At 34.1% G+C, this 70,475-nt stretch overlaps 4 protein-coding genes, 1 long non-coding RNA gene and 3 pseudogenes across 5 annotated transcripts; 5 read left to right on the top strand and 3 right to left on the bottom strand.

The window, feature by feature from the left end:
• Positions 1–10,762: 10,762 nt before the first annotated feature.
• Positions 10,763–14,385, top strand: LOC125199911 (annotated as a pseudogene).
• A 335-nt stretch (positions 14,386–14,720) lies between these two features.
• On the bottom strand, positions 14,721–15,806 carry LOC125199910 (annotated as a pseudogene).
• A 60-nt stretch (positions 15,807–15,866) lies between these two features.
• On the bottom strand, positions 15,867–16,460 carry LOC125199909. Its single transcript, XM_048097763.1, has one exon. It carries the CDS (start codon positions 16,458–16,460, stop codon positions 15,867–15,869), a length of 594 nt encoding a protein of 197 aa, XP_047953720.1.
• A 7,147-nt stretch (positions 16,461–23,607) lies between these two features.
• Positions 23,608–25,356, top strand: LOC125199913 (annotated as a pseudogene).
• Positions 25,357–35,888: 10,532 nt separating this feature from the next.
• LOC125199907 (40S ribosomal protein S18) lies at positions 35,889–37,804 on the top strand. Its single transcript, XM_048097761.1, has 4 exons — positions 35,889–35,983; positions 36,061–36,221; positions 37,208–37,396; positions 37,479–37,804. The coding sequence occupies exons 1-4, from the start codon at positions 35,981–35,983 to the stop codon at positions 37,582–37,584; spliced, it is 459 nt and encodes a 152-aa protein (XP_047953718.1). The 5' UTR covers positions 35,889–35,980; the 3' UTR covers positions 37,585–37,804.
• A 1,425-nt stretch (positions 37,805–39,229) lies between these two features.
• LOC125199912 (late embryogenesis abundant protein D-34-like) lies at positions 39,230–39,899 on the top strand. The gene is made up of 2 exons (XM_048097764.1): positions 39,230–39,563; positions 39,760–39,899. The coding sequence occupies exons 1-2, from the start codon at positions 39,246–39,248 to the stop codon at positions 39,787–39,789; spliced, it is 348 nt and encodes a 115-aa protein (XP_047953721.1). The 5' UTR covers positions 39,230–39,245; the 3' UTR covers positions 39,790–39,899.
• Positions 39,900–49,286: 9,387 nt separating this feature from the next.
• Positions 49,287–49,610, top strand: LOC125199914. Its single transcript, XR_007172642.1, has 2 exons — positions 49,287–49,344; positions 49,428–49,610. It is a non-coding gene; the product is annotated as an uncharacterized LOC125199914 (long non-coding RNA).
• An 11,565-nt stretch (positions 49,611–61,175) lies between these two features.
• LOC125199908 (aquaporin PIP1-2-like) lies at positions 61,176–61,490 on the bottom strand. The gene has a single exon (XM_048097762.1). It carries the CDS (start codon positions 61,488–61,490, stop codon positions 61,176–61,178), a length of 315 nt encoding a protein of 104 aa, XP_047953719.1.
• Between the last annotated feature and the right edge of the window lie 8,985 nt (positions 61,491–70,475).

The raw sequence follows: 70,475 nt of genomic DNA, 5'->3' as shown, positions 1-70,475 counted from the left end.
CGAAAAGATAACAGAAAAATCTACGCTACTAGACGAAGCCAAACAGAAACAGAACATAACACTTGAAATTCATGCACAAATCTATCTCCCCTGCTCAGATCCAAAACTCGGATGCTAAATCCACTCCGGATCCAAGCATCCGACACAAAACTCCAACCAAAAACAGCTCCATAACAACAGATTTGGATTCTCCACAGATCAACAACAACAAATACAGATCAACAATCAAACTCCCAGATCAAACACCATGTCGACAGAGAAAATAGCTCAACATAAATCAACTCCAAAACAGAGGAAATGAAACCAACAGAAATGCATAGGAAATTGAGCAACATCAACAGCAGATTCGACTCCCGAAAGTGAAGTTCGAAACAAGAAACAACAAACTGGAATTAAAACGATTGTATCCTCGCCCTCACGCGGACGGTGTTACGTCGGAACTACTGAACTCAAAAAAAACGACCCCCTTAACCATCCCGAATTCCCATTCCAAGTGTGTGTGTGTGAGCTAAGTGTGAGCAAAATATTCTCTTCTTCTCTTTTTCGTGCTGCATACTCCTCCATTTATGGGCGTTGAGGTGGGGCCCAGCGAGGTATAGATAGACCTTGTTGCCCTCAGCTATTAACTCCCTTCCTCTAGCCTTCTTTTCGTTCAGTTTTGATCAATTTCTGCTTTGTTCCTCGCTAGACTGTTTCCTCCAGTATCTCCTGGATCTAGCGCTTTATCACACACCTGGCTTAATCAAACATGTTAGACCCAGCAGAAATGTGATGCTTTTCACTATATAACCAATACATGAAATTAGCCTTATCAGTATCCACGGATACTCGTATTCCCACCCTAACCGCTAGGGATCAATTTTCCACATATAAAAATTCCATTTCTCTTCCTAATTCTTCACTCCCTTTGCATACTGGTACGCTCGGATTTTGCACTGTTTTAAGGTCATTATTTGGTCTGTTTTTCATGTCAAAGTTGCATTACATGTTCATTATTCGCATATTTTATCAATTTTGGTATTTTGACGTGTTTTGTGAGAAATGTGCAAAATAGAGCTAAAAAGGGGCATAAAAACGACAAAGTTTGGAAGCTGGAAGTGAAGCGCAACCCGCCGGACCCAACGCGGCGGTTGCCGCAACCTGTCCAGAGTGTTTTGGAGCTGTCCGGCGGCTAGCCACAAAAACGTGGCGCACGACAGTTGTATTCAAACTCAATTTTTCAGCGATCCTGAAGTCTGATCAGAGCGTTCTACATTTCATTCTCTTCGTCTTTGAAAGAGCTTCGTGTTGGTACCAAGATCATCTCAATCGGAGTTCTATGGAGAAAGGTATGGCCGTTCTACCAAAGTCGCGCAAAGCTGTCAAATACAGAATTCTAGGCGGAAATTTAAAGAAGGAAAGAAACATTATCTTGTGAAACCAAATCTTTTCCTTCTACTATGGGACACGAAAATTCCATCTTTACTATTATTGGAGGAAACTTTTTACCAAATTTAAATCCTTTTCAAGCCTATATATACCCCATAACTTAATTCATAGAATTCATCCTTCTATAGCCCCCAAAAAGGGGAGCTTTCATAGCTCCTCCTCCAACCCTAATCTTTCATCTATATCTTCTTTTTGCCAATTAATTCCATAGCATAAATTTGAGAGTTCTTCATTGTGCAAGGGGTTGGAGAAAGAAGCAAGAGATCATCAAAGAACTACAATGATTCAACCTTTGGGTTTTATTTGCTTTAGCACTTATGTTTATTTTGTCTTCACTTCAATCTATGTTTTTAGCTTATTCAATTATGTTTAACTAAATTCATAGGATTCCTTGAATGTGTTAGTAACTTTTATTGGTTTATACAATTCCTTTTCTATTTATTATCCGTTTTGTTTTTACTTTGTTTCTTCCCTAAGTTAATCTTGACGCTTCATGATTGAGTGACACAATCGTGTATGATCTAATATAACTTGCTACATAATCGTGAGAGGAGGTTGGCGAGTTAGGTCCACTTAGTAAACACTACAATTAACTTCTCTTAAAACGGCACTGTTAATTGAGAGTGAGGACTTTTAATGTTAGTAACCAACGTTTGCATCGCATGAGCATAAGCTAGGTGACTCATCCTATCAAAGTATTAACTTTGTGATTTAATTGCATTTAGTTGTGATTTAATTGCATTTAGTTGTTTACTTGCTTTTAATTGTTTTTACTTTCAAAAATCCAAAAATTCTCTTGTTTCTCTAGATAGTATTCGACGCTTAGTACATAATAGCCAGTTGTAATTATATTCCTCATGTTCGATATCTCGGTACTGACCTTTAGCTATACTAGATCTACTCTGTATACTTGCAGGTATTTTTAGTGCTAATAAAAAGTGCATCACATACAACTCTCCTAAATTCATAATCCCGAATGATCAATAATTTGGTCAACGATTAATCTGACGAGATTTTATCTGCAGAGGAGGAACGGAGTAGGAACCCGTACGAGAGATAATGGGGGGAACTTGCAGAGATGATAAGATGGTGCATATGAAATAGGGCAGCAACCAACAGCACCGCTGATACCACGAGTTTCAAATGCGTATGTGCGCTAAGAACGTGAGAATACTGTCTCACACATCGCGAATGATTAGTATGCAACGGGTCACGTGCAATTGTATATCATCATCGGTTCGTATGCGCATATCATTGTTGTGCATAACTGAAACATTAATGACACTAGTGTTAACCCACGTGCGATGCACGGATGAATATTTTTTCATCGTACGATTTAAAATTGTTAATTGATTAATTAAAATAAGAAATAATATAACTATATAAGATTTTAAAATATAAAAATATACTATATTATAACAAATCAATAATTATAAACTCCTCAAGAGTATACGATTTTAAAATATAAATTCGTTTTTACACCTAAAGACATAAAATTAAACATATTCGAAATGGAATCAAGGCAAACACGATTATTTGGACAACGATGAAAAGAGTATATCAAGTGTTGACACTTTTGAAAAATATGTTTAAACCAATCCTTTATATCTCTACTAAAAAAATGTAAATCACACTTTTAACAAAATAATGAATCGATAACTCATAATAATGAATCGATAACTCAATGTTTTTTATAGACACAATAGTAGGACATGAGAGATCATGGAATTAAAATATTATAAATTATAAAATTAAGAATTATAAAATTAAGACATGGAGGTTACAAAAATTGTTTAATGCACAAAATCCTATTTAAATATCTAAATTCTTACGGGTTGCTTATAAATATTCATATTCATGATCATGTATTAGTTATTTCACTATTTGGATATTGCTTCCTAGAGAAATAAATTCTCATCATTAGAGAAATAAATTGCCCTCACCATAATCATCCAAATATATATATGATTATGATTATAATCAATTATCTAATTTAATAGTTTTTGTTTATTGCATTTATATCCTTTGCACAAAATAGTTATTCAAAACAATTCAAAACTCGCCTTTTATATATGTACATGAATTTATTAATTCATCATAAGTGATCAAATATTATTTTTTGTGACACCACTTAATATAATTATAGCGCCAGTGAAAATATAAATATACAAAAATAATAAAATGTAAAGATGAAGATAAATATTATGTATGTTTCGAGTTAAGGATATTACAATTCCTCCCTCTCCAAGAATTGTATAAGAAATATTGGAATAAAATTCTTAAACCATATATACATGCGGTACTCTAACTATTGCAATCAAAGAAAAAAAAACAACAATAAATGAAATGGAAATGAAAAATTATAAAATAAACTGAACTATTAAGTCTAGTCGAGAAAAATCATCTTCCCGCAAGACAAATTACAGCACGGTTAGTGTCAGCGGCGTATGCAGCTTGGGGGTACAACTGTACCCCCAAAATAAGGGTTATTATTGTAGTATTTATACTGCAACTACAAAGAAGCTGAGTGCTCTGGTGGTTGTCGAAGCACTTCTGCATTTGATTCCCTCGGGTTCGATTCCCCATCATGGCATTTGGCGTAGTTTTATATTTTTATGTTTTGTTTAAGTACTTTAGTTTTAGTTTTTTTTTGTTTTGTTTAATATTTTTATGTTTTGTTTAAGTACTTTAGTTTTAGTTTTTTTTTTGTTTTGTTTAAGTACTTTGTTTTATGTTTGCAGGTTTTAGGTTGGTTTTGCACGTATTAGGTAGTATTATAGTACTATTATTTTTTATTATCTCATTTACATTTTAAATAGTACGACTTTGTTTTTTTTTTTTTCTATTTTTAATTTTAGATACCGGTAGTTTCATTTTATTTTATTTATAATTAAATTATTTTTTCTTTAGTATGAATTCAGAAACTCAATTAGTTATACTTTTTATTCTTTTGTTCTATGATTATATTAACTGTTTTTTATGTGATAGGACTCTAAGTTTAATTATGTTGTAAAATGACTATAAATTGAATATTATTGTAAGATGTTATTTTAAATATTATTTTATTTTTAACATGTTATATTCTATCTTTTTCATATGTCATATTTTTCTTTTTAGTTTGTCCTATAAAAATGTTACATTTCTTAAGTTCTCTTTCATATTAATATAAATATACTATTTTCTCTCTCCACTTAACACATAAAATAACATCTCCTAAAATTTTGTATCATTATTCAAGTGTGCCATTTATTATCGGACGTCCGAAGGGAGTATTTTACATAAAATTCGCACCCCAGTCCAAAAAGTCTGGATACGCCACTGGTTAGTGTTCTCGGATTGACATATCATCCCTAAAGATGAAACGACTTTCTTCAACGTATATTGCATCTCAAATCCGCTAGGCACGATAAACTTGATGGGGCTCTAAAAATTGAGCAATACAATGTTCCTAAAATGTACAATAAAATATTGAGAGCTTGAAAGAGAATAGAGAATACTTTTGTTGGTGTGTAATTCATCCACAACTCAATGCTTTTTATAGGCATAATAATAGGATATGAGAGGTCATGGAATTAAAACATTATAGATTATAAAATTAAGACATGCATGTTACAAAATTTGTTTAATGCTCAAAATCCTATTTAAATATCTAAATTCATGAGAGTTGCTTATATATATTCAATTCATGGGCATGTATTAGTTATTTCACTATTTGGACGTTACTTATTAGAGAAATAAATTCTCATCATTAGAGAAATAAATTTCCCTCACCATAACGGTCCCAGTCAGGGGCGGAGGGAGGGTGGGGCCAGGAGGGGCCATGGTCCTCCCACTAATTTTTTAAAAAACCTAGGAGTATTTTAGTAATTTCACATTAATTATAATTTATAATATATATAAAAGATAGATTTCAGCAAAATTATACTCCCTCCGTCTATGCATAGGAGTCCCGTTTTTCTATTTTAGTCCGTCTGCGATGAATAGGAGTCCCGGTTCACTTTTACCTGTAATAGGGTCTCACCTTCCACTAACTCATTCCTCTCACATTTCATTCAAAACTAATATATACAAGTAAGACCCTTATTCCACTAACTTTTTTCCACCCACTTTTCTTAACATTTCTTAAAACTCGTATTGCCCATAAATGAGACTCCTAATGGCGGACGGGGGGAGTACTCCATAAATCGTTTCCTCTTAATTAGTTTTCTCCTTCTGCCGTCGTTCTACTCCTTCTGCAGTGTAATCTGAAATCTAGTTATATAAAACTAGGTATATTTTAAAACTCAATTATGATTCAATTGATTTTTCTACATATGTTGTTTTTTTGTTTGGCTGCAATAGTTATGTAAATTGAGACCTAAATAATCATATTCAAGCTCTAAACTGGTACACATAAAATTCAAATGGGAAGAAAAAAGATAGCTAATGTAATTCAATGACTACGGCGGTTCTGTGTTGGCATTCTTTAACCCTTATTCTTAATTTGATGTGTATGTAAAGTTTTACACTATCTGATTTGTGACAGCAACATTTTAGATCTGAGCATATTGTATATTTTGTCTACTCTTTATTCTTTTAGTTGTGAAGCATAAGATGAACTTTATCCTTTTTTGTGTATGATTTATATTTTGCAAACATAATCAATGTTGACTATTTTTGTAGGTATATGATCGTTATTTCAAAAAACTTTCTTCCGTTGATTCTTCATCAGTTGAATGATTGTTTAGTTCCTTATATGGAAAATGATGTGTTTGTTAAAGTTACCAATGAAACTATTATGCAGCAATTTCAGAAGATGAAGAATAGAAGACAAATGTTATGATGTGATTGCATTTAACTTTACATTTTGAACATTATAATTTAATTTAAGTAATTTTGTTTAAGTTTAATTTTGAACCCCCCATGATGAAATTTCTGACTCCGCCACTGGTCCCAATATATATGATTATGATTATAATCAATTATCTAATTTAATAATTTTAGTTAATTATATTTACATCCTTTGCACAAAATAGTTATTCAAAACAATCCAAAACTCGCCTTTTATATATGTACTAGTATCACACCTGTATGTTGCACGATCCATTCAATTTTCCTTGTATTTATTTTACACCGTGAAATAATTATCGAAATGATAAACATACCATCATACAAATCTAAAAGCATAATATATATACTAAAAAATCATTACATCAATATATAAAATCAAATTTTAAAATCAAACAAATTTGTAAAAATATAATTTCTTAGTAAATTTGGCAAAAATTTCTCAATAAATTAAAATGACCAACTGATTGGAATCAATAAAAAAGTTTATACTACTAATTAAGAATTAATCTACATCGATCTTCTCTTCTATTCCAATATGCATTCAACTTACCTCTAATCTCTCCCAACCTTTTTTATCTGCTTGTCTCTATCTCCAATAGCCTCCTTTTCCGTTCATCATCTCCATCATTTTCATCACCCTATGCCGATGTCATCTTCTCCATCGTGTCTGATTGCCTCCAGCTATATAAGAACTTCAAACAAAAAATAACAAAACTCGTCTTTTATAACCCTACCATTTTGTCATGGAACACCCACCAATGATAATTGATTTGTCATCGGGCTTGGTCATCTCAAAATCGCATACTTATCTCACTTTGATGACCGATGGAGTATTGCTAGGCTATAAAATTCATTAAGGAATGTGATATTCATATGGAAAACAATATCTTGTTAGAAAAAATCCAACAATGGAAAAGGAAAAGCCAATAAAAAAGTGAGTAAGAAGGTAGCAAATTAGACATATTTCTCTTCCTTGATAAGCCATTGAGTTGATTAGGGCTTGTTGTCGCTGCTAACTTTCTCTTCCTTGAAGTTGAAGTCTCGTCCATCGAACTCGTATTGTCATCATGAGTTGGAGAGCGGGAGAGATTACCATCAGCGTGAACATATTTTCCAAACAGCATGATTGGTGTCATTCTTGCTTCAATCTGCTATAGATATGATTGATTATTTCTTCACACCGTAGGAATATATTAAGATGAATTGTGTTGATGAAAGGTATTTGCAAATTGAGATTAATTGGATATATATAGGCGAGTTTCAAATTAGGCTAATGAACTTATTTGGATTTCACTAATAATTAGTTACGTTACAAAGTCTTGATCAGAATTAAATTAGATTAAATAAATTTTTATGAATGGAATTATTGTGTAACGGCTTATACATTGATACATACTATAATTTGTACAATAATTATAATAAATTCACTTAATTTAAATTAGTGCCTAAAACCATACAACCTCCCATTACTAACGGCAAAGTTGTCAAACTATGACTATAAAATCATAACTTTGCATTTGATTGATAAGAAATTAATTATTAAACCATACAAATTCAGTTTTATTATAATTAATTATTTCATAAATATTCAAATTGGTCCATAATTTATAAATATTTTAAAATAAGGACAAAATTACAAATATTTCAAAAGACGGTCAAAACTCATCTTTTATATATGTATAGATAGATGATATGTATTGATATGATTGAGTATTTCCAACGGCACGCGGACACAACAAATTGCTAACCATGAGTATGTGGGTTTACATACTTGATACCACGAATTTTGACAGAAATAAAATACATTCAATTCATGCAAAATTTTAGAATTTACAATTAAACTAAAAAATTAAACACAACTTTTAATTATAAAAAAAATATACGAGTAAATTTTTTAAATCTAGTGGACTAGAGGCCATAATTGGTCTATATTTTTTTCAATCGTTTGAAATTCTAAAATTTTAGTTTGAGTATAAATTAAGAACTTTTGAAAAGATGTAAAATTGCTTATTTAAGAAGAAGAAAGAAAAAAAAATGGATAAAGTGGGAAAAAGGAAGAAAAAAGCTAGTAGAACTAGTGTTAGTGATTGTGTAGTCCATATTTCAAAATGGAAAGTTTTTATTTTTAAGAACGGAGAATATATTTTTAGTCCATGTTTTTATAATTGTTATTAATGATTTAAAACCCTACGATATTCTTTCGATAAGTCATGAGGATAAATAAAAAAAATATTATTTTATAAATAAAGAACATAGTTTTAAATTAATTTACTTATATTATTAAATATATTCACACATTTGATATTATCAAATTCTATAAATATTTGTTCTCTTGATTATATAAATATTTATTTATTGAAATTTAAACATTTTCAAAATAATAACTCTAGAAAACGTATATATTTCATAAATAGATTTTTGAGAATAATAATAATTCCAACGATATACATGTATGATTAGGCCTGCTTATTACCGACTGATTCTGTTTTCGAACCGGAACCGATGTGTAGTTTTAATCTGAATTTATTTATAATTTTAAATAGTTTAGTACTAAAAAAATAATAATCCAGCATCTAGAAATATAACAAATAATACCTAAAAAGCCAAATAAATACACAAAAAATACTAACCAGTAATATCATAATATTCATATGATAAGAGTAAATTTTTTCTAAGTGTAGTAGGTCGGACTAATTTATATTAGCATTTTTTTTATAAAAATACGAGTTCTAAACTTTAGCAATTTTTTTAAAAATGAGTTTTAAAATGAATTCCATTTTCTCTTTTTTTTTTTGGGCTAAACAAGTATTTAATGGATTTCCAATACTAATTGATCTTGTTGTGACTTTTTGGTTTGTAACGAACAAATACTAAATTATTCACAAACAGTTAAAATCGTATATTAAATGAATTGTTACATAAATTGTTATAAAGTTAAATTTCTATCATATGAAATGATATTGTATTTATATAAGTTCTTTTGAAATTATAAACAAACTTATGACGCCCTACTCATAGTAGTTAGTTCATAAAAGTGGGATTGGGAAATAATTGCATTCAAAGTATCACTAAGAACATTTTTATCACTGTAAACAGCTCTAAATCTAATATCATGAATCTAAAAATATTCAATGTTTTAAATTATTTTACTTTAATTTCCAAAATTAATTTAATTAAATTAGATTTATCAGGTATATTAAATTATAAAAAATAAAATTGAATTATAATCCGTTCCCTATAGAACCTAGGTTTCAGATCCAAACCTGAACCGGTTTATTTAAAAGTTAGAACTGGAACCGAAACTGATTTTTTTGTTTGTTCCTTAATTAACTCGTTCGGTTTGATTCTAGTTAACTAGAACTGGAGATCCATTTAAGCACCCCTATATATGATGTTTCATAGATAGCGGATAGAGGTATTACTCTTGTTTCATTTCATACCATTCTAGTACTATTATTTGTAATTATGAAATATAAAAATAAAATTTACAAAAGAATTACAATTTTATTTTTTTTATTTTGTATACTTATCAAGCATAAGATAAGAATGAAAAGAAATTGTTATTTTATTTCCATCCTCATTGTATTCACATTTCTATTCCATTCTCATTGCCCAGTAAAAATGCGAAGCATGAAATCCACGTGTCACTCTCTAGAGTGTCTGGTCCTGGAGTCCATGTTGATTCGAAGCTCCCAAAACTGCACAATCACAAAAGCAGCGTAGGAGGAATCCCGCCGCCCTGCAAATCGCCATGGATAGCGCTCTCCTCCACCACGCCGTCGGCGTCTCTCTCAATCCCAAGCTCAAGCGCCCCTGCTACTCCTAACCGGATCTCCACCCGACCTCCGATCCCAAATCCAATCAATTCGACGCGCTGCTGGAACGTTCCTCGATTTCCACTATTCATCAGAGATCGCTCTCGACCTCGTCATCGATCGCATAATCGATTCCCGCCCCCACGATTCCGACAAGAATGACGTCATCGATCGCGCACTCCGTCTCGGCTCCGCACTCACTGAAGCGGCCAAGCGATCCGCTAGGAGGCGCGCTTCCATGCACAACGCGGTCGCTTGGCCTCTGCCGTCCGATCTCACTATTAAGGTCCTTTATTCGTTTACTATATTGTTAGTAAGTGTTAGTGTTTTTTCAACAATTTTACCGATGATTGTTCTAATGATTGCGATCAATTTTACTATCTTATATTAGCTATTGAGCAATTGAGGTGAAATACTGTTGATGGTAGGTGTTAGTTTTTTGTCAACAATTTTACCGATGATTGTTCTAATGGATTGCGATCAGTTACGTTAAGACCTGGGGGATCTTACATTTGTTTTTGATCAATTGAGGTGCAATACTGTTGAGTTAGTGACCTATTTTCTGCAATAAGCATTGTAGTCCGTGTTGATTGAATATTGCTTTGGTGGAATTTTAGGTCTTCCTGTGTGGATGTTGTTTTCTTACTGAATAAGTAGAGGATCTATTTGTTTGCATTTTCTGTGTGCAGGTATTCTCTTTTGCTTGATACACAGCGTGTATGTCCATGCAGCTGCTACGTGCTCCTTCTTCAATAAGTGTGCTGCTGATCCATTGTGCTATTCCGATATTAACTTAACCACTATTGTGCCAAGGGTGAATAACATAGTAGTTTCCACAATGATTCAACGAGCTGGAAAAGTACTGCGGTAAGGGATGTGACCTTTACTTTTTCTTGAGGTGATCTCTTGTTGCTATCTCTGCTCCTGGGAGGGCTTTTTTGTGGCGACTCTATCAGAGAATGTCTGGATATGTGCTGTATTTCTTTTTCCCTCAGTTAGTGTGTGGGCTGAATGTTATGCTTTATTATATCTATTCACTTAGGATTTTAGTTCTGTAATTGAAAACAAGAAATGGAATCCTCACTGCTTTCAATAATCTTCAGTGCTATGCCTTCTTTTAGCTTATATTCATGATGCTTTTTCTGGAAATGGCTGGCCATATAGAAATGCTGAATAGTTGCATATCCTCATGTGCCTACATTTATGCGATAGGTGTGTATCTGCTAATGTTTTTTTATGCATGTGCTCACATTGTTGCACCAGCCACCATGAACTTTGACCATCTTACCATTTGTAGGTCCCTTAAGCTTGGGATTATCCCTAGCCCACCTGTTGCATCACTGTGTTCGTCTCAAGCACTAATGTATTCTATGAGAAACCCTCAGATACATCAGGTTTTTCATGGAACGATAAAAAGTCAAGACAGGGAAAAGAGACATCTGTACTTACTAGGTCTTGCTTGGCTCCGTTGATTGGTGATGGTGGTACTGCAGGGTAACATTTGATGCTCTACAATTTCTGTATTTCATGGAAGTGTCTTTCGAGTTACTGCCTTACTTATCTTCCTTTTTTCTGATTTTAGGGCACTTTTGAAAAGGTTACACCTTTATAACATAGAGAGAATGGACAACACAGCATTTGGAGCTGCTATATCAGCTTGCCCTTCTTTGCTTGATCTAGAAATTGTTGGCCTGTGAGTATAAATTTTTATTGGTTTCTTACATTCTAATTCTATGAGTTGGTTTCTACGTGTAATTGCAAAGTTTTCTCTGAATGCACATATTCACAACATCATGTCTGAGTATGATTGGTGTGTGAAATATAATAGGTTTAGATAGATAGGTTGCAGTATGCTAAACCCATGATAAAATTGCCCATGTATGTAACAGTTTGTACTGACATGAGTATACATCTTTTGGCAGACATGTAGAGCTGAGGCAAACCCTGGAGTCAGTGAGTAGATCTTGTCCCCTAATAGAGCGTCTATTTTTGAATCATCGAAAACAGGTGCATACTAGTCCAGCCATGTTTTGTAGATCAAAAGATATTCAGCTCATGTGTTTTTACCTCTCAGGTAGAGATGACAGCTTAAAATACGACATGCAATGACCTAGTGAACAATTGCCCATATTTATCCTCAGTTGGCAATTCGAGGGTTTAAATTGCATGACCCTAAAGTCAGGGTTCTTGTCAAGGTATGCTTCCACTTCTGTGGTTCACCCATTTTAATTCTTATGCTCACCTTGGATGAAGTTGTTATGGTTGTACTTTTTCCACGCAGGGATTGCGTAATTTGAAGTTTGTTGACTTTTCAACATCCTATGCCATCACTGGTGAATTTCTTAGGTAGGTGTGGTTGCCATAGATAATGAAATACTTTTGTAGTATTTTTTTTCCTTTTTCCTCTACATACACCTGTCCTCATTCATGTTTTTGACATTCTGCTTGTAGAAATCTAGGTGGCAGTGTAGGTGGAAGCTTGCTGGAGGTTTTGATTTTACGGGATTGTATGCATTTGAGAGAAGTAAGGAATCAAGTACATTCAGTAAAATTGACAATAGTGTATTACTAAAATGGCTATAAAATTCTCAAGTAATGAGTTGTATCATTCAGGCAGAAGTTTCCAGGTTGCTTTCGCAATTCTTGCCGGACGGTTCAAGCTTCTTAAGCACCTTGTGAGTATTGAATCGTACCCAACTACCCATGTCATAAATTTTAATATTTTCCAATTCTTTCCTGCGTCTCTACTCTCTAGGTAAGTAGTTCTTGTTGATCTGTCTATAGGATGTATCCAATCGAGAGGGGCTGGCATCTGATGATGACTGGTACCAGAGATGTTACACCCCAAGGTACATGCTGATATATGTCACTGCTGCAACTTAGATTTGAATCTATTTGACCTACAATGATGCAACAATTATGCAGTTTCATGTCGTTACGCGAGTTATTGGAAGAAAGGCCCAATCTAAGGGTGCTTGCAGATTTTCCTGCTGAAGGAAGGTAGTAATTTATTTGTTTTTTTTTCTGTAATTCTTGATACAACGGATGTCCACTCATTTACTCAAATATTGATTCCCATTTCTCAAGCTCAGTTTTGTGGAAGAGCCAGTGACCAGCAGTGATGTCAACGTTGATACCAACTCACCCTCCGTGGCGAGCAGTCATACTTCTGGCGAATACGTATTCACTAGCTCATCGGAGAACAGTTATAATAGCTGACCAAAATAGTGGTAATGAGGATTACCAAAATGCCGGCTTTCCAGTTAATGAAGAGAGTTCAGATGAGGTGGATGACTTATAGAGAGAGAGAGAGAATGTCAACATCTCGGTTCAGTGGAACCTGCAATATAACTGGTACAATCTCTACAACAACTCATCAGGTTAATGATAAGAAATTTGTTGCACCGGCCTTGTTTCTTATTTCCATAAAAATATATTGAACTGTTGGATCCCCAACCATGCTCTTCAGTGGTAGACTTTTTGAAAAATGTTTTTTAATGAAAACATCCAATGTGCAAAAAGGTTTTGCATAAATTAATGCACATGATGTTGCTGCTTTTTCAATTTGATGAAACAATGTTTCTGGTCATTTAGGAATTCTAATTAGTAACTTTGCTGCAAGCTATCAGGTGTCCTGCTGGTGCCCCTGCACGGAAGCAAATTCTACTGTCTTCCAATATCAGCCTTCTCTGCATGGGCAGTTACAGATACGACTCAGTGAAAATCAGAGTGATTCTTATTGCATTAACATGATCATTTTCATTTTCTGAGCGTTGGATATACTGAACTGGAGATCAGGTGACCTTAGAAATCCATTGTTGACATTAGCATCGGAGCTGCATGGATTGTGATTGCTTTTGTGGTAACTGGTTGGCATATACAATCACATCCTTTCTCAAACCATTCTGGCAATTGCATTACTGTTTTGGAAGACTCAGATCGTCCAAAATCTTGACAGTTAGCTCTCAGTGATGCAGGTTTCAAGCGTTGTTTTTAATTTGAATATACAGAAACGAGCATTATGAGGTTATTACATCAAGTAGGAATTGATTTGGGAGAGGCCAAACCTCGGGGTTCCTGGCTGTATATCTGAGGGATCGGTCCAATTCATCCGGCATTAGAATGGGAGTACTTCCATTAATATAAATTTGTATTTTGTTAGAGATCAGTGGATCTGTTAACTGTTTGTTCTTATTGACATGTCGACCGGAGGTCATCTGTGTTTATCTTGGACGTTGTTTTGTTCCCATACTTTTGCTGGATATATGTTGTTTTTATCTTCTAAAGGTTATCTAATTTGTCGGTTGTATTTTGCTTTGTATGTTCGACATATGAGGATGAGTATTGCATAACATTTTAATATCATCAGTAGTAGTGGTAATTTAATGGGGACATAATATGATCCATTGACAGCTCACTTCTTTCTCCAGGATAAACCGTAAACTGGATTAATTTACTGGTTTAACAAATAGGAATAGTCACTAAAGCAATCAGATATACTCTCAATCAATTGAATTGGTATAAAACCAACAATGCATATCTACAAGTCTGACAAAAAACTGCAATTAGAAATTGCTCTTAAACTCAAAAGTCATCAAAAATCACTAGCAATGACTATATATGCATCTTGGCCGGGAAACTATTGCATCACCGGAACTCCGGCCGCGACCGAACCCAATTCTTGGCCGGAGAACCACTTCCGGTCAACGTCACGAACGGCATCGACAGTCCATGAACAGCCACCCTCTTGTTAACCACCAGATCAAATCTATCCACCTTCACAAAATTAATCCGCATGGGCGCCAGCGGCCCTCCTCGGCGCTCGTCACCACCAGATCCCGGCCGCGCTCCATCGTGGGCAGCACCGTGCCGTTTTTGAGGGTCATCAAATCCGCAGCCGTAAGCAGCCTGTTGGGAACAATGTGGAATCCCATCTCCGCCACGTAGAGCTGCCCGCCGCCCCCGCCCCCGCCGCGGACGAAGACGGAGACGTCGTCGACGGCGAAGAGGGTGAGCGAGTTGAGCTCGAGAAGCTGAGGGAACTTGAGGCGGATGGAGAGCGCGACGATGCTGTAGCCGCCGACGCGGAGGGCGCGCATGGCGTCTTTTAGCATGAAGCGCATGATAGAGAGGGTGGCGGCGCGGTGGGGGAAGGATAAAGTGGTCATGGCCTCGACGGCGCAGGATAGCGGGGAGAGGTGGGAGACGTAGCCCTGGATGGCGTGGACGACGACGAGGCCGTTGTTGAAGAAGTCGGGCTTGGCGATCTCGGCGCCGTTGATGAAGACCTTTTTCCTGGCGGTGGTGGGGTCCGCGGAGGCCGTGACCGTGAGGCAGCGGTTGGCCGCGAAGACTCGATCTTGGTGCCGAATGCGAAGCGGCGGAGGAAGTGGAGCGGGTAGAGCCCCGGCACCGAGTGTTCTTGGAGGAGGAGAGAGGTGGAGCAGGTCGGACACGTGTCGAGCGAGGCGTCGGTGGGGGCGAAGATCGTCGTGGGCCCGCCCGAGGAGAGGTTTGCCGCGCTCGCTGCGGCGGAGGCTCTTCGAAACCCAGCGTCGAGAGGATGCTGCCGATGTTGGGTGGGGCGGAGGCGGCGGCGCTCAAGACTAGGATTCCGGCGATGATCAAGAATAGCTGCGTCGCCATTGGAGAAATCTTGGAGTTTCTTGATTTCATCAGCGGAAAAGAGAGAGAGTTGTGAAAGCGGTTATTTGATGTCAATTTAAATTTGGGAATTTTGGAGTCTCATTTCTTTAATTATAATGTATACAAACAAGGCCTTAACTATTACTACTATTCACTCTTCCAAGCACACAACACAAGTGAAAAACCATGACTAAGTCCCCCCAACGGCCCGGCCTTGGCGACCGGCACGTGTGTTCGGAACAAGAAGATGGCGCTGTCGAAGAGCCAGCCGTGGACATCCCAATACACCTCAACACAAACTCCATCCACAAGGATGGTTTGGTTGCCCCTAAACTTCCACTGAAGGTGAGTCACCTGCAACACTACCTTCCTATCTACAAGCATAGTCAAACACTTGCCACATCTCTCATTTGGATCAAACTCAATCCTTATATCATGCAAACGCCCCTTCCCACAAAACTGCGCCTTTGAATTGTACAATCTCTTCCCAAAAATGTGCTCTTTTCGAGCGAGAAAACTGGCCTTTGGTGCAAATGGTGATGGATCAATCTTCTTGTAGGCTTCAGTCTGTGAATCTCCGAGAAGAAGGCATAGTTCTTGGTTTATTGCTATGGCCAGATAGAACCCTCTAAGGGCTCGGGGCTTGACCCGAATTTGGCAGAGGATAAGTCCCAATAGATGTCTACCTTTGTTGAGTCCACCACCATTTTCTTGAACCCTTTTCTCTTGGAGAAGAGCCATGGCCTAATGTCCACTTTCCCGAGGCTGTCATTGGCCGAGTTCTCGATAAGCGATGCTCAGTGCCTGGACCATGAGATTCTTCATCCATGTGACTGTGATGAAGCCAGAGAAGGATTGGGAGGTGTATTGGTAGATGCAGGCTACTTGATTTTGAGCTCTAGTTGTGGTTGGTGGTGATGAGTCTGCAACTTGAACTCCACTTTCACCAAAACATGATGGGAAATCCTTCATCATACCATATGCTTGATTCCCCCTTGATCCTGTTGTAGAGTTTGAGAAACTTGTTGAAGAACAAAGTGGATAAAATGACTATTAATGATTGTATATCTAATCTTGAAATAAGCTAAATTATATACATATCATGGCTATAGATAGATACTTAGATAATAGATGAAATCCATGTTTTGATTAGATTGATCTTTGAAATATTCTTATTCTATCAACACAAGTGAGTTGAGAGATTAAAGGGCAGGATAGAAGCATACCTACAAGATGAGATTATGCTGCAAGAAGCATCAAACCAGCACACATTAAGTGTGACTCTTGAATTGAAATTGGCATCATAGAATTTTTTTTAAAAAAAATTAAGAAATTGAAGATTTGGAGCAGCACAGAATTTGCTAGAGATGTTTTTGCCCCACAGTTTTGGCTCATATATGAAATTATTGGAATTATTCAGCTTCAACATTTATGTGATCTTAGCTGTATTTATATGTGTCACTTTTATAAAAGATATTTCATTTCAAAATTGGATAAAATCAAATAAAGCTGATGGATATAATCAGACAAAAATTATTATTAAATTAATGGCCCTACTCTAGAAATAATTAAGCAAATAAAAGCATAATGCCATAATCCATGGCACAGCATGCCAGGGAATGATAACTTGAATCTTTTACCACAATCCAAGATTCAGTTTTTCTCATTTAAAAATAATTGTGGTAGATTGCAATGTTAGGTGAGTGTTTATTAAACCCAACTATGGACTTCTGAGTGATGTGATGAAATGAGTAAAGTTCAATTGATTACTATATTTGTTTACATATTTATTGTATATAGTGATGTAAATCTTCGTCATGAGGTTCATAATTGTGCTTGCTCAAGACTTGTTGAGGTGTAGTCTAACCTTCACTTAAAAGAAGATTATAACCTTAGGTCACTTTTGTCAAATCAAACTCTATATTGGTTCCACAATTCTAGCTACTTTCGAGTTATATCGCTTAAATTTACTTAATTAATTGGAGCATTGGACAATTAATCAAGCAATCATTCAATAATGGAACTTGATAGATTTTCAGCCAAGTGCACTCGTCTCGTGCGAGCTTCTTGACAACTCCGAGGACTTTTCCTGACCGGGTGAAGTTATATTGGATGCCGAGTAGCCCAATCGCTCCGAGGGAGCTCCACCCAATCAGATGGTTAGCCTCTCTAAGAGATGATATGAAAGATAGAAATACCTTAAAAATGATATGGATCTACTTTTAGACTAAACTACGTTGGAAAATGACATTATTATAAATCATACATCCAATTATACTTGGACACATTTTATTTTATTTCTCTTATATTTTTTATTAATTAGAGTATATATGTCAATTCACATTAATAACAAATTTTATCAACTGTCCAGCTGTAAATTGGCAGGTATTATATGATATCCGCTACATGATATTTATAAACGCATTACACTAGTGATTCAAAAGTATTGTCACATTCTAAGTCCATTTATATAATCATTGTGACGACTTGAGTCGACTCCACATTGAAGAAGAAATTGACGTGTTCAGTTGTTCTCAACTAGTACCAAAAAATGAGTTGCCAATGAAGCAATCAAATTTTACATATTTTGCAATTTTAATCTTTATTATAGAAACACCTTAATTAATTGATCGTGTTAAGATGATAACTAGCTTAAGATGATAACTAGTTTAATAAAATAAACCTTGATATATCATCAACTTGTATATATTAAAAATATTAATACAATGACATGAGTATATTAATTATGTCTTTGGGTTGAATCTAAAAAAAATTGTTTTGCAAGCATACAAATGATTTTACAAGCACTGCGGCAAAGAAAGGTGCTTCTCATTTGATTCGTAGCAAAATGGCTTGCAAAATCTAGTGGTAGTATTAGTGCTTTGCAAAGCACTTTTTGATCATAATTTCCTCAATATATCGCAAAATTCAACCTTGCTAGCATTCTTTTGTGCTTGCAAATAATATTTTTGCAAGCACCGATGTGCTCGCTATAATTCAATATCTTTTCAAAAATATTTTTTTCTATTATATTTTTATTATTTTTAAAAATTTAATATTAAGATTTATTTTTTCAAATCATAGTATGAAATAATTCAATAGAATAACAAAATTAAAATTTGACATAGATACAAAATATTGTTTTACACTTCAATTCAATTAGATCACATGATTTAGTTCAAATACTACTAGCTCCCACAATTTAGTTCAAATACAAGCTCGTCGCGTGTATAGCTCCAAGAACATGTTTCCTTTTCTTCACCTTCCCAAAAAGCTCGAAAAGATCGCATTGTAATCTGGTTCTCTTCTCCTTTAGCCGCTAACTTTAGCCCTTGCCAAAACTTTTTCCTACAAACAATCAAACAAGCGTCCAATAGCGGTGTTTTAAAAATCGGATCGGACCGGCCGTTGCGAGTTTGACCCTGAACAGTAAGTAGTCCGGTCCGGTTTGCTCATATAAACCGCCTATACATTGAGCCGCCTTGAACCAGTGAAACTAGCCGGTTAGACCGGATGAACGCATGAACTGGAAACCGGTTTTCACAAAAAATGTTTAAAACTTTGTTGTCAAGGAGGCTTGAACCCAAGACCTCTTGTCAAATTAGTAACACTTTTACCACTCCACCACAATGCTTTGAGTGATAGTATGACCTAAACATTAACTAAATTTATATATTAAACATGATAAATTTTTATTTACACTAACTTATAATTCAAATTTAATAAATAATTATTATTTATATTATCTATAACTATATTTAGCACTCACTAAATTTTAATATTATTTATATATAATCAATTATACATAAGGTTTAATATTTTTATATATTATTAATTGCATTTTGTTATTTATTGAATCTTAATGTATATAGTATGCATTTACATTTTATATATATGTTATATTATTTCTTCAAATAAAACATATTTTGAAAAAATGAACTTTATTTGTTTTTATCATAAAATATCAATAAAAATTTAGTATATTTATAATATATTTTATTATAAAAAAATATTAGTATAAATTTAATATTTAATATATTTTACTACTATTCTTTGTGTAATAGTATATTTTTATATAAGTATACATAATGGTAAATGTGTTTTAGTGATAAATTATTAATTACATTTATCATTCATTATTTAATATATATTTTATATATTATATATTTAATTATATATGTTTATAATAATATTACAGTTTTGACCAGTGAACGGTTGAACAGTGAACTAGTAACGGCGGTTCGCCGCGGTCCGATTTTAAAACATTGTCCAATAGCAAACAATTAACGAGAGATAATAAGCTAACAGATTTTATAATGTCAGAACATGTCCACTCGTAAAAATGTTTCCAAAATGGATCTATTAAGACAGAAAACTACACGTTAGAACTCTTCCAGATCGTTCACATACTCTATTTGAAAATCAGAACAGATGGTAAATGAGACCTTCATAAGCAGGGTTATAGTTATAAAGAGCACTTACAGGGTTATCAGACAGCAAAGAAATCGAAATTCTCAAACATTTTTCATCACATCTTGAACTTCGAGTAAAAAAGAGCATCCCCATGGCTCTCGGGAAAACTGAAAGCCAGATTGTGATTATCATGTCTACCGATAATGGATATCCAAATGCAAAACCTTGCAATTTCATGATTCGGCATTATAATCATAACAGAATTTAGTAATATTGCCAACTTACAATTCATGGATACACCGGCTCCAGGCGAAGTGACCTGCTTCAGCTTCATTATCTTTAGCCGAACTTTTTAGTTGAATCACGCATGATAATGTTTCTGTGGACAAACAGCAAGAATAAATCTACTCAAATATACAAGTTCAATATCTACTAATCATAAGCCAGGTACTAAATATATATAATGTTTTATATCAGCAAACATATGTGTTCTGTTTTCATGAGGAGCAATCAGGGTCTGAGAGGGTGAGGGTCTGAAGTTCCATGTCATTTATCAACTGTTTCAACAGACATCAAATTCAGAATTTCAAAGACTAGGACTTTTCTTTCTACATGACAATCTCAAATTCTCAATCATATGCAAAGTAGGTAGTCGAATAAATGGAATATAGAAGCATGCTGATTTGAATTACCTCATAAACTCACTTAAGTAACTGAAGCTGAAAGGAAAGCATGCTGAGCCTGAGAGCGAGGCAGTCTGAGAGCTAGATGATTCTACACAAAACAATCAATCAGATATCAGTGATCCATTTTATCAGCTAATCAGAAGCTTGTTGCATATAGCATCTTAGATAGCAGCTTCACCACATGAGAAGAGAGGTCCAAAATCAGGAAATTAATAACATATCATCACTTTCACTTATAAACACATCACAAATCTTCCACCACAATACAAAAACATACATCAGTCATCAAAATATCAAATATTAATCATCTAATAAATCACACTAATCAAAATTTTAAGATCCACAGATTCCAATTAAAGTAGCACGAGCAGATTTGTAGAAGAGGTTGACCTGATGAGCAAATATAATTAAGGATTCTTGGTGTTGTTGAGTTGAAGCCGAGAAGAGACGGCGAGCTCACGCCAGCGACAGCTGCAGCGGTTATCTGATGAGCTCAAGTCAAAATAAAATTAGTGAGCTCATTCACAATTTGCACATGTTGTTTATGGATTCCTCAAATTTGTAGGATCAGTAACTCAACTCTAGTTTCCATAATAAACACATTCCTTGCTAGCCAAATCAGAACAAGCATTTTCCCACAAACATACACTGTAATGTTAGAAGTGCCATAAACACTATTCACATTTACTACAAAATACATCAAATTGGATTCCACATGCTCAATCAAAATGCAGTTTTCTTAAACAATGTGACCACAAATCAAACCTAACTAGCACCAGCATTTCATATGATTTCTAATTTCCAATTTCCCTAATTTCTTCAGCAAACTCATGGTGCATCCAATAACAGCGGAATTCCACTACAAGTCAATCTATTCCAATCTATTCTTTATATGAATGTACTCATGATTGGAATAGATTAATCAATACAATGACATGAATATATATGTTAATTATGTCATGAGTATATATGTTAATTATGTTTTTGTGTTGACATTTAAATATTTATATTTAAATATATTTTAAAATGTTAATTATGAGTATATATGTTAATTATGTCATGAGTATATATTTAAATATCTACTCAAATATATTTAAATGTCAACACAAAGAGCGTAATTAACATACGCATGTCATTGTATTGATATTTTTAATATTGAGTTAATGAATTGTAAAGTCATAACATTAAGATAGTTATCGAAAGATTACACCCCACACCTTAATAATGTCATCGTTTTTTTAAAATAGTTATAATTTACACACACATAGACACTCAAGTTGAACATCCGATCCATTGATTGGAGAGAGAACATCTTACTAACTACGTCGACGTCTTAAGTCCTTGTCATTTTTACGCAAGTGTCAACCTAACATTTTCAATTCTTTTATCGAACCTAATACTAACGAACATAAATTAGTAACATTGTGCAGCCACAATTTTGGCACAACAGATTGTATTTAAAATTATCAAGTTATCGAAAATCTGTGCCTTAATGCACAATTAGTTAAAAAAATTTGTAAATTCCTATAAATTCTACACGCGCAAAGTCTATGTAACATTATGATATCTAAGTAAAAATTTTGAGCATATTTCTATCGCAAAGAAGAATGAAAGATTATTGGAGGAAATAAATGTGCATTCTTGATGTTTTTGTGCCTCAACTTTCTTGTACCAAAATTCATGGTACCCGACACACAGTACAATAACACATTTTGTTTCCAATTATGAGATTTTAATAAATTTTCCAATGACAAATGTGACTTTCTTGCGTTAGAAACCCTTTATTCCAAAGCATTACTAATGATAGCAAAAACTTCGTAACCTAAATATTCAAAATCAGTCCACTTTTTCTTTCCGAGTTTTAAAAGCACTCTGTGTCCCATAACTTATACTCCTAATACGCACACTAAAATGGTTAAAATAAATAATCCTATTAATTGAGAAGGAGTAATATTTTTCGATTCATTTTTGAAGATGCACACTAAAATGTATAGAGAACTATGGAGAGTAAATGGCAAATGTATTGTTGTGTGTCTTCTTTTACTCCAAACTCTAAATAACAAATGAAAGGTCTTGCAATCAAGACACCTCATCAAGTATTTGGAGCTTACACTAGGTAAAAGGCCAAAACACTTGAACCACATAAGGCCAAAAGTCCTCTCCTACAAGTCTGATGAATATCTACCATTGTTGCGGGTGGAGATCCCGGATTTCTACCGCCGACGAAATTCTACCCATTACAAATTTCAAATTAGGAAATTACTGATTTACTGTTTTCAATTTTTGAGCACGATTCCATAATTTTCTTTTTCCTTCTTTTTTGTTGAAGGTTTAAGTTTCATCAGTATAATTGTGAAATGGAAGTATTCATCCATAGTAAAATTTGTTGTAAAATATACTACTACTTTATACTGTTATTTTTCCATATTTATTCGTTTCACATTAATCATCTTATTTCCACTTATTAATTTGTGATAAATGAACCTAAAATTTTAGTAACTCATTTCATTCATATTTTAATATAAAAATAGGATTTACAATTCTACTAAATTTTTTCTTACATTTTTTAAGAAAGTCATATAATTTTTTTAAAATATTACTGGGCCATTGTATTTCCGTTTCGTCAAAATATTTATGATTGAGAAGTACTACTAACATCTAAAGCCCATAAATATGCATAAAAGTCAAAATAAAAAAACTCAGATTTAGGCCCAATTAAGCCCAGAAAGAGCTTTGTGATGTACTAAACCCTAGATGGCCTAAACTCGCGTCTTCTTTCAAACCAGAAACTCTTCGCTATCGAGTAGGAGCTTCTTCAGAGCAGCGGCGCACGGCGGAGATCTGCTTAAACGACATCGTAATCACTCGAATTCTCTGTCGCTCAGCTTTCTTTGATAACTAAGTAGACAGTGTTTGCTATTTATTTCGAAATTGAATCGAGCTAAATTAGGTGAATCTGTCCTCGTTGTTACAGTAAAATGGCGGACAAGGCAGTTACTATCAGGACCAGGAAGTTCATGACAAACCGTCTCCTTTCAAGGAAGCAATTTGTATGTATCGCCACGGTTTTACTTTCTTTTTGGTATTTAATTGTCGCAGTTTAGCTCATGTTTTCGAAACTCTGTTTTCTGTCTGGGATTTTGTGTAGATCATCGATGTCTTGCATCCGGGAAGGGCCAATGTTTCTAAGGTATAAACACTTGTATTTTCTGTTTTTTACTTTCCTTTTTATGATTATATGATTTTTTTTATGTAAACGAACTACCTGTAACATAGTCATACCCCATTTATCATGTATAATTTCACTGGTCTTACCAATGTTTCAATTCTAGGGCACAGTTCCTCCTACTACTATAATTAGGGTTTATGTATTGGGGGTGTATTGAAATTTAAGTCAAATTGTGTATGCACTAATATAGTGATAGGCAGTTTCTGACCAAATTTATGAATTTTGGTTTTCGCTGAATGAGTAAGTATGACATCTGTATCTGATTGATTTTTTTTGGTGAGAAATACTAATTGGCAGTCTAGATATGGTTTCATTTACAGTTCCATTCGTTTCCCCAACTACTTGTGCATTCATGTAGTTCTGTGTTTTATTGTTTTAGGCTGAGTTGAAGGAGAAGTTGGCAAGGATGTATGAGGTTAAGGACACCAATGCCATCTTGGTTTCAAGTTCAGGACCCTTTTTGGTGGTGGCAAATCTCTGGATTTGGATTGATCTTGATTCTGTTGAGAATGCTAAGTTTGAGCCCAAGTACAGGCTAATCAGGGGAACTACTTCACTTTATATCACGCCTTTTTGATATTGATGAACATTTGCTACTTGCATGTCTAGTTTAGTTGACAACAGACTTTCAGTTAATAGGTTCAATTTTATAGTTGAATAAATAAATAAATAATGAGTGGATCTATGTTTTGTATCCTAATGTTGTTACTTGATGTTTGCTTTTTTGGTTAAAGATTATGTTTAGTAACACTTGTTAAGGGTTACGTATATTTCACTGCTGCTGTCATCAATCATTGGGAAAGGGGACAAGGGTTTTGGTTCTGATTTGCATTTTAAACTGTTTCAAACCTTTAGTACTCAGGGGGGACCATTTCTGGATCAGTTTGAAGTGCAGGCTGCTTGTTATTTTTGTTTTTGTGATCGTACAAAGTTTAAAGTCAACTTTTTTTTCACAGAATGGTCTTGACCAAAAAATTGAGAAATCAAGGAAACAGATGAAGGGAAAGAACAGGGCGAAGAAAATCCGTGGTGTTAAGAAGGTGAGATATTATATCCTAAAACTAAATTGTAACATATGTGTACCTTCTCTACTAATCATGTGGTAAATGTTCTTGCAGACTAAAGCTGGAGATGCTGCAAAGGCAGGCAAGAAGAAATGAGTTTGTGATATTTTACTTTTTTGTGAATCGTGACGATTTTCATGTGACAATATATTTTTGTTTGCCTTGGGGTTAATTTAGCTCTCTGTTTAATGCTAATGCGGCACAATCTTTTTTAATTGTTACCAAGTCTCAAACTCTTTGCTATATCTTGCAGAGTATTGTCTTTCTTATTAATTATCGTATTTGCCCATCAGACATTATTTTTGTTCTACAAAATTGTCGTACTAAGATATGTGGAATGTTAGTACTAAATTATGATGTGCTTTATATATCTAGTCGAAGGAAGATATCGTTTATGCATATCATTGCGCATTAAACCATCGCTGTGCTTATGGCCGTACATGAATCAATTTCTCACACTTATATTTTTCTGTAATATTTTAGTATTCAACATAATTTCTTAATCTCTGTTCATAAAAATTTTGTACCAACTTAGTTGGGATAGAGTGATACTAATCTTTACCAGTTGTACCATAATGAATAGACTCGACCATGTTTTATTTCATTTCAAGCACATATCAAAGTAGATTATAAGTCCACGCTTTAGCCACAATTTTCTAAGATGCCATACGTTTTGAATTAAATTCCCTTAAAATTCTTGTTCTATTTACTAATCTTTACCTCTTGTACTATAATGACTAGAAGTGGACTATAAATCAGTTCAAGCACGTATAAAAATGGACTATAAATCATATGCATAAGTGTTCACAGTTCTATGCATATATCATCAACCGTTTTTAATCAATACCAAAATCAATATCAACAATGTACATGATTTTGAATATAAACAGCGAGCATAGATGTGTTGAATAACATAAGCATCGATGTGCATTAAACATTGAGCATTGACAGGATGAAAAAATAGTAAGCATAATATACTAATGAACAAGTAAACACCACGTAGAAAGAATATAGTAAGCACCGAATAACTGATTAAAAGTAAGCATCGAATTGTTAATAATAATAAACCATGTTGTTTTCCTGTTTTAAGTTTTAACAAAAAAAAATTTAACGGGGTTCATTGTAGGTGGGGATGTCAATCGGGCTGGGTCATCGGGTTTCACCCAATCCTATTCGGATTCGGATAAAGGTGCAGCAAATTCAAAATTGTGGTTATTTTGGGTTAAAAAAAGTTTTAACTCAAACCAAAAGCCTTTTAAGCTTGATGGGTTAATCGGTTTTTCCGAAAAAATTAACATGCGATTAACCCAATAAAAAATGGTGATAATTAGTTATATTTATAAAATGAAAAATATTTAATTATGATAAATTTGAGATATACTTAAACTCAAATATAAACATGACCCCAAACTAATGTTTGAGATTTATACAAAATAAAACATAAACTTTAAAAAGAAATTTTAAAGCATTTTTTAAAAAAATTTAAATATATTTTTATTGAAGGGGGAAGTTTCAATTTATTTATCTATTTTTTATGTTATTAAAAATTTTATATATATATATAAAAGGAATCAAGGGGAAAAATTTTTTTAAAATTTAATTGAAAAATGAGAAAAAAACCCACTCATTTTTTTTAAAAATGAGTGGCCCGATTTTGCCACCAAAAAATATTTTTAGATTAATTTATTATGAAAGGGTATAATAGTAAATTCAATGAAAACAAATGAAAAAAAAATTTCCCCCTTTTGTTCTTCAATTCTTTTCCCCCCCAAATTGCGACCCGATGGCACCTCTCACGCCCGGAATTGAGCCCCCCCCCGGGGCCCTCGCCCCCGAACCCCCCGGCGTCCTCCCTCCCGCTGTTAAAATTCCCCCAAATTTTTCCCGTTTTCCCATCTCGACCTTTTCTGGATTTGTTAATTGAGATTAAAGCAACGAATCCATCTAATTTATATCTCAATTTCAGGGGAGCAAAACGTTTCCCTTAAATGGTTCAATGTTTTTTTGTTTTCACCAAATGGGGCCTCAGGGGGAAATTTAATTAAATCTTAAATGAATCCCCCAAATTTAATCCCCCCCAAAATTATTTGAGCAACTTAAAGAAAGGGTTTTCAAAAAATCCTTAAAAATCGAAAACCGAAATTTTAAACGGGAGAAAAAAAGGGGAGGGAAATTTGGGGGGAAAGGCCAAAGTGGGGGAAAAATTAAAATTGAGGGAAAAGAACTTGGCTTTTCCACACCCGGATGTTTTTAAAATTTTTCCTTTTTTATTCTCAAACTTTTATCCCCAATATTTAACATTTAAATCGGTGTTGATTATTGTTTAAATTTAAAATTGCTTTTATTTGTTTGGGTTTTTTTATCAGATGAGAGTTTTTGGGTTTCTATGTGGGAATATTAGCAACATTTATCTTTACTCTTTTAAATTTTGGGATCCGAATATAATATGGTTGGAAATCGCTAACTTGGTAGGGTTTTGGGGTTTGAATTTTTTCCCTTTTTTGAATTTAATGTGATCTTTGTTTTGATTAGAGCAATGTGGTTTATAAAAGATTTCTTCAAATTTAAGGTTAATTATAATGCACTCCGGGGTTTTTTGGGATATTCCCCAAAAATGCAAAATTAGTTGCTAAGAGATAGATTAAAAGATTTAGCTATTTTCCCTTTTTTTAATTTAAACCCCATATAAATCTAGGGTAAACTACATATATAATGTCAACTATGTGTACAATCCATGTTTACATATATAATGTATGTCTAACTACATACTAACCATGCCAACTACACACGTATAATGTCAACTACAAAACCCTTCGGGATTTTTGTCGATTTGGGACCAAGGGGGGCAAAAACAATAACGAAGTTTCCCAATTTTACTTTGTATTAATTTATTATGATAACGTGGTTTGCTTCAATGATGTTGAAAACATAAATTTGGAAGATAGTTTGTTGGAGATAAAATGAATTGTTTGTGTGATGCTTTGGTTTTTTCGGATTGGGGGGAAATGCTTTGGGAATTGTTTTTTTTACTTATGTATCCTTAATTTTGAAAATGTTGCCTTGCTCTAAAAAAATGCGATTAATGGGGTTTTGATTCATTAGAATCTTTTTAAATTTAAAGTTACCAATTTTGGATGGAATTTTTTTGGAATGACTTTTTGTATCGTGTTTGTGAAATTTTGGAACAATAGTCCCTACTAGCACCCGGCGAAAATGGGCCGAGATATTCTTCTAATTTTTTTAAAGAATAGATTTTTTTAAAAGATTTTTTTTGCTTCCAAAAAACGATGGAAAAAAGGATTTTTAAGACACTATAACGTAGATGCGGTTTTGGGAAGTTCCCCGGACTAAATTGATAAAAAAGTTTTTTTTTTTTTACATGAATTATATAGCTCGTTGACATAATAACGTTTGTTGTTGCCATGAATTTTATGGGATTGGTTTTAAATTTTATGAAAAATGTTGTTACATAAATTATATGTAAAACTTTTGGTTGGGTTGAATTAATTATATGTAAAACATTGTTGTTGACATAAATAATATAGGTCGTTGACATGAAAATATTCGTTGTTGATGTTAATTATTTGTAAAATGTTGTTGTTGACATAATAGTTGACATAAATAACATTTGTTTTTGACATCGGGTTTCCCCATAAATAACATTTGTTTTTGACATCGTATTTGACATAATGTCTCCGTAGTTGACATGGAAAATGACAATTATGCCCAAGGGACATAATTTTTAAGTATTTGGGAAGTTTTTATTTTATGGGAAGGTGACTTTTAACAAGTTTAAAGAGTTGAAAAAAGCGAAGGGGGATTTCCCCCCCGGCAAAAAGCCCCGGATCGTTGGCCGATTGTTCGGTAAAACCCGGCTTCAAGGGCTGAATTATAAAACTTGTTTTTGGGCTAATTATATGTAAAACGTTTTTGGGACATAAATAAAAAGGCCGTTGTTTTTGAAAATATTTTGTTGACATTAATTATTTGTAAAATTTTTCATTTGACAAATTTTTTTACAAAATAACATTTGCTTTTGACTCGTTTTCCCAATAAATAACTTTTGTTGTCGTGGTTGACTAATGTTCCGTGGTTGACATCGCGAAAAAAAAATTATCCCCCCTAAGTTGACATAATTTTTGGGATGGGGTTGACATTCGCAAAAATTTTGGAAGAGGGTAAAATCATCTAATTAAAGTTAAAAAAATCCAAACCTAAAAGCCCGTTTTATATTTGATTTTTTTTTTATTGGAAAGGATTTTTTTTTTTTTAATTTTAAGATTTTTTTTTGGGTTGTACCCTTTATACAAGTACTTTTGGGTTTTTTGTTGACATTTCAATACAATTTGGGAGCAACCCTTCTCCTTCGATGGGGGGGCCCCCGGTTTGAATTTCAATTACAATTAAAATTTCCCATGTTTTTAAGGTTAATTACAATTAAAAATTATGTCAACTATATATACTAGCCATGTCAACAATAATAAATTATGTCAACTATGATGCATTCGTGTCAATGGTACATACAAGTCATGTCAACTACGGTCATTCGTGTCTACTACACTTAAAAACCATGTCAACTATGTTACATACTATGTCAACTACCCCGTAAAAACCATAACTATACAAAAGGCCTTTCAACAACAATTATAAGTCTGTCATTTTCCTTAAAAACCAATGTCAACAACAATCGAGTTGTTTCTTAGTTGTTAACATATACAAAAAAGTTTTTGACATTATCTTATTAGTTGTTGATATTTTTTCTTTTTAATGACATCTATCTTATAATTTTCTTTATTAATTATAATATTTTTTCCCAGTTGTTGATACTTTATACAAAGGACTTTGGTTATAGGTTGTTGACATTTCAATACAATTTGGTTTAACCGATTAACATTTGATATAACCCAAGTTCAAACTTAAAACCACAATAATAGTTTTAAAAAACCCCTCCAACTATATAATTTAAGATTACTTTCACATGGAGACAAAAGTCATATAATTTAAGATTACTTAAACATATAATTTAATTATGCTCAAACATAATTCATGTTTTTAAGGTTAGTTACAATTAAAAATCATGTCAACTTTTTATATACTAGTCATGTCAACAACTAAAAATAATTATGTCAACTATGGTGATAACGTGTTTTAACAAAAACCCCAAAAAGTAAAAGTCAACTTACAAAATTTTAAATACACGAAAGCCACGTCAACCTTTTTACATACTATGTCAACTACACATAGAACCATGTTAACAACAATTATAAGTCATTTTAAAACAATTATAAGCCATTCAACTAAAATAGAACCATGTCAACAACAATTATAAATGTCAACTACACATAGAAACCTTCAAAAACAATTATAAGTCTTCGGGAACACGTAAAATCATGTCAACAACAATTATAACCAAATGTAAAATACACTTTTGCCATGTCAACAACAATTCAGTCATTTTTAAAAACAATATACTTTAAAACTTAGTTTTATTATTTTATTTTAACAATATTTCTACTTTTCTCTTTTTTTTTTTCTCCCGTTTCATTTCTTTGTTCACTTTAACTTGTGGGGGGCATCCATTGGGGTTGCGGTTGGTGGTGAGATGGGGGGGCCGATTCTGGCTCCCCCCTTTAGGATCATAACCGGGGATGTAGGGATATTTTCCCTGGGTTTTTTTTCTTCCCATAAACGCCAAAAATTATTTTTAAATTTTTAAAATAAACTTTTAGGAGAAACTAATGTCAAAATCAGAGAAACATATGTAAACAAAAAGATGTTTTCCCTCAAAAAAAATTTCCCAAAATTTTAAAATTGGAAATTCGGCCCAAAACTTCAAAAACTTCCTTTTCTTTTTTAAAAAATAACTATTTATTTTGGATATTGTTTTTTGGGGTCAAAAAATCAAATTTTTAAGGGAACGTCTTGGGCAAATGAAGAAACTTTTGGCCATAGATTTAATGAAGTCGTTTGGTTTTCAGAAACAAAAAGCAGTTGCATCAAAAAAAAGGCACATATGATGGGGTGGGGGGGAGATTGACAAGAAAACTAGAATTTATTTAAATAAAATTCTTCCCCTTTGATAAAAAAAGGGGACAAAACACCAAAATATGATTACACATCATCCCTAAGACCCAATTGTTGGGGAAAATCTATGAATTTACACTTGAGATTCTAGTAGAGATTGAAAAAAACTTACTATACCTTTAATGAGTCCAAAACCCCCCCTCATCCATACGGAAACAAAAGCCGGGGAAAAGCTCCATATACCAAGGGATTGGCCCAAAAAAAACCGGTAATAAACCTGCCAAAAAACAAAGTCAGGGGAAGATCCTATTTCAAAGAACAAGATGGTAAATCATTCCCAAATATCGCCCACCGCATTTCATTATCTCTTAAGAAAAACAATTTTGAAATAATTAAGTAAAACCAAAAGTTTCTAGATAAACTTTTAAAAAACCATCCAAGACCAACACCAAAACAGGGGGAAATGGTTTTCCCCCCTAAAAGGTCCTTTAAAACAACAACATGACCAGAAACATTTTTATGTTTTCTTACCATTCAAACAAAATTACACTAATGGGCAAAATAATTTATGTCAACAAATATTCAAACAAACATACACTACATCAAAAATTTATTATTATGGGATGTCATTTTGCTAGTATATAAAATGTCAATAATCTTAAAATTTTTAAAAAACAAGAAGAATAAATCAATATCAATTATAAAGATATCATGTCAATAAGAAGTATACCATGTTGACAACAAGTGCATTTCATGTTTTTTCGATTTGTCAATAGATAAAGTACATAATAAATCTATGTCGATAAAAGATAAATTCCATTGACAGAATTAAAAGTATATTCTTAAAATTATGTCAATAGATAAAGTACATAATAAATCAATATCAATAACAAAGTATATCTCTAAAATATAGCAAACATAATTATCGGGTTTCTATTATGTCAATTTTACTATGTCAACAAAAATTCTAATAAGTATACACCAAAAGTCAAAAACAAGTATATCATGTTTAAAACAAAAATAATTATCTTATTTTTTATATTAATTGTTAAAGTTTATAATGTCATAAAAAACCAAAAAAGCATACAAAAGGTCAACGGATACAATATCATCTGAAAGACAAGTATATCTTTTTTATAGAAAAAAAAAGTCATTATCATAAAAATGTCAATAGCTATTGTATGAAATGTCAATAATCTTAAAAAATTTTAAAAAAATCCTTAACTGGAAAATGCATTTTCCCCTTTTTTGTTTTCCCCTTTTTGATTTTTCCCTCTTTCGATTCTACCATGCTAATCAACAATAAAAAAACAGCAATTGAAGAAGAAAACAAACCCAAAACTGTTTTTTAAAACACTAAAATCAAGCAAATACTTAAAATTTGAATCAATTTTTTTAACCCAAGAATTTCCCAAAGACCGCCGATTTGGGAAAGCCTTTTTTTGGCTACAATCGGTGCTTCAACTTCAACTCTTCTTGATCCTCTTTTGGAAATTAATTGATGTAGAAAACCCCCAAGGAAATCTAAGATTAGGAGATTTGGGCGAAGGGAAAGAAGCGGAATTGTAGAAAAAAATTTGGGAGAGAACTCGGAAAAAATGTTCGAGAGTTTTGCCCGGGTTTTAATACCAAAAACATTTTAAGGGAAAAAACAAAAAAACCCCCTTTTTGAATAAACCGAGGTTGTTGACATGGCCAAGATTGTGAAGGTGGGAGATTGCATCTCCCAAATTTCAATTAGGCCCAAAATCTCAATCGGGCCCTTTTATATATATATTGGAGATGATCAAAATAAAAAATGTCCTTAAACAAAAAGCCAAACCCAAAACTTGGGCAGCAGATAAAATGATAATTTTGGGTGATTATATTCGAAACCACTATTACAAAACGCTATTATCAAGTCATATAAGTTAGTATACAAGGGGTTTAAATTCTCTGATCATCTTTTCAACATCAATTTCTCCTTTTTTGATGTCATTCTCAAACTTCTTCTTTATCATTGTAAGTGTCTCAAAAGCCTTCTTGTTAGTATCTCCAATAAGCAATGCTTCAGTATATCTGGCACGGAGTTTTATGAAAGACTCTGTTCCCTTCTTCGTTAAACCCGAATTCCAGTTACGAACAGGACCACCCATGTAAGTCTCCAAATGGCGCATCACATAAATTCCACAGTCAACTTTATTTGTATCGTTCTGCCATGGCATATTCATGTATCTGGTTTTTGACAGTTTGACAGTTCTTCCCATTGATGGATTGACTCCATTTCCAAGATAAGTTCGGAAGAAATTTCTCTATTCAAATAACACAAAACATACATGAGGTTGATTAAAAATTATATTATGTTCCATACTGAATTATATTCAATGCATTTTAACTAATAAATATTGTCACTTAAGTATAACAAAACACTATTCACAAAGTATCATTTTATCATTTTCAGAAACTATCATTTTATGCACCCAAAGTATCATTTTATCAAGCAAAGGCACAATTTCTACATTTAAACAGATTAACCAAACACATAGCAACACAAACACACATACAAAAACACAGAGACACACACAACAACACAAATAAACACAGCAGCAGTAGCATCAGGACACACACACAAACAAACATAAAGTATCATTTTATCCCATGAAACTATCATTTTATAATGTAAACTATCATTTTATCCCATGAAACTATCATTTTATAATGTAAAACCATCATTTTATAATCTGAAACTATCATTTTATCAAGGGCAATTATCATTTTATCTTCTTGAACTATCATTTTCTAAATTTCAATGAGTTCAAAAAAGCAGAGAGGGCATAACTTGTCACTTAAGTATAACAAAACACTATTCACAAAGTATCATTTTATCATTTTCAGAAACTATCATTTTATGCACCCAAAGTATCATTTTATCAAGCAAAGGCACAATTTCTACATTTAAACAGATTAACCAAACACATAGCAACACAAACACACATACAAAAACACAGCAGCAGTAGCATCAGGACACACACACAAACAAACATAAAGTATCATTTTATCCCATGAAACTATCATTTTATAATGTAAACTATCATTTTATCCCATGAAACTATCATTTTATAATGCAAAACCATCATTTTATAATCTGAAACTATCATTTTATCAAGGGCAATTATCATTTTATCTTCTGAAACTATCATTTTCTAAATTTCAATGAGTTCAAAAAAGCAGAGAGGGCATAACTTGTCACTTAAGTAGAACAAAACACTATTCACAAAGTATCATTTTATCATTTTCAGAAACTATCATTTTATCAAGCAAAAACACAATTTCTACATTTAAACAGATCATCCAAACACATAGCAACACACACACAACAAAACACACATAAACAAAGCAAAACACACACACAAACACAGAAAAACACACACCAGCAGCATACACAGCAAAATGTAAATCTAAATATATAGATTGTTCTCAATATTGTCATGCATGAACGATATTGTATAAATATAAGAAATATCTACACTAAAAAACTACAGAATCTAAAAAAATCGAGAAAATCTCCAGCAAAATGATAAATCGAGCAAAATCAAAAGTGAAATAAGTAATAAACTTCATCCAACCTTTCTTCGATGATGCTTGAGCGTTTTCCTTCGACATATTCCAGAATCGGATGATTTTTCCTTCGATTCAAATGCTTTGAAACGCGATTCAGAGGGTTTGATTGTGAGAGAAATTGAATGCAGGGTTTTGAGCATGAGAGAAATTGAATGGAGCGTTTTTGTCAAGTTTCCTTCTTTCCCACCAAATTTTAGAACGAAATGACAATTTTGCCCTTAATATATCCGAAAATGATAGTTTTATTTGATAAAATGATAGTTTTGTTAGATTAAATCTAGACCACACATTTTAAAAATGTGTGGTGGAGATTTAGTTATAGGGTTATCACACAAATTGGGGTTATCATTATAATGCACCCCTATATATATATATATATCTAATATATAAAACTGAAAGTTATTTTTTAGTAATCTATATTATAAAATAACCAATGAAGTGTCGAATTAGAGTCAAACAAATAGAACGATAAAAATTTTATCGAGTTTTCCGGGCCAGCCTATCGAGTTTTCGGGTCTGACCCTAACGGATTGCGGGTTAATCGGGTGCATGTTAATCAGACTATAATTTTAGTGGGCTAGAAATTTTCTGCCATATAACCCTATAAATTTGGTGGGTGGTGGGCTATATTGACATCCTAATTGTAGGAGAACACTTAAGATTATTTTTACTTCGTTCTAGTTCCTTATAAAAAATTTGAATTTTAAGATGATAAAATAAGTTTAATTCTTATGTATTTACTAAATTATTTTGTTATTATATGAATGTACTAATATTAATTCTTTATATTCTTTTAAATCTATTCAAATCTTAATCATAATATTGAATTTTTATTGGATTCAAGTTATTGCTCATTTCTAATTATTAACATTAACGATATAAAATCAATTATAAAAAAAATAAAGATAATTAATTTTCTTATTATACTAATATTTTTGGATGTTACAGTTAATTGAAGCACTGTATTTAATCTGTACAAATAAAATATCATTAATAAATAGACTTCCACTAATTTCAAAGAATATAGTTTACTCTTATTGTGGGGCGAAAGTGCAAATTCTCAATTGAATAGTTTAATGTTATTATGGGGCGAAAGTGCAAATTATCATAGTTGAATGACCTATAAAAATAAATAAATAAAACCACGGTTTTAGGGTTATGTTCTCATAAACTCACTCTTAGTCATAGCGGAGCAGCAGCCGTCGAAGAACGCAACACACCGCTGCTCGATTCCAAACCCTAAAAATGGTGTGTTCCTCGATCTAATTCGCTCTTTGTTTTCTTGTGTAATCTTTTAGATTTGTAACTAATGATTGGAGCTGCAGTCTCTCGTAGCAAACGAAGATTTCCAGCACATTCTGCGTGTGCAGAACACCAACGTTGATGGCAAGCAGAAGATTATGTTCGCCATGACCTCGATCAAGGGTATTGGCCGACGTTTCGCCAACATCGTCTGCAAAAAAGCCGATATTGACATGAATAAGAGGTTTGGCTTTCTCTCTGAATTAATGACGTCTCACTATTCTCAGTGTTGATTGTTCCACCAATAATATTGTAACTATGTGCTATTCCAGTTTCATCGTTCGAATTCGCACTTTCGATAGTCTAATTGCTGAGGCGATTTAATGATAGATTTCGGTAGCTTTATATAATTGTTTTGAACACGGCGAGATTTGCTCAATTTTGTTGCACTGTTAATAGAATTTAAGTTTGAATCTGTGTGTGCTATTCCAGAACCTTGTACTCTTTCATTAATTGGATTGCTGAAGGGAATTTAATGATAGATTTTGTGTTGTGACTAACTCTTTGTTAATAATTTAGATGTGCCGATGAAATATTTTAGTGTTGATAATTTGAGTTTGAGCTTTGTTGAACACTCAAGATTGTTGTACTTTGTTCCACCACCAATAGATTTAAGTTTGAGCTTGTTGAATCCTATGCTGTCTATTGCCAGTTTTTCCATCTCTATTGGGATTATTTGTATATCAATCTATTAAATGAGAATAAACAAATGTTATGCACTGTAATTTGTACTCTTGGCTTAGATTCCACGTCTGTTTATGTTTAGTTTGAGCTCATAGGTGTTTAGGCATTACGATTTTGGTTTTTCTGCTAACTGATCATAGTTAATTATTGTTTTACATTGCCCCATAGTCTCTAAATTTTGTATATCTTTTTTACCTAGAATATTGGTATGGATGCTGAAAAGTTGGTAACATATTGTTTGTAAAAACTATCAACATTTTAATCTATTGGGACTATAGATAATTTCAATTCGTCATGTGTTGGCTCATGTGTGACAATCAGATTTTGCTCAGTTATAAATCAATCCAATGGTCTTAAACTGTCTACATTGCTGTCTACTTTATTGAAGTTCTTTTGTTGGAATGCTTGACTAGCCTTCAACTCTTTGTCTACTTCAATTTGTGGTGTGAGTTGCAAGTGATCTAACTGTTATTTAATCTTTTGCAGGGCTGGTGAACTCTCTGCTGCTGAAATTGACAGCTTGATGGTTATTGTCGCAAACCCCCGCCAGTTCAAGATCCCTGACTGGTTTTTGAACAGGAAGAAGGATTACAAGGATGGCAAGTTTTCCCAAGTGACATCCAATGCTCTGGACATGAAGCTCAGGGATGATCTTGAGCGATTAAAGAAGATCAGGTGTGATTCTTTACTTGATGTTCTTACTCTATATCCAACTGTTGCTTATAACTAATTGTTTTTGTGTGCGCATTACTTTCAGAAACCACCGTGGTCTCCGTCACTACTGGGGCCTTCGCGTGCGTGGACAGCACACCAAGACCACCGGTCGCAGGGGAAAGACTGTTGGTGTCTCAAAGAAGCGATGAGCGTTGTCACTTCATATATCTCTTTGCTATGGATACTTTTGTTATACGCTCTGTAAGAGATATGAACAGACTCCTCATGTCTTCGTTTTGGATCCCAATATTGGGTTTCAATTTTAATTTTGATCATGGTTTTTAAGACAGTAAATCTGGTAAGGAACTTGTAGGCTGTCTCTTTGTTTCTTTAATTTTATACATTTGGAGTAATTTATTTTCCATTTTATCGATGGTTATTATGCGTTTGTTCAATTTTAAATTGAATTAGAATATCTATCTCTTATTTTAAACTGGACTCTGGATAATTGCAAATTAACATTAGGCCGATGCAGCCACTTGTTCTTGGACAAAAGATCGAATTATCGTTGAGTCATAAAATTTGAATTTTTCTTCACTTCACCAATGTTTTTAACTTGAAATTTTGAATTACAATCACATCATCATTTTAACATCATTCAACCCTTGCATGCATTAATTTGAATAAAGTGATTTTTACATGGTACTAGTACGGTATATATCAGGCTATTATCAGCATTCAATGAATGTTGCGAGCGAATGAGTTAGAACTTAGAACCATGATCCAGATCAAATTTAGAATATCAAATACTCCCTCCAACAGTCCAACGATGATCCAGATCAAATTTAGAATATCAAATACTTCCTTCGTCCGAGGTAGTTGATAGGTGAATTTTAAAATATTTAACCTCTGATTGCTTGACACAATCAAGTTTTGTTGAACTTCATTTAAGTTTCTATAAACTTTATTTTGAATAGAAGAGATAGGTGAATTTTAAATTTCTTTATTTGCCAACATGGAATTTTAAACTTTACCATGTAAGTTCTTTAAATGTTTTGAGCGTCCGACGCGTCGGGCGACCGAACTTCGGTTGTCCCACCGATCGATCGATCACCTACAATGGGCGGGCGATCACGGACAAGCCCGAAAATTGTCGATCGGGTGGACGAGTGGAAAACCATTGTGAATGCTCTAATCAGCACTTCTACATTAGTACTACTACATGGTTTACTATTATCAGCACTTCGGTGCTTAGTATATAATCAGCACTCCGATGCTTATCCCCATTAATATCCTTTCAATTCTTTTTGGGATGGAGGATATCTATAAATTTAAATATTACTCTCTCCGTTCCAGTTTAAGAGTAAGATTTAGTTACGACACGGGTTTTAAGAAATTGATTGTGTGTGTAATAAATGAAGTGAGGTAGTGGTTGTTGGAGTGTGTAATAATTGAAGTGAAATAGTGGAAAGTGAGACCCTTCTGACTTTTTGTATGTTTAGGATTTTGTTTTATTTTATTTTTTATAAAAGTAATGACATTTGAGTGTAAATTTCATCAATAATGTGGTTAAATTTTATGTCAAATATGATAAATTTTAAATAGAACTCTTAAATTGGGACAGACGATGATGACAAAATAAGACTCTTAAACTGGAATGATAATGACAAAATAAGACTCTTGAACCGGAACGGAAGGAGTATTAAATTGTTCGATCCAAACTCGAGTCGAGTCTGAAGAATAAAGATAGGTGAATTTGTAAAATTCTAGATTTGCCACCTGGAAGTTGAAAATAGTGACAAGTGGGTAGACTCCACCGCCAAAATCCCCTAAAAATACAATCAATTTTCACCCTTAGTAACAGGTAAAAATGAACAAGGAGACGGAGAAGCCAAAAAAGTTCAAAGCCATCAAATACGGCGACGTTTTCGACGTCTCCGGCGAGCTAGCCGCGAAAGCCATAACACCACAAGACGCCGCTGCCATGGAGTCAGCGGAGAAGAGCGTGTTTGGGGAGACGCAGAAGAGCGGGATGGCAAGCGTGATGAAATCGGTGGCGGAGCTCAACGAGGAGCGCGGCGTAGTTGGGCACGACGACACCACCGAAGCCATTAGGGAAGGCGGAACTCAAATTACAGAGACCACCGTCGTTGGCCATCGTGTTATTTCCGAATCTATCGGCGGACAAGTTAGTTATTCCTCCCTCCGTTCCTTATAAATCGAGTTATTTATTTTTATAAATTAACTCTCTTTGTTAATCCGAGTTTGAAAAGAAGTGTCTTAGTTAACAAAGAATGGAGCGAGTGCCATTTTCTAATTATTATTTTCATTTCCGACCCTTCAATTTATTTGATGCAAAACTAAATCATGTCATTTTTGTGTAGCTTTTGGGGCGATTTGCTATGGATGAATGATGATCAAGAATTCGTTTTACTATATTCTTGCTTTAGTCGAATTACTATATCATATGTAAACTTGGTTCTATTTCTTTTACAAGGAAAAATAACTCGTTATAAATTTTGAAGTATCTTTGTTTTTAGTTTTCAAATTGTTGGGCGATCAATACTCAAAAGATGGAGACAGAATGAAACACGACGGCAAAAGTGAAATAAAAATCAAATCTTTCTCTTTCGAATTTGATTTCAGAGTGACGACGCCCCACCACCAAATTTACTACTCAGGGTCGCAATCTAGCAGAAGCACTAACTAAACACATTAAAGATCAAATTCTGTAAAAAAATCACACAAATTTCATCAAGATGCAAACAATGGAGCTCAGATATGGTTCATTCTATGCTAGTCATATAAGTACAACACACAAATGGAGTAAAAAAATGCCATGCTAAATAGAGTATCCCCAAATGGCTTCACCATTCTTCATAATCTCCTTCCCCCACAAACATTCCCAAAAACTTAGATAAATTCCACCCAAAACACAATGAATTCCCACAGATTAAAATTCAACCTAAAAAAAAACGAGTGACTTCAAGATTGAGCTTATTTTTAAAATTTTTGTTTTTGAAAAAAAACCCCAACTTCACTAACATCCCAATCACGCCGAAATTATTTAAAAAGGGGAAATTAAAAAATTTTGCAGGGTATGTGTATCACAAATAAGCATTTTTCGAAATTGAGAATTGGAGCTTTAGAGAAAAGGATATAATAATATGAAGTTACTGTACAAGAACAAGCCTTTCCCCGGTTTTCCCCAAACCCCCACCGTGCTCCGCCCCTTTCGGTACGGTCACCACTGGGTCGCCGTTCTCGTAGGCGGCGGACCGATCCCGCGTGGGGGGCGGCAGGCGGAACCGCCACAGATCGAGCTCGAATTCGGTCCCAAAAGGTAAGCGCTTTTCCCCTTTTTGACGATCTTCGTGACGCCGGGGTAGATGCGGGGCGTGGGCCCCTGACGTCCCCCTGATGCGTCCGTGGCGGCGGTGAATCGGATCACGCCGGCGTCGTCGCCGGACGTCGGCGTCGGAGGGAAGGGCCCCAGGATTTTCGCGAAGATGTGCGGAGCCGCAGAGTTTCTTCTCCCGGCAGGCGTTGGCCTGAGCAGGGCGAAGCGACGTCTGGGGCGTGATGTTGAGATTCCTCGGCGACGGGTGAACCTTCTTGGCGGCAGAAGATCAACAATTCAAGGGAAAATTAAATTAAAACTCAGATTAACGAAAAGGGGGAAAGGGAGAAGGGCAGGAATTAAGGGTGGCAGGTAATAGCGGCAGAGTTGGAAAAAAAAGGCAGAATCGTGCCCCCTCAAAAAGGAGAGAATTCGTAAAAAATGGATCACATTCGTTAAAAGATGATCCTTCCCGGGCCTTTTAAATTTAAATTAATTTTTTAATTTTCGGCAGGATCAAGAAGCGAATATTTTAGAATAAGAGATTTTTTTTTTTTTTATCTTTTTTTTTATTCATTTTTATTGTTTCCTTCGTCATTTTATGAATTGACATAATTATCCCCCTAATTTTAAAACTCAATTATTTAATTCTTCAACCCAAAATACTAACTCTTCTAGTATATGAAAACAAAAAAATTCATAGCTTACGAAATCAAAATTTTCCGTCCACCCTCCCCTCCTCCTTCTCTTACACCGCATATCTGATACTTTTACAAGTTAGCACTTGTATTTGATGCAACACTTTTATTTTTACGCGTATGCTTGAAGATGCTCACACTGCTCTCTCATACTCCGCCATAGTCACATTAAATTCATTTCTTTAAAAAAATTAGTGGAATGTGGGATAGATTTATTTATATTGGTTTTATAATAAAATGTGAGTGAATTGAGTTAGTGGAATGTGGGGCCTCTTTCTTATTTATGGTAAAAATGAAATGTGACTCTTAATTGGGGACGGATCGAAATGGAAAAATGTGACTCTTAATGGGACGGAGGGAGTATTTTAATTTTGTGGATTTGCTTTTCTTTCTCACCTTGTCACGTTTTTTAACACATAATTTATTGAATAAAAATCTAATCTTATGAGCGCGATCGGCGAGGTTTTTAGAGGATAAATTTTTCAATCTTTTTGAAATAAAAATCTAATGCGAATAAAATAAAAGAAATGGGAGTAGATTAACCGTGTAATCGCGTAAGTGTATTTATTTGTTTTCGGAAATTTTAGAAGAGAGTTTTAACGATGGGTAGAGAGGAATTCAGGAATTGGGGGTCAAATTTTATGTAGGTAATTTGGTCAATTTATAAACTATTATGAGGAAAATTATATGAAAAAGAGGGAACATCTTTTGGTCCCGCAGCTTTTCTTGAAGATATCGTTTAGATTAGTGACTTTGAAAATATCATTTGAGGTCCATCAACTATGGGTTAATATCATTGAAATGCTTTTTCTCTTTACGGAAGAGTTTTATGGGGCAATCTACTCGATAACTTAAAAGGGTATATATTTTTAATAAACTTATCTATACTCATATTTTTTATAAATATCTTTATAATATATTTTGACAAATTTTTAAATATAATTTGACGTGATATTATCGACAATTTATGCTGACAAGTAAAATTGTTTTTCTTCAACTTTTTATATTAAAGAATTTTAAAATTGAATAGAAGAACTTTCTTTAATAATAAAGTATTAAATAAGGATCTATTCTTGTATGTCACAAAATTAAGTGATAATATTGAAAGGTCAAATATATTTAAAAAAATTCTCAAAAATATATAGTAAGAATATTTATAAAAAAAAATATGATAAAACTAAATTTATTAAAAATATATACCCTTTAAAAAATATCAGGGTATTTTGTTCAAAAAAAACTTGGAAATAGTAAAAAAGTACTTGAAAATGATATTAACCTGAATTTTGAAAATGTGTATTTCCACTTTTGTTTAAAATGATCTTAACTGGCAAAGTTAAAATGGCAAAAAGATGTTCATATGAAAATGAATAAGAAAAAGAGAAATTTTTTTAAAATCCTTATTCTAAAAAATCCAGCATGCCTTAATCCCACGTATATTAGAAAGGTCGTAGTGTCGACCCCGTTTGAAGGTCGTGAATATGATCCCTTTTCCGAATTCTCTCCCATAAAAAGTGGGGCATTTGAAAAGTTAAAAGATAATTAAAAGATTTAGTGATATATATTAGGACCTGGCTTGTTGAAGAAAATCCAAGAAAAAATATAGATAACCGTCCCCATTTAAGATATCTTCTTCTTGATCATAAAATTTGTCTAAATTTTGACTGTTCTGCGGCTTTTAAATGTAATGGAAAGTGAGTTGAAAAAAGTTAATGAATTGTGGGTCCTAACTTTTATATATATTAGTTTTATAATAAAATGTGAGAAAGAATGAGTTAGTCGAATATGATCCGTATACCAAAAATGGTAAAAGTGAAATGGAACAAATTTTGGGGGCGGACGGAAATGAAAAAATGGGAGAAAAATTTTGGGTGAATGGAGAAGTAGTATTTCCCATTAACTTTGGAAATTTTATCTACCGATAGATCTATTTCGATCAGCTTTTTTAGCTTATTAAAATATTATCTTCCTTTTCTCCTATTTTAATATATACCACATTTCTTCTCCAATTAAACACATTAATCGATAGCCGCGCACTTAAACATTATTGTAGAAAGAAATGTGTCATAGCACAGACGGAGGGTAGTAAATGCGTAATGCGATCAGTATGATATTGTAATTGCACTTTATAGCGAAGGCGGTCTTGAAGAAGGGGATGGACAAGCAAGCATTGGACACCCTTAGAGCATACCCAGCTAACTTAATGTGACTCGGTCTCATCTCGTGCTTGAGCTAGCATTGGTGATGACTCGGCGTCGAATCGATTGTTATTTTTTTAAATTTGGAAAAAAAAATTGAAAAAAAATTAAATTAATGCTCCATCTAACCTGAAAACTTCTGAACAATTGGTTCAGCACATATTTAGCCTATAATTGGTAAAGTAAGAGAGATAAATGAATATAAGTAGTGTTAGTGGAGTGTGAGCTTGAGATCATTAGTAGTGTGCATTTATGATATAGTTGTAAATAAAATGATGTGTAGGGGTTATAGCGTTTAACTATTCCAAAATTAGAAAGTTAAATGCTATCGAGAGACAAGCTAATAAGGAAATAACTCATACTTTTCGGGGGACAAAGAGAATGAAATTTTTTCCACAAATTTACCGTTTTATGACGGTTTATCGATTTTTTTTTTTATTATTTTATTATCCAATTAATCTAAGAATCGTAAATATCTCATTGTTATACATTAATATTTTTTTTACTATTATTTAATTTTTGTTTTTACAAAAAATATTATAGAATTTTAATTTTAAATAATATTTCATCTCAATTTAAAGAAGTAAAGGTCAATTTTGGTTCTAAACATATGTCAAATACAATTTGGTCCATAACATTCACTTTTTGAAATTGGTCCTAAACATTTGAACGTTAACGAAGTGGTCCTAATTTAACCGGAACGTTAATTTCGACGGCAACCAATTAACGTTTTTTTGACTTAATTAAGTATAATGATGCATAATAATTCAATAAAATTAAATAAAAATTTTTAAAAAAATAAAATAGAAATTCTCACATCTTTCTTCCTCTCCTTCCTCTCTCAGGCGACCTTTAAATTCATCCCCTCCTCATCAATTCTAAAGGTTCCTCCTGCAAAATCGACTCTCCGTCTCCACATCCGATTCCATTCCCACCCCCTCAAAATCCCAAAAATTCACCTACAAAGACCTCCCAAATTTGCCACCGCCAAATTCTCGACTCAAGAAGCCCTCATGCACCTCGACTAGATCGACATCCTCTCCCATCCTCGGCACCCCCTCATCAACCTTTCTACTCCACCAACTCCCACGCCGCCTCCCCGTCAATTCTGAGCAACGACAATTTGTTACTTCCTCTACACCAAACCTGCCCCTCGCCGGCCCCACAAACCCGATTAGCTCTGGACCGCGGAGCTGGATATGGTGAATCCTCGCCATTGGTGGTGGATTGGCGGATTCCCCATAAGAAGTGGAAATTCATGGAAGAAATGATCCAGGCTCGCGCCAGATCGGGGTTGGGGTATGGTGTCGGCGAAATGTGGGTCGTCGAGAGAGGAGGTTGTCGATGGGAGGTGGCGAGGTGTTTGGGTGAGGAGTCTGGGTGTGGAATGAAGATCGAATCCTTGCATCATGGGGAAGGATGTGGAAATCGTTGAAACGCTATTGAAGAATCAACAACTAGAGTTGGGGTTTGAAACATTTGATGGAATCAATGGTTTAGGCCTACAACTACAAATCGGGGATTTTAGAATTGATGGGGGAGAGTGATGTTTTGGGTGTCCGGGAGGGGGGAGGAGAGGAAGAGATGGAGAAAATTTTATTTTAGATTTTTTTATTTAAATTTACTTTTATTTTAATTAATTACTAATTAAAATTTTGCTAATTACCGGGAAAAAAAATTGGGGAACGAAAAAAAGGCCCAAATGAAACGTTTTCGTATGTTTAGGCCCAAAACCAAACGCTTTTATATTTTATCCCGTTTTTAAAAAGTAAATTTTTTTTGAAAAATTTGGTTTTTGGCTAGTTGGGGAAAATTCTTTCTTTATAATTAAATTTTTTAAAAAAAAAAATTAAAAAAAAAGGGAATTTTAAAACCATAAACTAAAATAAGTTTTGGTGTAAAAATCTTCTTAACCAACCCCCAAACCAAAATCTTTGGTTTTTTTGTGAAATAAACCCAAAAATGGTGTTAATAAAAAAATTTTTGGACAAAAACTCAAATATTGTTAAATTTTAAATTTTTGGGGAAAAAATTGGGCAACTATATTTTTTGGGATATCCAAATTGGATTTAGGGGTCTATTTGGGAAAGGCTGAGATGATATAAAACGGAAATGGAGGGTTGCAAATGTTTGTTTTTAAAAGATGGTGTAGAGATGTGATGAATTGGGGATGAATTGGGGATGAGGTTTTGGGAAAAAATATTGAGATAGATTTGGAGCTTTTTATGCACCTCAATTCTTGGGTTATTATTTCTCTTTTCTTTTCTACATTAACCACAACTCTTAGTGCAATAAAACACTCTTCTTAATTTTCCCTTAATTTGTAGTATTCATTGTTTTCTTTAAAACAGAATAGTGAGACTATATATAACAAAATTACTTCATAAATAATAAAATAAAATTACAATTTCTATAAATTTAAATATTATAAATCTTAAAAATTTTAAAATTTAAAATTTATAATAATTACAGGGTTATTAGAAATGTTGATGTAGCACCTCACCAACACCATCGCCTCTTCAGAGATATACTTCTTCAACCCACTTTTGTTGGCCTTCTTGCCCTTTTCCATTCATTGATTTCATAGTCATCAATGCTCACCTCTCCAACGGGATATCGTTCGACCTTTTATCAAATAAGGGAAGACGTATGAGATGTCGGTTTCTCACTCCAGGGGATTTTAGACCCAGTTCTTGTTGGAGAACCATTGAATTTTGGAAGTGAGAAGGATATGGATTGAAAGTGAAAAGAGTGAAAAATAATCAAGAAATGAAAATGAGTGTTTATTTATAAAATTTTTTGGTTTATTTTAAAAAAGCCCCCCGGGCTCCTCCGTGATTTTCCCTCCTTACAACGCACGTTGTGGTATCTCCTCATCTGCCCCCAACGCCCTCTTGTCACCCCCCCGTGTGGGGGGGAACTCAAAATCTAAACACGCTGGTGCTTGGGGGGAAGGGGCGCATCCGTCCCGTGGCCCCCCAATCCCCTGTTCCCGCGTGCTCTTGCCCCCCCGATTTTCTTAATGCATCGAGCACGCCCGTCCCCGACGGCGCGTGGCATTTTTTTATTGGTTAAAAAATAGCTTTTATTATCGTTTAATTCCAAAATCATAAATTCAAATTATAATTTTTAAATCAAAACTCCTTATAAAAGCCTTAAAACCTTTGGGGAAAATCCCATAGTGAGTTTTTTTTAATTTTTTGAATTTAATTAGTAATTTTTTAATTTTTTGGATGTAAATTATGAAATTTTTTTAATTTTTTAGGAATTTAATTATGTTTTTAAATTTTTAGTAATTATAATTTATTTGGGTATTTTAAAAATTTTAATATGATGGGGAAAGTTTTTATTTAAATTGAATAATAGAATGATGAGATCTTTGAATATATTATTCTAAGAATATATATTGAGTGTTGTGTTTTTCAAAAAAATAAAGGGGTAAAAATAAATAAAAATGGATCTCCGGCGAGATGGAATGGGAATCCGATTAGATATTGTTCGGAAAACCCGTGGTGGGCAAAATCGTCATAGACATTTTTTTTTGGCAGTTGAGTGTGATGCTTATCGCCACTTCTCACGGATAATAATATCAAGGATAAAAGGGTAGGTTAAATTGGTGAATTTGGGAGGTCACGCCGTTCCTAAGGCGACATTTAAATTCAATTGTGAGTAGTTTGAGATCCGTTTTTCACATACAAATATTCACAAAACAAAAATTCTCACTGACTGCTCTCTGTACTCAACTTCCAATGGCTCTCTCTCCCTAGAAGAGAGCAATACCAGACTCCATAAACTCGGTTATTTTTGGATAGGAAATTTGATTCGAAGATTGCGCCTCCAAATTCAGGTTAGTTTCAATTGTGTATCTGTTTTTCCCAATTCCATTTTTTTAATAAAAAATATAGTGATTATGTTTTTTGTGATGTTTTTCTGTGTGGTGTTCACAGATCTGAAGAGTGAGATTATAGTTGTCGTGAATAAGCACATCTATAGATATATGTTTCATGCTTTGGAAGGTTTGGCTAAAATAGAGGTTGATTTACTGAGGTTTTGGTGGTTATGGCGGAAATCTAAATCTGCTGATTGTATAAGTTTCACAGGCTTAGGATTGTAAAACCGTTGGTTTTTATAGATCTCTTGTTTTAGTTTGTTAGCTAGGATTAGCGCAGGAGAAAGTGGTTTTAGTGTGAAAATTTGCGAGAAATGGAAACATTAGTAGTTGTTGCTCATCACAGAAATCATCAGTACCATGGCAGAAACCGTGGCCACGGCTCAAGTTCAACAAGGTTTGGGTCATGTTCACCACCTATGGGTGGTTTTCGAGGAATTAATTGTAGGACATTTCATTCCGGGGAAGGATTGCTCTCACCTCCACCCAAATCTTGCTCGAGTAAAACAAAATCCCCTGTTACTGAAAAGGCCTTTTGCCCTTCCTTGTCGCCTAAAACCTCTTCCCCATCTGTTTGTGAAAAACTTGTACGCTGAAAGGAACCGCTAAAAGCAGTTCTATTCCAATACCTATGAATATCAATTTTGAGAGCAGGGATGAGGGGTTTCAATTTTCTGAGCTCTGGGCTGGACCTGCTTATTCAATTCACCTCCCCAAGTTGTTTGCCAGTGCCTAAGTTCACACTGAAGCCGAAAAGAAGTATTTCCCTTTGACTTACCGATCAGGCATCAGAAATTGATTTGCCTCCTCTCTCTCTCATTCTGCACCTGCCTCCCCTAGAGAGCGAGTCCTTCCTCCTATGATTTATTTGACATTGTTGATTCTGCGACGAAGACCCTTCACGCATGCTTAATCTTGATATTGATGATGAATGAAGAATTGGTGGTGGTGGGGTGTAAATAAGGAAAATAGCTTGCTGTGAAGCTCAGTAGTGGTAGAGTTGAAGTCTAATAAAAATGATCGCGTGTGCGTGGATGGCATGATAAAGCATTGGTGTGTGGTAGTGCTGGAACTGCATTTCATTGATCAGTGATCTCCATATCTCTGGGGACTGTATTTCTTGTTTGGCTGGGGATATTTGGTTTGGTTGCTCGGACATGGAACTCACATATGGAAGTTGTGAAATGGAAAACATGGGTTGATGAATATCTAATTAGTGTTCCTAGTTGAGTACTTATGGTTCAAGTTCTTAAACAACTGAATTATTATTGATCAAATTTTTTCAGTTCGGGGAAACTAGATGCTATCAAAAGTGGCAATTTCAGCTTTCCATTCATTTCTCCTCACCTTTCCCCCATAGTCAGAATATTAATGTACATATACTGCATAACCTAACTTGTTTTGTGTCAATAGTTTACCTTTTCTTCTCTATACTTCCTTCCCAATCATCTGCTTAGCCCCTTGCACTTTCCTGTTCAGATACTCTTGTATTCTCGCACATTGGCTGTCTGAGTTGTCTGCATCTTTTGAACCTTCTTCCATTTTCTTTCTTTCTTCTCTGCTTAGAGATGTTACTGACTTCTGATCTAGGTTTTCCCTTCGCCAATTTTCTTGGTTTTAAAAAGAAAAGGGAATGGGAAATAGGGAAGTCGATCTTTCTCTCGTAGTACTTCAGTCCAATAGTAGTTGAGTTTGCTCTTGCAAGCTTCGCCTTTCTTCAGTATGAGCTTTTTTTTCTTTTATTACCTAGATGATCCTTTCTAAGCAGGTTTTACCTTTACCCCTTTCCTGCTGGTCTTTAGTACTATTGACATTGGAGATTGTTGATTATATGAAGTTGTTTCCAGGTAATTATGTTTTGTAATTTTTGTCTATGAATATTTATCTCACTTGTAGAAACTAATGTAATGCTCATTCCTTCTCTTGCCAGTCAGAGCTGATGGAACATAAATGCTTCTGGAGGCTATTCCAGTATAGCGTATCGCTGATCTTTATAGGTTGTGTCTTTTGTTTTAATCAGTGTAGTAGTCTGTCTTTCTCTATGAAGTCTGAACATCTTTGTGTCATGTCTGAGTCTTATGTTTCTTATAGTTGTGATCTCTTTCCTATGTTTTGTTGGAGATGTTGTCTGAAAGCAAGTTATCCTTCCATTCTTGATTTCAAGTTATCGTTTAGTTTATTTGTTTTGTTTTTCTAGTATGTTATGGTTTTATCATTTGAGGAGCCATTGAATGTAGCTTTTGGTGTCGTCAAATAAATGTTTGCTTATAATGATGGAAAATATTATATGGATATTTGATGGTTGGTTACATTTTGAGAGCTTGCATGTAATATGATTCTTCAATCTAATTCATCAGTCAAAGTGATTGTCTTAACTGGATGTCATTCCAAACAAGTTTTACATATTTGAAGGTGCAGGTGGAATCAACTTATGTTTGTGTTTTGCTTGATTGAGCATTCTAAAATTTAAAGATTCGAGAAGTGCAAATTCTTTGATTTTACTATTATTCTCATAAAAATGAAACTTGAACATAACGAAGTTGTGAATATTCCATGACATGAATCAGTGTTTTGTTCAGAAAGGAAAATAGAATTAGCTAGTTTCTCGAAGTGCCCAAATCATTCATAATCACACCCTTAGCCGAAATACTTAAAATGCCCCTGGAATGATTGAATATCGATTCTTTTTCAAAGTAGCTTTAGGGGATGAATTGATGGAGTATCATTTAACGACATAGTTGGCTCATTATAATTTCCACAATTAAAGTAAACAGCAAAAACTTTAATAACACCGATCAATCATTGATATATCTCAAAAAGAAAAATAAAATGAAAGGTAACCTGCATAACGTAAATGTCTTTATCCTGTTGAAGTTTTAATACGTAAATTACTACCGTAAAATCAATGTATTGAAATCTGATTATGTATTATTTTCTGAAAGAAACACTACGAGATTAGAACTTAAAATATTATTTTAGAAGTGGAACTAAAATATTATTCCCAAAATTGGAGTATATATTTTTGTGAAGTAATAGCATAACCTTACTTATGTCCTAATTTATTTATTTATATTGCTTACAAAATAAGAGGGGCCGTGACTAGGTTAATTAATTTAGTATTTGAAGATGCACATTCTAAGCGAATGAAATGACTTTTAGTAACAATTTGATTATTATTAAGCTTTAATCATCATCTGAGATTCTGATTCTTTTTTTATTTCTTTTTCTGGAACAATGGTAGGCCGATCACTTTTTGAGATTCTGATTTTTTTATTTTTCTAAGAGTGGTAGACCGATCTTTATCGAATTTCTTTTTAGTTCTACTAGCTAAGCATATGTTCTTCCTCAACACCTCTCTCTCTCTCTGATGATAATTGCTAGCTTAAAACATAAAACTCTATGAAATTTTGGACTTATGGATAGCATTTTACTCATTTAATTTATGGTTTACAAAATCCATGAAATTATTGCCACTTTTCTTGTGCTATTTGATTTACCTAAAAGAAGGAAAATTAAGGAACATGTTTGGTTTGAAATACTACTAATATCATAGGCCAAAAAACACATTGGCCTAAGTTGGTAGGGCTGATCACATTTTTTTAATTTTAATTTTTTTATTTATGTTATAATAATAAGTGCTAGCAAATAGCAAGTAACATAGAAGGTGAAGATGTGTTTTGCAAGTAATGAAATTGTTGGTTGCAAATTGTAATTACATGCACTCATAACTCGAAAGTTTGTAAATTTTAATATCAATATATACTCCAGGATATTTATGAATCATTGTACACATTACTAAATATACACCCAGTTCAATAATTCATTTACCAAAACTACTCTTACTCAATGGGAGATGATAAATAGTATAATTGAAAACATAAATTAGAATATATAGCTGGGAGAAAAAAGATAGTACTCCACATGATTTGGTGGACAGAAGCTTCTCCACTGAGAGCGTATTTTTTATTAATAGAATTGGCATTTAACTATTTATAGAAGATTTGATAGTAACTCAAAATTAAAATAATCATAATAATAAATATCTTTCAAACCCTGTGACCTTTCAAATTATTGTCCAAGTGGAAGTGAAGAGACAAAACTCATTTTTTTAGTACTAAGAACATCTCGGTCAAATAGGTCAATCATGGGACAACCCGTTCTTCCTCCGCCACGTCGAAAGACTAAAATCCACCTGCACATTAGTTTTAGTCACCATGATACCATCGGCACCGCAATAAAAATAATTCAAAATATACTACATTTACGGAATTAAAATTACGATTAAATTACAATTAAATTTACGAGACATATACGGAAAATTCATTAATTTTATTTAAATAAAAAAAAGTACATTAACTAAAAATAAAAAAAATTACAAAAAAAAAAAAAAACGGCTTCCACACACGAGCCACCGCCCACTCTACTCTCACTAATTTATTAAAAAAATACATTAAAAAATGTTAGTATGCCTTGAATCATGTATAGTTTGCCGCTAGCCCCGGCCCGACGGTATGACATGTTTCGTTTAGGCTTAATTTTGTATTGGTCTGTTGTTGTTGCCCATCGCTGGGAGCCTTCGTATAAATTTAGAGAAAAGAAAAAATGGGCGTTTATATAGTTTTTCAAAAATTTAAAAAAGAATTAAAAAAAAATTTAAAAATAGCGGCCGGCCGACGCACCCAAATGGCACAAGATCGGCCGCGCCACGCCATCGGCTAGCCTACGCCCGAAATTTTGGCTGATTTCCCGCTGGCCTACTCCAATGTTTCGGCTAGCCGACCGGATAGCGACGCGAATCGGCTAGCCGGTTGACTAGCCGGCATTGGAGATGCTCTATATACGACCGCTTGTAGCGGCACACTACGCACCTTAGTAAGAAAATTTTGTTCACCAATAGTACTTAATTATTAATAAATGTTAAATATCGTGTGACCTTTGAAATCATATTGCTGTATAATTGCAGCATTATGTTGTGACCTTTGAAATCGAATTGCCATATAACTGCAAAATTTAGATATTCATATTAATTTTAATAAATAATACTATTATTAATTAAAATGGCATTCTTGTAAATTTTTTCAAAACTCCCCTTTTAAATATGTATAGATATCGATCGAACCGTATCTGCAATTAAGTCATCAATAACACATACTTACCTCAATTAATACCCCTTGATTGAACCGTATCTCGTGAAGACACGAGTGTTTGCTAGTGTGCACGAAAGAATAACAAGTTTCCTAGATCCAGAAATCCACTAGATCACAAGGTCTAGGAACTCACCTGGTCGTTGGAAAATCTCTCGTCGACACACAAATCACTTCTTCAAAACCCAACCACTTATACTAAAACTTAGCAAGAAAGTAAGGTGATCGATCCCACAGAGATGGATGCGTAATGAACATGCTCAAGGATTTGGAAATTATTTTTGGGTTGGCTGCGCCACGCATTTTTGGGTTGAGGAAATTAAACTAGACTTGATATTGAAATTTGCTACGCTAAATTAGATCTAGGCAAAAAGTAAAACATGCACGCAAACTAGAACCGAGACAATCGCTAGATCTAAGAAACTATTCTAAATTACCTAGATCCGGGAAATAAACCGACGGTGGGGACCATGGACCGAAAAAGCAAGATGATCGAAAAGCGTAAAAACAACTAACTAAAGACTAACTAACAATGACATCATCTTCTTCAAATCAAATTTCACAAAAACTCGAAGAAACAGTATGAAACGTAATCGGAAAACAAAGCAGTGATTTTAACGATTTAATGAAGAACAATTAAGAACTAAACAGATCTACGGCATAGACTAAGCAAACAAAGTAAACAAAACTCAAAATCCATGCACAACTCGACTTCCCCTGTTCAAATCCAACCTCGGATGCTAAATCCACTCCGGATCCAAGCATCCGACACAAACTCACCAAAAACATTCCATAACTTCAGATTCAACAAACAACCTCCGATCAACAACAACACCGCAGATCTACAGCCAAATTCCCGATCAAGCACCAAAGTGACAAAAACAAGATCAACATGCAACTTGCCGAAATAAAAACTTTTAACAATAGGATCAACGTAGATCAACACGAGATAACACAATATAAAAAAAACTAAGAAATGCATAGATAATCAGTAACATCAACAACCAAATCGACTTCCAAAAGTGAAGTTTGAACGAAATAGAGTGCACAAGAACCGAAAGTAAATAGATTGTATCTTCGCCCTCACGCGGACGGTGTTACGACGGACTTCCTCTGAAGATTGGACCCCTTAAAACCTAAACTACCCCAGAACTCCCATTTCCCAAGTGTGTGTGCGTTGTGTGTGAGCTAAGAGTGAAAAGTTGTATATGTTGTGTGTTGCATGCTCCTCTATTTATAGGCATTGAAGTGGGGCCCAGCGAGGTATAGATAGACTTTGTTGCCCTCAGCTATTGACTCCTATTCTAGCCTTCTTTTTCATTAAATTATGCTCACTTCTCCTTCATTCCTTCGCTAGCTGCTTTCCTCCAAGATCTCCCTGATCTAGCGATTCATGTCACACACTGCTTAAAACCGTGTTAGACCCAAGAAATATAGTGCTTTTCACCATATAACCGATGCATGAAATTAGTCTTATCAATCGCAATTAAACCATTAATAACACATACTTACCTCAATTCATACCTCGTTGATTGAACCGTATCTGCAATTAAGCCATCAATAACACATACTTACCTCAATTCATACCTCGTTGATCGAATCGATATCTGTAATTAAGCCATCAATAACACATACTTACCTCAATTCATACCTCGTTAGAGCGAACGTATCGTAATTAAGCCATCAATAACACATACTTACCTCAATTCATACCTCAGTTCTCCCACATATTCATTCTATTTTTAACGTCAAGCTAACTCCTATAATCTCATAAGTCATAGTCATACTGTCATACCTCCACTTAGGGGTAAATTGGTACCGCGGTACCCAAATTCCAAAAATTTGCGAACCCGAAATCTCAAAAATGTCATACCCGACTCGACCAGATGTGAATTCGGTACTTAATACCCGATGTGGGTACCCGAACCCAACTAATCGGGTACCCATAAACCCGAAATACTATTTATTGACTATAATTCTATATTATATAAAATAGACAAATAGACACTACTTAATTTTAATATAAAATTTTTTTTGGTATAAATTGAAACATAAAAGAGATTAAAATAATTTTTAAGACATTAAATGAACATGTAAATAAAATAGAGAAAGCATAACTAATTAACTATATATTTTCAAAAGATAACAAGTAAGAACATAAATAATGCAACATGAACCAAACACGAATGTAAAGAAGTATTAAAGTCGAAATAATAGAACAATAAAATGTCAAAGCAACCAAACATAATCTAAATAATGTCAAAGCAACCAAACATAATTCAAATAGTAAACTAAGAACTTTATAACCCAAAATATTTATCACAAATACATAATAATCGGGTTAAATCGGGTATTATTCGGGTCCTAATACGGGTTTCAGTAATCCTAAACCCGAAGAATCCTAACAGTAACTACCCAAACCCGTACCCAAACCCATAATTTCGAGTTTCGGTACCCAAAACCGTCGGGTATTGGGACCGGGTCGGGAATACCCGAAACCCTGATTAAATTTTCGGCCTACCTCCACTCCACCAATTTTAATTTTTCATTTACATTAATTATAAATATATTTATAAATATAAAATAAATGACACTGTAAATAGCAAAACGACTTCATTAAATTTCTTAAAATGTAAAAAGATGAACTTCAACGGACGAATTCATTGGTGGGTTCTAAACTTCTTTGATGAGATCGGGTTAAAGGCGCGTATGAACTTGTTCACCATAGAAGCACCCAAAGTGTGAGAACTCTTGAAATTATGGTCACACATCTCGAGTGTGAATTAAGAGTAGAGATAAAATAAATGTGAAAATATAATTATATTTATACCTTTAAAATTAGATTTACAAAATAGTACCAGCTGCTATTAATTTTCACTCCTCTACTACCTCCCCAAACATGAAACACCACGCCATCCCAGCGATGTGGCGCTTCGTTATTGTCCCCACTACTCATGATGTGAACCGGGAAGTCAAACCAATAGAAGGAACGAAGGCATCCAATGAACCACATGGGATGGGGGTCCGTTTCAAACATCAATATATCTATCAAGATGGTACCCATCAAGATGGTGTTCAAATGCCTTCTAAGACCACCATTGTCTTCATCGTCAAAAGATCTTCGCGTGAGTACCTTACACGCCAATCGGAGCCCGACGAGGAAGTTATGGTCGGTTTACAAAAGCCACGCATCCAACAAGCAAAACGCCCGACCACGAGAGTTTGCCCGATCCTGAGAGGAAAACGCCCGTCTCGAGACTTGCGATTTTTTCTCCTTTTTCCTCTTTTGTTTTACACTTTTAACCTCTAGTATAAATACCCATGTCTAGGGTTTTTGTCTTTAGCTTTTGAATATTTGTAAGAGACAACTTCTCCATATTTGAGGCTCACCTTCTTCATCTTTTGAAGACTTATCAAATTCCATCGGGTTGCATTCGATCTTTTGCCGGGTTAAGGTTGATTGTAAACGTATGCTGCTAGTCTTGTGTTGCTAGTTTGTGGAGCCAATAGGTGTTTGTATGTGTAAGTCCTTTGGAATTTCTTTCTTGTTCTTCACCTAAATCATAACACTAATCCATCCTCTATCCTTTTATCCATTTTTCTTGTTCCATTTCATGGTTTATCTTGTTTATTTGTTGGGTTTATTTACAAGAATAAGTTCGGGAAAAGTTCATGAGTCTTTAATCTAGAAGATTCACATTATTTTCATCTATAGTCGGGGCGGATCTACATGTACTCAAAGAGGGGCATGCCCACCCCATATTTTTCATCCGGTATATATATACCTGTAACATCCCACTTTTTTGAACCCAAATTTTTTGAGATGTGAAATTTCGCATTTAATGTTTTTAATGCTAGATATATGGGGATTTAATTTATGAGAAATTTAATGCATGATTCCTTGTGACCTAAATTCGATATGGAGTTGTTTTTGAGTCAATAGTCAAACTTGTTGAATATATGACGTGGCTATGGAATAGTCAATATTGTGGAAAATAGGGACGGTTGTGGAATGGTCAAAGTCTGAAAATGTGACGTGGCGGAAAAAATTGAATGGTGGATTTGGTGATGCAATAGTGAATATTTTGAGCGGAAATAATATTGTGGTGAATTATTTTCCTAAGGATGAGTGAAATTTAATAGGAGCATTTTTTAAATTTAAAGGGGAATTTTCGACCCCTCCTATTTATTGGAAATAAATCCTATTTTTTTTGGATTTAATTATTGCTTGGATAATTATCCAATTAAACAAATCCGAATATTTATTTTTTCCCATAAAATTTTTTAAAACCCCTATCATCTATGGAGATTTTAAATCTACTAATTTTATGGGAGAAGGGATTTTATTGTTATATTATTTGATCCCTTATTTATTCTCTTCCATAAATAAATTCAAATACCCCAAAATCTTTACCATATCTAAGAAGATCTTGTCATATCCATTTAAATTAGGATTTTAATTAAATTCCTTGGGGGAGGAATGAAAATCACGCCTATTTCCTTTTAATTGGGAGAATTATTATTTTTTTTTTGCTCCGTGATATTTTATTCTACCTCGTGAAATATTAATTAAATCATAGCAAATTTAAAAAGGGCCCTAAATTTAATCCCTATTGCTCAACCTTTTTAATGCCACTCAACCACCAAATCTCCTCAAATCTTTATTTATTTAATTATTGGGTTATATCTTGCACTCTATAAATATAAGAGGAGAATAAAAACCCCAAAGCATCACAAAAACCGCCCCATCTCTCCCTCACTCTTGTCGATCTCCTCCCACTCTCTCTCTCAAAATTTTCTTTCTACTTTTCCATTATTTCTTCATCTTGTGTGAGGAATTGAAGTTGAAATTCAAGAAATTTTTTGAAGAATCAAGGCTCTACTTTGTTTCTCTTTTTATTTATCGAAAAGGTATTTTTATTTGATCTTCTTCCCCTACCGATCAATCGGTGTTCTTGAGTCCACATGCATTTAGATTGAGTGAAGGGAAAACAATCGATGAATTTGGGATGCATATGTGTGTGTGTGACCGTGTGTGGGGTGTGTGTGCACGCCCGTGTGCGGCGCATGTGTTGTGTGTGTTGCGTGTGTGTGGGAAAAAATAAAAGCTACACATTTGATGATAAATGCAGGTGTTGTGCGAATAAAAACGATATGATAATCGTACTTTGATTTTGGATGATGATATTAAAACTAAACGATGGAAAAAAGGGAAACGTTGGGAACATGCATGATTTTGATCAATGATGGAGACTTATTTGTGATATACATAAATTAAAAGGGGATAGGGTCGCGTTTCGGTGTGATAACAAGAAGAAGAACGTGCTTGAAATCTAGGAATCGGGTGGGCTTTATTCTTAAACTCTCTTATGTTGCAAATTTATGAAAGTGGAGCGATAAGGGTGGATTAAATGTTATGCCATGCCTATGATTATTTTGGTTATTGTGTGTCGATGCCTAGTTTCAGTGCGCTCCATTAGGCTATAGGGCTATATAAACGAATTCGGGTCTGGTAGGGCCGAAACCCTATCAGGCTAGTGTACACGGGAGATCGGGAGCCGTCCTGCTATCGGCCGGTCTCATGGGCGAAAGTGTGGCCATACTTGCGCACCATGATATTGTTGATTGATGAGAAAATGGGAGGTATTTTTTGACCGCTACCATGAAATATTTTTGTGATACTCGATGCTATCCTTTAAAATAAATGATAAACCTCGAGTTCACTATGGTAAGGTGGCATAACTATTAAAACGTTTTGGCATGAGTCCACCGAGTATGTTTAAAATACTCCGTCGCATGTGTTTTCCCTAGGGCGGTTGAGCGATGGGCGGTCGGTGGTGTTGAGACAGGTTGAATCGAATAAAATGGATGTTTGGAACTTTGAGTGTAGTCATGTCTTCATACATGGCTTCGCTTCTCGATTGCTTCCGCTAAATTTTTGGAAACTTATTATCTTTGGTCGATTTGAATTTATTTCTTTGAATTGGAATATTGTGAAATATTGCGTTTTGTTGAGTAAACCCTCCTTTAGAGCTTAGCTTATGTTATCTATTCATCTTGATTTTCGTGATTAAGCCGTTGACTTATTACCTTGATAGTTCATTAAATCCTTGGTTAAATCTCTTTAAATGAAACCTTAGTCTACGTTCTTGTTGCCTTTAAGTTCGCCTAAGTATCACGTATTTATTATACCCTAAATCGGTGTTACAATACCTATTTTAAATCCATTTCTTTTAATCTTCTAAATAAATTTGCCTCATTTCTATAAATTCCTAGCTCGACCTGCTCGACGCCCATGCCTCCACCACCCGCCCTCCCAGCAACGCTGTTGTTTACCATGTCCCTCAGCGTTGCAGTTACCCTCCCCGAAAATGCCTCTACTACAAAGGACGAAAGAGAGTAGTAACTCTTTTCTCTCTTTCATACTCCATCCGTCCCTCATTAAGTGAGACATTTCTTTTCGGCACGAGTTAAGTGAATGAGAACAAAGTAAGAGATGGAAAAAAAATAGAGGGAGAAAGTAAAGAGAGAATGTATACTAATGAATTAAGAGAAATAGATCGTAATATTGGTTACTACCTCCGTTTTTAAAAATAACAACTCTTTTCTTTTTAGTCGTTCTTAAATATAACAACTTTCAAATTTTTCATTTTAGGAAATTCTTACACCCCTTAATAAAGTGGACCCCATCATCCACTAACATTAATTTCATTACTTTTTCTCTCAATCTCTCTTAATTTGCCAATTTTTCTCTTTTCTCTCTCTATCTTACTTTACCACTTTTTCTCTCATTCTCTCTTACTTTGCCAAATGTGCATTAAAACTGCATCGCTTTCAAACAAACTATTTTTAAAAAACGGAGGTAGTATAATTTTATTGAAGTAAAGGTTTAAGGATTAATGATGATATATTATAGATATGTTTTTTAAGGAGTAGTATTATTTAATGCTCAATGTTGTGATTATTAATGGTTTTTTTCTTCAAAGTTTGCAGTAAAAGAATAGTAATTTTTTCATTCAAAGAAACTAGAAAATTGAAGTATTTATTCTTTCGGTAATCTCAGGTTACTCGACATATTCGGTGTACTTAGGGGGCAAAACGGTGGCGGGTAATGGATAATTTCATTTCGATTTTAATATCCGCCGGGTATTGAGACCCATTACCGCGAAAATCAGAAATGCGGGATCGTAGCGAATATACCCACAACCCGCATGAGTATATCTGTTAGTCCCGATAATACTCGATATTATTAGTATTAACTATATACAATATTTAATACTTTATGGAACCTAAGTGTTTAAAGAGATCTTTTGAAACATTTTTATATTCCAACGAATATTTAGTTGAAAACTCGAAACTAGCTCTAGAGCTTCCCTCACTTTTATTCATAATCTATTCAAACTTATCATCAAAATTAATAAAGTAAATTAATTAAGAAACATTATCGATTTTTAAGGTTTTCAAAATTCCATATTAGTTAATTAGTAGTAACAAATATTTTATGTCTCATAAATTTATTTTCTTATAAAATTTATTTTTGGATTAGGTATAAGTACCCGCAATGTCGGGTACGGGATATCCACATGAATCGATAATCTCGATATATTGCGGGGTGAGTATTGGGAAAAACAAATTTAGCTAAAATCGGGTACATATACCTAACTTGTCGATGCGAATATCCGCGGATAACCCATTTCGCCACCCCTAGGTGCCTCGTGTGAGCCGCGGTAACCCGCTTTCCTATTGTACCTATAATAGTATTATATATCTACAATAAAAATTGAGTACTATACAACTTTCTATATAAGGATGATGGAAGTGAATGATGACACCAAATGCAGCTATACTCGGTAATTAAGTGTAATAATACTCTTCCACAAAAAAATGTTGACACATTTTACAGATCACTATTTAATCTATTTTTGATTTATGATTTTAATTGGGGAAAAGCAAGTATTGAAAAGTGGTGGCCTTATCCTGATAACATTGTTATAAGTATCTCCTAATGTGCGCAATTATTGTAGCAATTTACAATACAAGTATTTTTTAATTCGCATATTATTGTAAGCCCGGCCTACCTATCAAACTAATGCACATGCTATGATAATGTGTAATCAACAAGATAAAGCACTTCCCAAAAATAAGTTGATGAAAAAGTAGGCAAACAAAAAAACCCCCAAATCATACAATTATTTTACATGTGACCCAAAAAAGGTCCAAACTAGTAGATAAAATACATAAAAAAAACTAAAATGAACAAAATTCTAGATCATCAAAAGAACCGAAACAGCAGCTTCACACTTTCAAGTTGCAGCACAAGTGCTCACAAACACAAAAATTTTTAGTGCCCACTCTTGAATGGATGGTCTAGATCACCGGGTTAGAGGGGAAGGGGAGCGCCAGAATGGTCCAAGCCAAAAATCCATAAAAAGGGATAGTAAACGAACGACAAAGTTAAAATGCAAAAGAACAATGATCACTTCATTAACATTTCTGGATAATTTATTGTGATGAACTTTCGTGGTCATCCCATGCTAGGTGCAGTAAACAAGGGCGAAAATCATTCCACCGAAGGCCCAAGCAATTCCCTGAACCCCAACGGAGGCGCACTTGGAAGTGGACCTGGCATAACCCATGACACTCAAAACGGTGACGTAGAGGAACAAGAAGGTGGCAATGAATTCAGCAATGCCGGCTCTCCAGAAGGACCACGAAGTGAGCTCGCCGGGATCGTAAAGCGGTGCCGGTGGCGCCTCCTTGTAGTCCTTGGTCTGAGCGGAGGTGCCTATTGGCTGCCTCTCGTTGAACTGGTTCGCTCCCAACTTCACATCCTCCTCTTTCCCTTCCATCTTCTCTCTCTTGAGGATCACCTACAACTTTTCTATACACCTCCTATTTCACACTTACAAACATGAATACTTGGACTCCACCGTCATATTTTATATTTGTGAGGAGTGGAGTAAGAGATGTTGTAGGTGATTATATATAGATATATATATATATATATATATATATATATATATATATATATATATATATATGCGAGACTAAGAAAAAAAATTATAATGTGCAACAATAATGAGACCTGCATTTTTACTTTTACCATAGCATGTTTATATGCTTAAACATAGGTCCATTTCACTTAAACTAAGTAGAGTTTTATCTAAATTTAAGCATGCATGTTTTTATATTCATTTTTTAATACTTCAACCAACGTGATCAGTTGATCAATCCAATATTTTATAAACTTTACATTTATGGCTTCGTATATTATTTTTAGACTTTAATTATTAGAAGTACATTTTCTATTTGAGTTCCAATAAAAATCTTAATTTAGTTTTGGAAGAGCCGTTGTAAACTCGAACAAGCTAGAAATCATATTGTAAGGACTAGCAGGCAATATATTAAAACAACGGGGTTTGAAATATAATTTTTGTGAAAGTACAAAAAGGAAAGATGTTTCTGGAGAGAGCGAAAGAAGACAAACCATAGCCAATGAATGTGCTCCGCTGTCTGCCCCCTTTCTTTCTGCTTTTTTGCTGTATCATAATTCATAATCCGTTAGATTAACTAATTCATCATGAAAGTGCTTTATTAAACAAGGAGTAGTAGTATAATTTAATAATGCATTTAACAGAAAAAAAAAAAATTCCAAAAATTTATTATCCTAGCGAATAATCCAGCGCCCACTTCAATGATTATTTAAGAATTATTTTATTTGGAAGTCTATAAGTTTAGTGTATCGAGAATATCGATATTTTTTTGTTTTTAATTATCAATATATAGGTGGAGATTTTGGTTGATAAGGGTGGAGATTTTGGTTGATAAGCAGAGGACTTATTGAGTGTAATTATTAGTAAAATTGAAAATATAAAGTTTCAAGATACCTTCTGTAATAAAGTTTATTGTGTAGACATATCTGTAATAATTGAGGTATTAGTAATCCAACTTTGTGTTACACCTACACATTTATGATAAACAATACCTAATCATAAAAACTATCCAAATTCATGTAAAGTTGGATTTTATAAACTATGCTTTCAATTTGCATGGTAATTGTGTACTAGTACTAAAAAATAAATATTCATATATAAATTCAAAATTATACCATCTAATACATTCACTTTTATACGTATGATTTTTGACGAAAAACATTGTTTAATAAACGGAAAATATTACTCTAGTATTAGCAATATTTTCAATTTTTAAGATGATAAGAAAGTTGTGGGGTGTAATATAGAAATATAGAATAATTAAAGATGTGGATGGCGTGGTTTTGACGGCTTTCCGACCGTTGTAGAAAGAACGTGCCTCGATATAATAAAAAAAAGGACACGTGTCATATGCTGCTTCCCTCTCTTTCGTCCACATTATTAGTAGTTGCCAAATTTCTTCTACATTTAGCACTAATACACACATTCACATCAAATAATGCACGCATTTAGTGTTCCCTAAGTGTTAATAAAGTTACTTAGTAGGAGTATTTAATAAATGGAGAAAGAATTCTACTCCAATTCATTACGTTTTATAATAATTGATATAGATAAATCGATAAGTCATGTTTAATTTATTTATAAATAATGGAAAATGAAAATAAAATTTATATAAAAATAAAAAAATGTATACAATATTCTATAAGACATTCCAAAATGGAAAGCATTTAGTACTGTATTTTTTGTGCGAGGAAAAGTAACGGTAATGAATAGATGAATATACATAGGCCTAGAAGAATCCACAAGCTTGTGAAAAATAATGAACCAACTTGTGTCGTCATCAATATATATACCCACATTTATCCGTTGATATCGTACTTCTATTTGTATGGATGTGATCAAATAAAATATCTAAATATTATACAAACTCAACTATGATATTAACATAAAAACGTCAACAGATTACAAAAAAACATTAACAGGAAAATGTCACGAATTTTAATGATCAATGAGCTGTGTTTGATATTAGTGTGATACTATGCTGACATTAAAATCTTGAAATTTTACAATGCGTTGAAGGCGCATTTAAGAGTTCGAGTTTGATAATATATAAGCCAGATTTTATCACTCCCCTATATCTGTATATACTACGTTACTCCAACTTGCATTCACTTCCGTCGTTGTATCCCAATTTCACCATCAAAATAATATCCAGGCATTTATGCACATGCATGTACACCCAAAAAAGAAATGAAATCTAAATTTAATTTACTAGTAGTATTACTTTACGAAACACATAAATTTTTGACAGGGTGGCATATTTTTACCAACATAACTGCCATAATTTACATTTGCGTTTATAATTAATATATACTAACAATGTTTTCCCAAAATAATTCTGTTTTCTGAGTTAAAAGAAAATTATGTCTAAATATGATGATGACAAATTAATTTGTTCTTGACCCCAAAAACAGACAATAGTTGGTGGTGGGTTGGGACCATGTGAGTTGTACTTAATTTTTACACTCTTTTTACGTATTTCTTGGTGGACCACCTTTTATTCCCTTAAACACTTTATTTATCTATTTTTCAAATTTGGGCCTTCCCCAACGTCTTTTAGTTTCAAATTAAACAGCATGACTAGACTACCTTATCATAACATTAGAATTGGCAATTATATTGTTCAACTTATTTACCAATGGATTAATTGATAGTAACTGTTGTTTTCTTATTTTATAATTTATAAGTTATGGACATTAAGCATTAGAATTTCTATATCACTTATTAAAATACAAAAGATTTCATATGTGCATGTTTTATGTATAGAAAGTGTAATAGATGATCCATAGTATATACTTATATATTATTTGTGAATTGTGAACATAGTGTACGAACACCACTCACGTCATAACCTTATAATTTATGACTATGATCATGAAAATTATGAGCTATACAAAAACAAATTTGATGCATTTCCCATTGACTTGTGATTGATTAATTTATAAGATTATATATTTTTATATAATTTGAAAATTTTACGGTCTCTGTCACAATTTTCAAGGATTATATTAGATGACAAATAAAAATTTCAAATGGACAACACATGAGTGATTTTCGCATAAGTGTTCAAAAACAATGTGTAAGGTAATCATTTTATGCATATATCTGAAGAGAGGTTCAAGTAAAAATATATTATTAGCATTGAAAATTAATTACAACTATTCGATCGTGAAGATTTACAATGAATGCATTTCTTTGTTAACAGATAAAATTTGTTAGTTTAATTTTTTCTAATTAATTTCACTTTAAATATTATGACTTCATACATACAATTAATTTTATTTCATTGACATAGATATAGAGTAATTTTTACATTAGCTCTATCCTATATATACATATAATTGTGTGGTGTGTATGCATTTTGAGAAAATTCATACTCACCGTCCACATTTAAATACATTATATTGCATCGGTTTTAAGAAAAGTGGAGTGAGTAATAAATAAAGTAAGATGGTATGGTAATAAATTAAATGGATGGTGACAGGTGGGTCCTTTTTGACCTTTTGGTTTTATTTTTGTTTTGGTTATTTTAATGTAGATAGCACATTTTAGTGTAATTTGATGAACAATTGTAAAATTGTATGACCAAATATGGAAAATTAAATGTGATTCTTAATATCGGTGAACTTTTCGAAAATACTCTTAAACTGGATGGGGAGTATATATATTTCTTGAACACTTAAGCTGTATTCGATTATATACATAATACAAAAACAAAAAGTTAGGAAGTCCCAATATAGAATATAGTAGTAAAATGACAACTCATAGAAACCTATGGTCCCATGTCATCTTTTGTATGTTTCAATTGGCCCTCATTTCAATCATGTGAATAATGTAAATAGAGAAAAAAAGGTTACCTTCTTTCTACTTTTCAAAAATGAAAATTGGAGGTTTGGTCACCACTACCTACTCCACCACCCAACACAATAAATATAGTAATGTTTTATTCATACTAAAAAAAATAAAATGAATGATTAGCTAAGTGCACTAATAGTTGGCCATGTGAATAGCTCAAATCCTGCAAATTTTCTCTCTGTCATTTCGAATGTCTACTTTCCGCTCAATTTTTTGTGGTGCGTATCGATTCTTCAATATTATAGCATATTGACATATGTGGCGTGACAGATTTAATTGGAATAACATACTCCTATATTGTATCAAAATATATTATATTAACTAGAAATAATAGAATATTTATAAAATATAATCTATTGTTTAGATGGATGTATTTGAATTATATACATAAAATTTCAATTCCTAAGATGTCCTTGTAATTAAATAAATTTTTGTATTTCAATATATTTACTTTTCATATGCATTTTTCTAGATCTGATGCAATGCGACACAATATACTCCATGTTTTAAATCAAAATTTTTGTTGCACTTTTATTGCATGAAAAAAATGTGCACTACCAATGATACTACTAATCTAATAAATGAAATCCTAATAAACACTCTAACTGATCAAATTGAAACAATTACAAATCAAACATTATTTTCTAAAGTAAGAGATATGAATACGTATGAATTTTAGTACCCCTAGAACTTTTTCAACGGTAATATTTTACCGCCATTATTTACCCTCCACAATTATAAATTTCAGCTCAATTCTACTGTATTTTCTCTAAATGCGATATTTTTTTCTTACTGTATTTCTTTTCATCTCTATTTGTTTATAATTTTTTCTACCTTCACCCGGATATACATATATAAAATTTCATGTAAATACATAAAGATATCCCCAAAATATGATTTGTCATCAATTCAATTGTTTGGTAGTACATGATTTATTTTGTAGTATGAATTTGGGATGATCCTAATTTTGTTGAGAGATTATGCAAGTCAGATGTAACATTCAAAGATACCGTTAAAATTTATAGATAGTAGTAGCAGAATTCTAATGATACATGAAAGTTGTTGTTACAATTATTTAGAGCATCTTCAATGGTCGGCTAGCTCGATTGCTAGCGATCGCAACTGAACCATTGGAGGCTAGTCGGAAATCGGCGGCCGATCGCGTGGTGGCCGACCCTGCTCACCGATGCGCTGCCGCCATTGTGGCGGCCCGATCGGCTAGCGACGCCACGCCGAATTTTGTTTTATTTTTTTTATAAAAAAACCTATATAAACGCGATTTTCGTTTCATTTTCATTTGCACCACTTGTTTTAACGAGTTTTCTCTCTCTAACTTCTCGTACAAGAGCATCATCGGCGATGGATCACAACAACGAGTCATCCATTGACGAGTGGATCTTAGACTCCCACGGTACTGTGGAACTGGATGGGGCCGGATGGGCGGGCGAGATGGGCCCGTGGTTTAACGTCCTTGGGGGCGGTTGATGGGGATGATGGCCGGTGCACCGGGATTGGGGGGAACGGGGGTATGCTGGGGGATGCCTGAGCGGGGACGGGGAGTGGCGGGTGGGGAGGTATGCCCGAGATCTTGCAGCAGATGATGGGGATGATGTGGGGGGAGGGATGCAGGGGGGTGGGGTCACCGGGGAGGGGACACGGTCTATCGTCCCTCTATGGATTTTTGACGCGTCGTCCCACACGTCGACCCGTGGAGACGCAGTTCACGGCGATGATCTTTTGTCATTGCACGACATGGGGATCGATCTCGGCGTTCGGGGAGTCCCGTTCCAACGGGGCGGGCCCGCGCGAAGAGAAGAAGAGAGGGGAAGGCAGGCGGTCGGTGAGTCGGGCGCGGCCGTTGTTGACGCACCCCGCCGGAGGAAGTGGACGGAGGAGGATACGCCGGGTGGCCGGGTGGTTGGAGGTGTGCGACGATCCCGGTTGCGAACAACCGGGGTCGTCAACATGTGGGCGAAGATTAGAGGCGCTAAGAGGCATTGCCGGCACGGGAAGGACTTCGGCGGGAGGAGGTCCGGAAGGGTGGGAGCGCATCGGGCCGCGGTCGGCCGCTTTTCGGCGTTAGCGCCAACGCCCTCCGTCGCTCACTAGTGGGTAGAATGAGGAGGACGCCCCGGGGGAAAGCCGAAGTCGGCCCCTTGCGGGGACGTACAGGAGTTCCACTTCGGGAGTGCTTTTTGTTGTCGAAGGACTCGAGAAGTTCCGTGCGGGTGCGACGCGGTGCCGAAGAAGCAGAGCGAACTATCGGCGACTACGCGCAGCGGCGCGGATCCCATGACCTCCCGGATGCGAGGAGTTTCCATCCCCTCCTTCATTTGCCGGTCGCCCCGCCCGGTTGGGGCGAAGCGGGCGCAACGGGCGCGAGGGGCGGATCCCTATCGCCCGCGGGTCCGGTCCTCCGCCTCCCACCCGCCGCCCCACTCGAGTATACTCTCCATTCGCGTAACCAACGCGGCTCGGATGTACAAGGTCTTCCAAGAGTGGAGGACCGCCACCGACCCCATGGAGAAGTTGTTTCTTCACTCGATGCTCGAGAGCATGCGGGTTGATTTGGATGTCGCGAGGGCACGGCTAGGTGGTTCCGACGTGGGCTCGAGATACCACGGGTGGCGCGGCCGGCGCGACGGCGATGGCGAGGACGGCGGCGACGGCGATGAGGAGTAGAGAGTGGCGGGGCTTGTGTGTGGAAGCCCTTTTTTTAAAAAAAAAAATCATGTACTTATTTTTAAATCTTTGTACTTTTTTTAAATGGAATGGATTAATTTTCCCGTATATGTGTCGTAAATTTAATTTCGTAATTTAATCGTAATTTTAATTCCGTAAATGTAGTATATTTTGAATTATTTTTATTCGGCTTGGCCTATGCAGCCTATGCTGGCCTAAATCGATGTGCGAGTAGATTTTTAGTCTCTGACGGCGAGAGAGAATGGCAATTATTCTATTGCCTATATTATAAAAAGTTTTTAAGTTAGTTGACAATACAGTGATAATTTTTATTACACCTTATAAATTATAAATATTAATGTTATAAATGTTACTCCAGTTTATGTGTGGGGGACTGTAGTAAGTACTCCTCTCTAACTATTAATTAAACAAATTAAAGTATAAGAATCACAAACTCAAATATCTGGATATGTTGATGACGGGCAGTCGAATTGAAACTTGATGGGCCTGCATTGATTTTGAATTTTGAGGCCGAACCCTTTTTTGTTTATAATTTTGCATGCCATCCGATTCGATAACACAATTGTAATTTGGTGGTAAAACTTATCTAGATGTCCTTATATTAATATATTCTAGTTTATTAGGTTTTTCTACAAATTCATAAGAATATACTTTTCGTTGAAAAGAGTGTTATGGAGAAATGTTAAAAGAATTAGTACCATTTTAATTGAAAAGTTATTTATTAATAAAAACTATTTTTTATTAATGGTGAGTAATATGAAAGGTCAAAAAATTTAAGTATGAGATATTAAGCTCACCAAAAGTGTGCATGTCAGTTTATGAATATTTTAGTATAAATTTGAAGATTGAATGTATCACTATTTCTGAGTAGTACTTTGGTAGGAAAAAATATTAATCTTTACCCCTCACTCTTCCATAACGTTCATATATGTCAGTATTTTTTTCAGTATAAAAATGGGCAAAACTAAGCAATAATTTTAAACTATTTTATTAATGGACTCTAAGAGTAATATGAAAAGGTCAAAATAATTATGAGATATTAATCTCACTTAAAAATCATTCAATACCAAACACTACAAATCCACTATAAATATCAATTCAAAGGGTCATTACACTATTAGATTGGACAGTGAAGCAGTACGTTCGCATGCAAAATTAAACAATAATTTTAAACTACTTTGTTATTGGACCTCTAAGAGTAATACTACTCTATTTCATGCTACTCGCTTTTTATTTTAGGCTGTAAATTTAGAATTAAATAATTAGTGTAATTAAATTAAATTTTAACTTTTAAGTGTAATAAGGAAAATTAACTCTAATATCTTAATAAACTACTCAATTTTTTACTTAAAATAGAAATAATGACAATAGTTCGAGGTGGGTCGAATCAGAAAAATGCAAATAGCATGAGACGGAGAGAGTATGAAAGATCAAAATAATTATGGGATACTATTTATTAAGCTCACTTAAAAATCATAAAGCTGAAAAGAATACCAAACACTATCAAATCTACGATAAATGTCAATCAAAAAGTGTAACTACACTATTAGGTTGGACAATGAAGCTGTTAGTTTTCCAATCTGTTATGATTTCATTCTCTTGCAAAGTTGCAATTAAGTTTCGCTATTCATATTTTTGTCGATTTTGTTGAATTAAACATTTTTCATTTCTTTTGAGGGAATAAAGCAAAAAAGGATTCAGAGCTACAAGTACTTCGTTGTATGTTCTTATACTAACACAAGTTCAGAAATGACTTATCTTAGTACACCTTTGGACATTGTTTAAGGGAACGATTTCGATCCAAATGGCAAAAGTAATATATACTCGCTCCGTCCCTCATTAATTGTCCATTTTGTTTCCCGACACGGTTTTAAGAAAGGTAAAGAAAGCGTGTTGAAAAAGTTAGTGGAATATGAGTCTCATTTTTGTATAGTATTAGTTTTATAATAAAATGTGAGTGTAATGAATTAGTAGAATATGTGATATACCTATCATTTACGGTAAAAAGTGAAAGTGGACCATTAATAGGGACGGACGATATACGAAATCAAGAGATTTTACGAGAGTTTTAGTATCTATTTTCATCTTGGTGCTAACAAGGTAATAAGTACTCTCATTCTCTGCATTTGTTGTACAACTTCTTTTATACTCCTTCCCTAAAAAGTATTTAGTAGACAATGTTTGAAATAATGCGAATTTTAATGCACAATTAGTAAAGTAAGAAAATAGAATACACAAAAAATGGTAGGAATATTGTTAGTGGAGAATGAGACTTGCCTTGTT

This window comes from Salvia hispanica, unplaced genomic scaffold (assembly GCF_023119035.1).
Source record: "Salvia hispanica cultivar TCC Black 2014 unplaced genomic scaffold, UniMelb_Shisp_WGS_1.0 HiC_scaffold_731, whole genome shotgun sequence".
Taxonomy (NCBI): domain Eukaryota; kingdom Viridiplantae; phylum Streptophyta; class Magnoliopsida; order Lamiales; family Lamiaceae; genus Salvia; species Salvia hispanica.
This window is presented reverse-complemented; position numbering and strand designations above follow the sequence as displayed.

Excerpts from the sequence above, each read along its gene's own strand:
- LOC125199909 (XM_048097763.1), bottom strand. The coding sequence starts at position 16,460 with ATGGCTCTTCTCCAAGAGAAAAGGGTTCAAGAAAATGGTGGTGGACTC.
- LOC125199907 (XM_048097761.1), top strand. Across the intron at positions 36,222-37,207 it reads GATATTGACATGAATAAGAG|GGCTGGTGAACTCTCTGCTG; the intron begins GTTTGGCTTTCT and ends AATCTTTTGCAG. Across the intron at positions 37,397-37,478 it reads GAGCGATTAAAGAAGATCAG|AAACCACCGTGGTCTCCGTC; the intron begins GTGTGATTCTTT and ends CATTACTTTCAG.
- LOC125199912 (XM_048097764.1), top strand. The coding sequence starts at position 39,246 with ATGAACAAGGAGACGGAGAAGCCAAAAAAGTTCAAAGCCATCAAATAC. Across the intron at positions 39,564-39,759 it reads CCGAATCTATCGGCGGACAA|CTTTTGGGGCGATTTGCTAT; the intron begins GTTAGTTATTCC and ends ATTTTTGTGTAG.
- LOC125199908 (XM_048097762.1), bottom strand. The coding sequence starts at position 61,490 with ATGGAAGGGAAAGAGGAGGATGTGAAGTTGGGAGCGAACCAGTTCAAC.